We start from the raw sequence: 60948 nt of genomic DNA on the forward strand, positions 1-60948 counted from the left end.
TTACCTGTTTTCTTACTTACTCAACACTCAGTATAGAGCAGATGAAAAATAACAGGTTTAAAAACATAGGACTTTTGACATTTCTATAAAAATTTTAGTTATAAAATAAAAAATAAAAATAATAAATGGACATTGACATGGACATACAACTTCATTAAATCCACCAAATTTTATCACATAAAACATTAACCATATTTTTAGTAATTATCGGCTAATGACCATCAAAGTTGTTTTCAAAATAAAATAAAAACGCAGTAATATCACGTAGAAAAAAAATGTTTAAATTTAAAACTTGTTAATATTGTACATATTGAATATATTGAATAATACAATAATAATTTATATTCATACAGATTAATAATCCAAATCCAAAAGATTGGAGCAAAATTACTACAACTTTCAATAAAGGTATAATACTGCAACAATATTAATATAAAACAAAAATATTAATTACACGATGACGTAGTATATTTAGCAAATTTAAAAATAGGAAAGTTGTGATGTAAAGTAGAGTCAAATTAAATTAAATTTGAATATAATCTCATTACTTTTTAATATTTAATTTATGATTTAAATATAAAAAAATTATTATAGGTAAGTTTAATAAATTTTAACATGTATACGATTTTCCTTATTATTATTATTTATTAAATAAATATATTTATTTAAAAAAAAAAAAAATTAGTAGTGGGTTTAATCCTAAAAAAATTATTATCGAAATATAACATAAAAATAGTAACTTGATTTACTGAAATAAATTATAATTAATCTTCGATATTAAAGTCTTTTTACTAAAAATAATTTTTTTTAGACGGAATAGCAGTAATTAATTTAGATGGAGCTTTACATATTGCACGCAAATTTTCTACAAATATTTCTATTGAAGATATTAAAATGATTTTCAGTTGCTATAATTTGAAATTAGACGAATTTATTAATGCAGATCAATTACAACGTGGTTTGAGAAAACATTTAAAAAAATATATTAAAACTAGAAGTATAGTCCAATTTATGAAACAAGTTTGGATTAAAACAACATCTCAGGTTAGTTTGAAATTTAAAAATATAATTATACATTTCTGAATTTCTTAACAAATGGTATAAATGAGTTATAATATGTTTTAGGGAGAAGTAAGAGAATTTATTAGAAACAACCATATGCGACATGCCTTTAAAATAAAAAATGACAGATCCACAAAATTCGAGGTAAATAAAACATATATAATTGTTGACAAATAAATTTTAAAGTCATCAATTTTAATATTTATTGAACATGAACTGTATTTTAGTTTGATCCAGAAAGTCCAGAGTATGTAAATGGAATACGAGTTGAAATAACTAATGGTAAATAAAGGGATAGCAAAACATTTACACAAAACATATCTTATTGACAAATATTTTTCGAACAATATATATTCCCTTTTTTAAGTAATACCTAATGTTAACCAATTACTAACTTAAATTTAAAAAAAAGATAAAAAACTGTTTTTTTTTTCAATTATTACCAAGCAATAAATTAAATGTTCATTTTTTAAGAAAAAGATAGGCTTGAAAAACTAATTATGAACATTATAAAAGTTCAAAGCTTATAAATTTATAAGCTTTAACTACTTAAATAGTTCATATCGCTATTCACAAAGAATAATGTAATAATTCAAAAATATAACTTTGAGATTATGAGGTCGCTGGATTTACGTCCTACTTTTAGCTTCGATGCGAAGCTGAGAAGGTATTGGTTTTACTATAATGTGTTTTTTTTCTTTGTATCTGTTAGCACTTTTTCTCAGCTCTCACCGAACGGATTTCTTTCAATGATACGTCAAAAGATCACAAATCGTATCTAGTCGAAGACATTACCTTCAAAAATTGAAAAAATTTCACTCGTTCCCCGTTAATGGGGGAAACCTCCAAAAAAATTAAAAATTTAAAAATTGCTAATTTTCGAAATTTTTTCAATTTTTTTTACTAAAAACTGCCGTAACATTTTCAAAAATGAACATATCAATATAATTTTTTTTTTTATAGATGCTTGATGTCCTTACCTATCATTTGGTATATTTTTATTTATAAATTTAACCCTTTATTTTCCCACTGGGGGGGATTTAAAATGACAACTTTTTTACAAAAATTTTACTTTTACTCTTAACTTTTGAAAGTGTTCTGGAAAGTCTGACACTTTTATATATATCTTAAATTAAAGCTAATGTAATATACTTTATTATGAAAAAAAAAAAAATTTGGGACTTTATATTGTCTTCATGGTGAAAATGACTACCAAATGCTATTTTTGTGAGAAAATTCTCGATTTTAATTTTTACATTTTTAACTTTATAATTCTATAACTTATTGAAAAGTGTATGGATCAACACAATTTTTTTATGAGAAATAATATTATTTAATCATCCCTTTTTCATTTGACATACTTTATCTTAATCAGGATATAAATAAGGAAATAGCAGATCATGTAGCTTTTGGAATAATCTATAATATATCATTATGAGTCAGATATTTGTCAGATATCATTATACTTAATCCAACTATGCCACGTCATCACTGTGCCGTGACCCCCCTGTGCTGGGTTTTTTATAATAATTTTCAGCAAAATATCAAAACTTTGATTTACATAAAGGAGCCACAGCGTCCCTGAATACATTTTATTAGTTTTAATTTAATATAGATTTACAGAACTTAAGTTTTTGGGAAAATTATCAAAAATTGAAATGAAAAAAAAATTTAGATGTGATTTTTAAGCCCACAAAGTACCTTAGTTAATGATTATATTTTTTTAAAAAATATGTTCTAAAAAGTATACTTGTCATAAATATTACCAATGAAAATTTTATTTTTATCATAATTTAAATAGTTGGACCGATACATTATTTGCACCAAAATTTACATGATTATCGACATAAGAAGTCAGTTACTCAAAAAAGACCGCATAGTATCTTAGATAATAATCGTATTAAAACCAAAAATCATGTCGTCACCAAAGTAAATGTTTGAAATATTATAAATAAAAAATTCATATAAATCCGTTTAGTTTTTAAAAGTTTATTTCAATATGAATTAAAAATTATGACACACATAGCCTCAACTACATACACTTTGTGATCTTTTAATGTATCGTCGAGTAAAATCAGTCCCGTAAAAACGAAGTAATGAAGTATACGGACCCTCCTAAAAAATTGAGGCAAAGTAAAACTAACAGTTTCTTAGCTATGCATCGAAACTAATTAATCATAATTCACATAAGACAAATTAAATGGATTTGGTTAATCTCTAAAAATATCTTTGACACTTTAATTTTAATATTATTTTTAGGAATCAATCCATCTGCTAAATCAGTTTCACAAAATAAAAAAGCCAAAACTGCAAACATGCTAAATTTTCAGTTTCTTAAAGCATTTAAAACAATGAATTACGATTTTATACACCATTAAAAAAATTAATATATGATCTTAAATTGCACATGAAAATTTATGAAAAACAATTAGAAATATATTTAAACATTTAGATCTTACATAATTGGTTACATAAAATTATAACAAAACTATTGTTGGAAATATGTTTTAAAAATTCCTTAATGAGAAAATTTGATTGATGATCGATCATAACTTTGTGAAAAATGATTAATATTTTTGAACAAATATTGGCAGAAAACAAGGGATTTAAATTGTTTTTTTTTTTTAATTTTTAGATAATACACCTGTGGTCAATTTTCAAAGCGCTATATGGCTAGCCCGTAAATTTGATACCACTGTTAATGAAGAGTCAATGACTAAAATGTTCCAATATTTAGAAGTAGCGATAAATGAAAAATTAAATATGTTTCAATTTCATTTCGGATTGGCTTACTTAAACATTTGCTGTAAACATATTAAAGTAATATCAAAAATGATGAAAGAAGTTTGGGAAAAAACAACAAGTAATGTAAGTGTTATTCCGAATTGTGCATTAAAAAGAATTTTAAAAAGATAGTTACTAAAATAATATTTTCGTACGAGTACTATACAAATATGTTTTATATTTAAATTCATTAATAGCATCTCTATTAATTTTCAATTTTATATATTCATGTATTTACAGGAAATAAAAGAAAAGCTTACAGATGAAGATATAAAGAAAATATTTAAGTATAAAAACAAAATTTTAAATAACTAGAAAAACTCAAAAAAAATTCTAAAATTATTTTATTAATATATTTTTATTATAAGAAATTTAAAGTATTTTATAAATAAATTTTATTTTTAAATTCAAATAAGTATAATTAGAAAAAAATGAAAGTGGTAAAATGACGATCATTGTTTTAAATTTGAATAAAAGTAACAAAATAAATGCAAAAAAGCCTAGCTTTAACTTTGTTATTTAAGAAAAGCATATTGTATCTTTGAAAACTCATTATTGTTATAATTAAATGAAGAAAACACGCTTTACTAAAAAAATGACTTGGTGGACTGTGATTTAAAAAAAAAATTAATGAAATTACTGAGTCACATGATTCTGAACAAATTCTTGGCGAAGTTTAACAAATTTTTGCTATTCTCCGAGAGCGTTTTAATAATTTAACTTCTTTCAGGAAAAATATTTGCTAACAACGGCGTTTTCTGATTTATAGTTTGTAACATTATACCTTTATTTTTTACAGTTCTGCAAGATTTTTTTTAATTCATTAGTATGTTTTTAAGAAGGCGTCTATGTTTGCACATTATTATTTTGTTATTGTTTGAAAAAACATTCATAATTCATTACATTTTGTTTTAATGCATAATGACTTATGCTATAATTTCAATACAATTTACATTACTTTGTATTGATATTATAAGTAATTAATTAAATATTTATAACTGAAAAATAATTAACAAGTTTGATTAAATATTCTTTAAAAAATGATTTAGTTCTATTTATTAATTGTAACTGTCAATAGTTTAGCAAATTATATCATAAGTAAATAATCAACTTATTCATTTCTTAAAATACTCATAAAAATTCATAAAACGCGTATCTTACATTAAAAAAAATTTAAGGGTAAACGAATAATTTACACTCACTTTATTACATTTAAAAACTTCATGTTTAACACTAATGTAATTGGGGGATTTATGTATCATATACCCCCCAATAAAAAAAATTATATAGTGAAAATACAATTTCTGTTTCATTTGGAGAGAGAAATGAATAATTTTTTTTGTATATTCCTCTAAAACGAACTTCTCATTAACCCACTGATGAACAAAGAATTACACACTGCATAGGCATGTATATTAATAGTATTTTTAGCTTCGATGCGAAGCTGAGAAGGTATTAATTTTACCATGATGTGTTTATTTTTTTTTTTATTTTTTTTTGTGTCTGTCACTACTTTTTCTCAGCTCTCACTGGACCGATTTCTTTTAACAATACGTCAAAAGATCACAAATTGTATCTAGTTGAAGACATTACCCTTAAAAATTTAAAAATTTTCCCTCGTTCCCCGCAAATGGGGGAAATATCCAAAAAAATTACAAATTTAAAAATCGACAAATTTTGTCATTTTTTTCACTTTTTTTTCTTAAAACTTCCATAACTTTTTCAAAAATCAACAAATCAACATAATTTTTTTTTAAACTAAAACCTTAGATATTTTCCTTTCATTTGATATAATTTTTTTGAAAATTTAACACTTAACCTGCTCATGGGGGGGGATTTAAAATTGCAACTTTTTTACAAAAACTAACTTTTTCAACTTAATTTTTGAAAATGTTCCGGAAATACTGCGTCCTTTAAACATATATCAAATTAAAGCTTATTTTATGTACTATAAAATGAAAAAAAAAAATTTGTCCCGACACTTTATCTTCTGCATGTAAACGGTTGCCGTAGTTAAAAAAACACTATTTTTGTGTTAAAATTTTCGATTTTCAATTTTTAATTTTCAACTTAAAAATGCTATAACTTTTCGAAAAATGCATGTATCAGCACAATTTTTTTTTTTCTAAATACATTATAAGTACATCTTCCATTTGACATACTTTTTATTAAAATTAGACAATTTCCCCTTATATAGGGGGGGTTCAAACTTTGAAACATTGTATAAAAAATAGAACTTTTTCAACTGAACTTTTGAAAATGTTCCGGAAATACTGCGTCCTTTAAACATATATCAAATTAAAGCTTTTTTTATGTACTATAAAATGAAAAAAAAAAATTTGTCCCGACACCTTATCTTCTATGTGCAAATGGCTGTCGAAATTATAAAAAAAATGTAATATTTGCGATAAAAATCACCTTTTATAACGATGTTTTTTGTACTTAAAACTGCCATAACTTTTTCAAATATTAACTAATCAAAATAATATTTCTTTATATTGAAACCTTAGGTAATTTTCTTTCATTTGATATCATTTTTTTTTGAAAATCTAACACTTATTCTGCTCACAGGGGGGATTTAAAATAGCAACTTTTTTACAAAAACTAACTTTTTCAACTTAATTTTTGAAAATGTTCCGGAAATACTGCGTCCTTTAAACATATATCAAATTAAAGCTTATTTTATGTACTACTAAATGAAAAAAAAAAATTTGTCCCGACGACCTATCTTCTATGCGCAAAAGGCTACCGTATTTAAAAATATGCTATTTTTTATTAAAATTCTAGGTTTTGTATTTTATTTTATTTTAAAATATTTTATTAGGGGAATAAACTGACTTTCATGAATATTATATAATTTCATTGACATAGAATAAAGTTCATAAGACATATGATATTATACTTATTAACATTTTTTACTTTTTTAAAGTCGAAAAAGTAATTTTTAAATTTGAGTTAGCTTAAATAGCCAATTTTATCATGCAACAAAAATCAACGAATAGTTGCCGAATGGGTAACACCTTGATCTTTAACGCCTAGGGTACGAGGTTCAAATCCGTTTGTGGCTTCTAAAATTTTGCATTTTTTTTTTGAGTTAGAATAGAATTTTCAAATCATTTGATATTTATCTCATTTAGATTCAATAATTTCAATAAATATAAAGGATCTTATCACTATAGTCTCCCCTCGTGAGAAGAAATTGATATTCATGTTAATATTATTTTACTATGTGGTTCTTTTTCTGGCTACGATTTATTTTGCCAACCCTCACTAGACCTACTTTTTTCAACGATACGTCAAATGATTCATTTAAGTTTATGATATTTAAGTTAATGATTAGTTTAAGTTATTACTCTTAAAAATCAAAAAAATATTCCTTATTCAAATAAAAAGTAGCTTAACTAGATTTGTCCATACAAACAATTAAAATCATTAATTTTTAATATTCTTAAATTATTTATTGTCGAATTAAATTTGATATGATAAAAGTATTCAACTACAAAAGTAAATAATTTTACTTTATAATTTATTAATTTTTTAACTCTATTTCTGTGTGCTACTACCAGTCTATAATATGCCAAATTTTTTAGTAATATGTTGCTATATAAATCATAAATTTAAAAAAAAAATGATTTTTAGTTTCACCTGAAGTTAACGATGGAGTTTTACAATTATAATTATATTTTTGATAATATGCTCAATTGAGTAAATCTTTTTAACTACTTTGGTTTGATTGGTTCATTTAATTAAAGTAAATTATTAAAATTAATTAAGTTCTGAATATTTCAATTGCAGAATTTTTTTAAACACCAAAAGTTATTAGGATATGATTACTATTCTTTCTATTTCAGTTATCTATTACGATAAAAATGTAAAAAAATCGAATTTTTCTGACAAATGTACTGTAATTAGTAATTATAAAATTTCCAGATTGCATATTAATCTTAAAAATTTCATTTTTTTCAATTTAATAATGTCAATTTCAAACTTGCAAGTTGAACTATAAGTTATGGTAACAAATTCATTTTTTAGCTTCGATGCGAAGCTGAGAAGGTATTTTTCATTAAAACTTTCACTTTAAAAGACAATAAAAAATAGGTTCAAAATGATTACCTTTAACATATTAAAAATCAAAATCAGTATTAATTTAATACAATTTTTTTTGTTCTTAATTATTTTTTTTTATATGTAAATACTTATTTTTTAATAATAAGTAATAATATTAAAACTTAGAAGTAATAAAAAAAGTTTAATTGCACATTTGAAAACATCGCGAAAAGTTTATTTAGAAAAGTATATTTTTTTTTCTGATGAAAGTTCCTTTTGTTTAGTGTATTTATTCATAAATAACAAAATTTTTTTATTAAAAAGTATTGCATCAATTCCTTTAAATTTGTATACGCATTAAAAGTATATGAATATACAACTCCTTTTTATTTTTATAATATCTCCGTAAAAATTACAATATTATATTATTGAATACCACTTTCATACTCAATTTAATTACTGTAATTATTATGTATTCATATATTATAATTATAAATCGGGGTAAAATTAAGGGAATAAGTGTTATTGTTGTTTTTGAAATACTCTACCAATTTCATTTTTTTCTATTTAATGATATCTATTTCAAACTTGCAAGTTGAGTTAAAAGTTATGGTAATAAATTCATATTTTTTTTTTTTAAACTTTCACTTTAAAGGACAAAAAGAAGTTGGTTCAAAATGATTACTTTTAATATATTAAAAATCGATAATAATTTGAAAATAATTAATTATAAAAATTATATAATAGATAATTAAACGAATTACTAATCTGGATATAATTATGGAAATAGGAGTTGATGTTGGGTTGGGTTGGTTACATTTTTAACTTTATAATGCTACAACTCATTGAAAAATGTATGAATCAACACAATTTTTTTATGAGAAATAATATTTTTTAATAATCCCTTTTTCATTCGACATTCTTTATCTTAATCAGGGTATTAATAAGGAACTAGCAGATCATGCAGCTTTTGTAATTATCCACCAATTTCTTAGAATTAAACACTATCTACTGATTTGCATCGAAGCGTTTCTTATGATAGTGATTTTAATCACTGTCAGATTAAATCTATACTGGACCCAACTATGCAACGTCCCCACTATGCCGCGACTCCACTGTGCTGGGTTTTTTTTATTTAAATTTAATACTTCTAGTATTTCTTTATTTTTATTGTTTGAAATATAATGTAACACAATCCTATAGATATTTATGTCATATAATGATGATTTTAAATAAAAAAATTTGAAAGGGTTTTTTTTTTTTGCTTTTTTTGCCTATTAAAAACAAAACTGTTTTATTTCTATGATTTTATAACAAAATTCTTATTTTCTGTCTTAAAAACCAAATTGAACATTTGATTATTCAAGGCAGTAATAATGGTACTATATGTTAGGAAATAAATTTAGTTTTTAATTGACTTAATTAAGTTTTCCTTAAATATTTGTAATGTATTGTTTGCATTTTCATTTATAAGCATAGATATATTAAAATTTTTAAAAATAAACGATTTTTATTACAAAAGTACGTTTTTTTATTTAATGAGTTTTTATCAACGTTAATATTTTTGATGATACATTTGTGTATTATGTAAACTATATAGATTTATAGCATATTCACCTGTTTTCACTAAATAAAATAGAAAGTAGAAATTAAAAGAAAAACATTTTTAATTTAGTTTTTTTACTGAGTTTTTGATTAATAAATGTTTATAATGAAGGCAATCCGTGACAATCACTGCCTCTAGTTTAAAACGGGTGGCTTCATATGGCGAGCAAGAGTTAAGTTCGGTAATCGGAGTCGCCATTCTTCTATCTAGCGACGGATTAATTACTCGTCTCGCAGTATCAATGGCTTATAAACCTCCTTCTTTGGAATAGGCCGCTACGGCCCTTAGCGAGCTCAAAAAAGCAATTAACAATAAATAGATAAAACAGTAGCACAGTAGGGTCGCTGCACAGTGTGAACGGGCAAATTTGGGACAAATTAAGATGATATCTGACAGTGATTAAATCACTGTCATAAGTAATGTTTTAAGTATAGTACTTAATTTTATGAAGGAATTGTTTGATTATTCCAAAGGAACATCAACTCCTATTTTCATAACTATATCCTGATTCGTTCATTGATATATAAGTATAATACATAAATTAATACTAATTGTAGTAATTAAATTTGGTATGAAAATAGTTTTTCATAATTTAATATAGTAATTTTTACGAAAAAATTATAACAAATTAAAAAGTCGTATATTTTTTTTACTTTTTAACATGTTAACATGTATTAGTATTGAAGTGCTTGATGCAAAACTTTTCCGAAAATAAATTTTTGGTTAATTCTGAATAAATACACTAATGAACAAGAAATTATCACCCGAGTCAAAAGTATACTATTCAATAAACAATTTTTCGAGCTGATTTCAAATCTGCAATTAGATTTTTTCAGTCAACTCTAATTTTCAATATTATTAGTAATTAGTAAAAAACTAGTAATCATAGTAAAATCATAATAATAATTTCTATAAATCTCTTGGTTTTTAAAAAGATTCTACAACTGAAATCTTCAGCACTTAAGTAATTTTAATGATTTACTGTAACTAAAAAATACAATAAAAAAGTTGTTAAAAAAATCTACTCAATTGCGTATATAATAAAAATTTATTAAAATTGTAAAAAAAACTGTTGTTACATTTAGGTCAAACCAAAAATCATTTATTCAGAAATTATTTATACAGTAACGTGTATGTCATGTCAAAAAAATTGGAATATTATAGACTGGTTGGGTTGACCATAGTCATGAAATTAATAAATAAGAAAATGAAATAATTTGATTTTTTTAATTGAAACCTATTATTATATCAAATCCAATTCGACAATAAATACTTTAAAAATATAAGAAATTAATGTTTTGAATTATCTAAATGTAGGTTATGTGGTAAGTAAATTTTTAATTAATAAAGGTACTAAAGATAGATTAATACTAGATACGAAATGTAATCATTTGATGTATCGTTAAATAGAATTAACCAAGAAAAAGCTGAGAAAAATGAATGGAAAACACAAAAAAAAACCATATAGTAAAATAATTGTAATATGAATAAGAAATTCTTTCTCAGGAGGGAACTTTACATCGATGAGGTCCTTGATACTCATTGAAAATCAATATAAATGAGATAAAAATTACACAAATTTAAAATTTTTTTCCAACTTAAAAAGAACGAAGAAAAAAATTTATATGATGGATTCAAATTTTATAAAATTATTTTTGTAAAACTAATATAATACTATGTGTTTTAAAATGTAATTACAATTTTTTTTAATGCTATTTGGGTTGTGACTAACTCTTTATTTTATTAATTTTTATATTTTTTGAATCTTATTCTAACACTAGGCATCGCCTAAATGGACATTCGTCCCAGAACAGTGACATGAAGTACTCACGTACCCACGGCGCATTAAGACTCTCAGACTATCCTTACAGAAAAACTACTAATTCCGATAGGAGTACCCGACTACGTCGAACACGATATGTGTTAAGCAAAAAAAGTATTACTCTAAAAACAGTTTACCAAAAAATTAGTCCCACTTAATTAATTAATAATTAAAAAAGTAATAATATGATTACAAAATACTTAAGTGTATTCACAATTATACTTCATAATAACTTACTAATTATTATTCTAAACAACAAGTAGGAAAAATAAATTTTAGTAATCATTAAAAACAATCTTTAAATTCCATGTTATTAATGTAAACTAATAAACTACATAAGATTAAAAAAAAATTTACATGCTCAAAACAAAATCATATTTTACTAAAAACTAGGCGCGCGTGGACATAAAAAAAAACTGAAAAATATCGTTTTCATGGATAAAAGTGGCACAAGACTTCAAGCGACGGTGTCTGGAGTGCAAATAAAAAAAAGCTCATAACTCAGTGTCAAATCAACAATAACGTGATAGGAGAGGTGGAAAATTTTAAGTTTAGAATAAGGGTGGATAATACCAAGTATTTAGGATAAAGACGAGGAAAAAAATAATAAGACATTCAAACAAAGTTATCATCTATAAAAGACAGTGTATATCACAAAAGTCAAGACTGCATATTTTACATTCTTGCCACTGCATATTCATATTTTGAAACTGAAAACAAGATAAATGTTTTTTTCAAGAAATAATTGACATAATTTAATATTTTTATAATATAAACTTTATTATTTTACTATAAGCCTATAGATGAACATTTTGACATATAATTTTAAAAATTAATTACATTATTATAACAAAGTAATAGCTAAATTAAATATCAATTAGTAATTAATTAAACATGTTTTTTATATAGGAAATATTTTATACTAAATAAAGTTTATCAATACTAAATCTCATAAGGAAACTTAATACAGTTTAGTGTTGGTTTTTAAGTCTAAAGATTAATAATTCTACAACAGACAATATAACTAATCAAAAAAGTTTTGAAATATTAAAAAAACTATTGTTCATCAAAAGCTTAATTAATAATTATACAAATTATAAATCAATTAAGGTTCATGAAATTTAATTTGAAATAATGTTTCCTGGATGTATATTATTTATAAGAAAACATGCTTTGGTGATCAAGCTTGATGATTAGCTTGTTCTGATATTTTTTTAATTTGGAGTACAGAGTTTGATAAAATAAAAGAGTTCAATTATTTCAAAATGCGTTTCTATGAATTAAAGTAATACGTTCTTATCAAATCTTTCATTTAACAAATTATTTTCATATTAAATACTAATTACCTGTCCATGGACTAATGTTATTAATTATTGATGACATTCAGAGAGTACAATTTTTGTTAATGATACATTAGGAACTTCTAACCGGATGCGTTTATTATGGCTACCAAAACACTGTTTCATGCAGCAATAATGTAGTTTGACAAATACATTAAAAAGAGATAATTTAAAAACAACATTAATGTGTTAATACCTTCGAAATGCGGTAGTTAATTTTACATGATAGTACAAATTTTTTTTTTCTGTAATATGCAAAAATCTTATTTTCAATGATTTTTTTGTTTTAACAATTATTATTTGTTTTAAACATTTTTATATATATTATTCAATAAATTTATTTCACCCTGATCCTATTTCTTGTTACCGTAAACATTTTAAAAATCAACTATTTTATCGTTTAAATTACAATAAAAACGTAGTTAATGTTTTTAGACTTTTATAACATATTTATTTGAAAAATAGGTTTTAACTATATTATTTTAAACTTTAATTACTATTAAATTAATAGTATAAACTTGTGGATGATTGCTGAATAAATAGTAACTTTATGCAATAAAAAAAAATTTAATTCTATTCTAAAAAAAACCTGCGAATAAATTTGTAAGTTATGGCTAATCTTTCATAAAAATACGAAGAAGCCGATTTGTATGGTTAAATCAATTTATTAACTTAATAACGCCATTAAAATATTTTAATGAGGTTTAATTATAAAACAGTATTATTTTTAACTTTGAAGATTTTTTATTAATCAAACTTTAAATTGACAAAAAAAATTTTGTCTTAAATTTTATAATTTATTATTGTTAGCGTTGTTTTTTCAATTGACAAACAAATACAATTAGATAAATATTACTTAATTTTTTGTACGTTTTGATTTTTATTATTACGTAAACTTTAAATTTATTACACTAAACAAATTTTATTATTTAAGGACATGATTTTTTTTTCATTGTGAATAAATTTTATGAATACAAAAGTATGTTCAGTGATCTTAATTCGTTGACGTTGTGGTTCTATTGTTTTGTCGGTTGACGTCAAACTGAAAACTTATTACAAATTTACCTTTGCTAACGGGATGGTAAAATACGGATTGTTTGTCGGAGTCTCGAATAACAAGTAGATAATTCATGATTCGTATAAATTATGAACACAATTTCATGTCAAATGTCATCGTAATATTTTAAACCTATAACGGTAACAAATTATGCAGTACTGTTTTTGAATTTAAAATTATAGTTTTATGCAAATAGAGTTATAAATTGTTAATAAAGACTTCACTTTACAAAGCAGAAACAAACTTTTGGCACATTGGAAAAATTACCAAATATGTATATTAAGTTAATTTTAATAACTTAATATCATGAAGATAAAAATGTTGTTTCTGTAAAAATAATTAAAGTAAAATTAAAAATATACAAATATCGTTATGCATTAATTCGTATAACTAACATTCAACAATATTGAAATCAATTAATTTTAAGTAATCAAAATATTAACTTTTAGTTCAAAAATTATTTTACTTCAGTAACAACTGATCTTAACACATTTACTCGCAAAGCCCATAAATATTTAAACTATAATTTTAATTAAAACATAAAGTATGTTTATTCATTGAACAACATTTTTTGTTTTTCCTAGTTTTTTCAGAGATTAATTTATGTTAACAAATTGAAAACCTCTTGATTATTAGCAATAATTAAGAACATCTCATTAACTATTGAATATCTTAAATATATTAGAAGTCGATAAAAAATCTAATTATTGAAATATTTCATTAAATACATTTAAAAAATCTGATTACTTTTTATAAATGATAAAAATTCATGAATTTATACAATAACACAGTTTTTTATTTAAATAATTATACATTTTAAATGATAATATATAGCGTGGAGACTATTGAATCTTTAACAACACAAACAAACAAAATTTTCAAATTCAGTGGTAAAATATATTATTATGTAAATATTTTCATTTCCTATTATAGTCGTTTAATTACTAAAACTAGTTTGTGAAATTATAGAAATAGCAATTTTTTTAAATCATAAAATAAACAAAAGCGCGTAATAGGGACACAAAATTTTTTTTTCAACTTACAAGTTACCATGAAAACGTATAAAACTATAATTTACTCATTTACAGGTGATTATGAATAAAAAAAACATTTTTCAATAAGAAAACTTCGAAAATTTCAATGAAAAACCTTATAAATAAACAATTTATTAGAAATATTAATATAATTCTACATAACTTATCATATTTAAAGATGACAACTAATAAAAGTAAATTAACGAATATAATACAATTCATAAACAATTCTTATTAATCCATGTTTCTGCAAGTGCAACGTAATACGATTAAAATTATTTTAATCCGATCCCTATTAATTGATATTATATTGATATAATATATTATAGAGCGTTCAGTAAGTAGGGACACGGGCTCTATTGTTTTCATTATTTGTAACAAATTATATGTTTCCTTACTTACTGAACATTTTGTATATCATTATTGTATTATAGCCATTTTATAATTCAGATACGTTGACGGGGAGACAATAAACCATCAATTCTATGAAAAATTTGACTGAAAATCTTAAACTCAAAAGCCATTAACGCTGACTCATTGGTTTCAGTTCATCATAGATTCAAAGTTTTTTTAAATGAAAAAACACCTAATTATAATACTACATTCTATGACACAAAGCTAGCAGTAATTATTTTTTAACTATATTGATGTTCATTTGCTTTCAGCAGTAAAGTGGACAAGATATAAAGTCGTCAAAATATTATTTAAAAAAAATAATATTTTAAAGTAGGTATAATGCGAGAGCTACATGTGTATTACCTATGTAATAGTATTGATTCAGGAGGAAGGGCTAGCTCTAAATATTGTAGTAGTGTTATTTAGTTTTATTATAGAATATTTTAGTTTTAGAGAAAATCTTTTGTTTTTTTAATTGTTCAATTGAATATCAATATCATTCAAATGAATTTTTTATAATATTACAAATAAAATCTCTATCAGAGTGAACCTTATTCATTTAGATGGTCGGTCATTAATGTCTTTTATTTTATTTTTTTTTTGAAATAAATTTGTATTCATATATATAAATATATAGAATTTAATACATACAGTGGTTACATAGCGCAGTTGAGTACATTTAACACTAGTGTATATTTATAATGAATACTTTACATACTCCGCCCGCGCTATATACTTTGCTATATTCAATATAATTAAATTCTTGTAAATAATTTTACAAAACAAAACCATTACCTTTTCAGCTAATAATTAAAGCTAGAAAATATAATATTTATTATTTTTTTATTAAGAACAAATAATGAAAAATATGTTTTTAATGTAGTCCTCCAAAACTGTACAAATTAAAAAAAAAAATAAGTAATGCAACATATTCGCTTGATCAAAAGTTTTTAAAGATACATTGTGGAACACCCTATTCATACAAATAATTTTATAATGATGTTTACATTATAATTGACAATGTTAGTTAGGAAAGAGTAACCGCCAATACACAATAAATATATTAACAATTATTAGCGATATAAATAATATACAAAAAAAAAATTAATAATAATATATTCTTAATGACTTGAAAACGTAGCGTTAAACGAAAAGATCTAAGCATCACTTCATTCTGTTCAGTATTAAGGTATAGTCTGTCATCAAGTGAGGGCTTCAGTTGAAAATTATGTGTTTATTAACAAATATAGTGTTTTATAGTAACTTATTATACTTTTTTAAATATGGGCCTAAACGAAAGATACATTATTAAATATTAGAATGAGTATTTTTTTATCAAATAGGAATATTGTTAAATGTGAATCATTCTTCCGTGAAATAGTATAAAAACCACTTACAAGGCTTTACAAAAAGCCAACAATATATTGATGATTTAACCTCTTGGCTAATATGTGATCATTATATATACAAAATAATACATGTGAGTAAATGATAAACATAGTGTTAATAGTGAAACAATAAGTTAAAATTAAGAAATAGCACTCATGTTAAAGTTGATGTTACATAAACTCGTAATTTAAAATTAAACCAAAGATATTTTGATTATGAACTAATTGTATCTTTATTTTGTGATTTTTTTATATAATTTTAAATAAACAAGTATGATTGTTTAATTTTTATCCATTCAGAAGCAAAAATTGGATGGGAGACTATGACCCCTATACCAGTATTTTAATGAAAATTATACACCAGTCAGAACTAATTAAAATTTTGCATCAGGAAAAATCATGTGCATTAATGTTGTGATATGATGTGACCATAATGTATTGTCATTAGTTGAAGTGTTGGAATCAGAGAGATAGCCTCCCACAACTTATTTTAATTAACATTTTTTATCCCTCGTTTTTGAACAAGATTTTGTCCGAAATAGTAAATTCCCTTTAATATTATACAATGTACAATATGTTCGATTTTTTATTAAAATTTATATTTTTAAGAAGGAATCTATAAAAAATCCCAATTACTTTATTGCATAATGGCAAAAGTCTATTACAAACGAAATCACTTGACTAATTCAGTTGATAATTATCATTTGTTACTACGCAGAAAAAAATTTAAATAAGTAGCTAGACATATTTTAAGGAAAAACAAAAATATATTCAAATTTAATATTGACTATAATATGTAAAGTGAATTATAACAACCAATAATAATTTTAATTATAAATTAATAATTAGCAAGTTATTCCGATATAATATTAAATATTTTTTTAAATATATATAAGTAAAATTTTATCCATAACGTACTTTTATAATAATTATAAGAAAATCAAACACTCTTAAAATGTTAAGCTCCCACTCGATTGTTTGATTGTTATAAGTTTTAAATGTGTATTCACTTGAAGTAGGTGTAAATGACATTTGCAACCATAAAGGACATATGGATACTTAAAATTGTATAAATAAAACTGTATAACAAATTCCGACGTACTATCATAAAATTAAACACTTGGTCAAACATTATTCCGAATAATTTGTAATTAAACAAATCAACAAGTTTTAATAAGTAGTGCATGTTCAATGATGCAATATGTTAATTGTCTCATTTAAAACACGCTGTTCCGCATAGTTTAGTTTTACAAATTAATTCGACTTATAACTATTATACCTAATCCATATTCAGTAATAGTTATAAGAATACACCATAAAATATGAAAACATTTAATATTGTTTGCCAAGAACTTTATCAAACAACTATCAACAAATAATAATTATGGTTACTGGAAACTAAACAAAGTAAAGCGTACTGACAAAATATTTCTGCTAACACATTTAACATGATGCTTATATTATTATTGTCTGGTTCCGGTTAATCATTAAAAACAATACTCAAGGGCATATCCGAGAACGTTCTAACTTACACTGGCTACGTCTTGCCAAAGCAACACACAACTCCATTTTTACAAAAACAAACCAACAAATACAGTATATTCGGTTAAGCGTAATTAATTAACTGGATAATTAAATAAAAAAAACATTAAAATATTATTAACTGGTTTATTATCATTGAACTTTAATACATAACATTTTATGACTACACATTTAAAATAAAATACCTGGATTTTGGTAAATATATAAATCATACAGTAATAATAACTTAATTTTACGGTACTAATGAATATCTTAATAAAAATGCGACAATTTATATCTAATCTTTCAATACAAAACGAATACAAAAAAATCTGTTTCAATACGTACGGGTTACAGTGATTTGACGATATAATAATTAAACTAAAAATACATTTTTCATAAAAATCGCGATAGAATAAGGATCGAATGAAAAAGTTTACCGATTAAACAAATCATTTACTGCATAAATGATAAAGTAATAGATATAATTTTGTAATTATTTACTATAGTACAAATATTTCACGATCAAATTATACAACAGAGTACAGCAGTAAATGATGTAGGAAAACACGTACTGTATTTTGCGTAGTGTATAATGGAAGATGGTAAAAAAAAATGTCTATTACTATGTTAATTATATACTCTACGTGGTTAACATTTTAATTGTAACAGGCACGAAATAATACCGGGAAACAATTTTTGTTATTTATGATTATTTTTATTTAATTAATACACCACAACTAAGTACATTCGTAATTTACATCATTACATACACGAGGGTATGATATCTTAACAAGTAATTACACTGGTCCCGTAATTCTAAGGCACATGAGGCCAAACACTTTTAGTATAAAAAAAAAATCACATTCATAGTTTACAATAAAAATAATAAACCATACTAGGTATCACATTGACGTATAAAAAAAAACAACTGATTTATATTAAATTGATAATAGTAGTTGTAAACATAGTAATAATAATAATAATAATTACCTATATATTTTACTTAGAAACAAGTACATTTTACATAAGTTATATTTAAATAGAATACCAAGTCTAAAAATCATGTAAAGGCTTAAGTGAAAAGCGACTTAACTTTCCCCACACCTTGCACAACGATATATACTACGGTTTATACATTTACTTATAAATAAAAATATATTTAACATTTATAACGTAAGCCCCGTACACAATAGTCAATATTGTAGAAGTACCACTAATCCTTTTTTTTTAGATATTTTATACGTATTGATTGGTAATAACAATGACCAAATGTTTAAAAAAAAACGTTTACTTATACGCCGGAGAAGTGTTTTGACTTCTCATAAGTTTGCATAATAGAAAAAAATACGTTGAAAAAAGGCTTAGATATACCAATGAATACAATATTATTTAAATAATTCTACAGGTACACAGTACACAAATATTGGTCCGGGGCAAAAATAAAAGGAAAATAAAAGAGAGATTTACAAATTGTTCACTAAAACATCCATGTAGATGAATTTTGGGCGTTTGAGCAATTATAGGGCGTCCGATCACAGAGAGCGACAGTGGCAGAGTCAGTGGCGAAACGTCGTCGGTGTCGGTCAGTGAGCGCCGGCCGTAGCCCTGTGCACCAGGTCAGGCCTAGATAATCCGTTGCCGTTAATATAATAATCCGACTGTTTGCTATAGCCGTTTAATAACGTCTTTCCGTTGGCGGTTGGTTTCGAGTCGGCCGACACCTGTAAACAATAAAAATTATTTCCGAGGTCAGACGTCGTTTTGCACCAGTATATGTGTGATACTGTTGCGCAGCAAACAACTGACTTAAAATTAAGTAAGTTGAAATTATTTTATCTCAGAGGACAAGGCCGGGCTGCCGTTTAATATGCGAAGTACAGACGATCAACACTTTTAAATGTTTGCCAACAAGTTTCAATGCTGTAATCGTGCCGACTAATAATTATTAAGGGGCGTCACTTCAGAAATCGGTGGACTGAGACTAACTAGCCGAAATTTCCGACAGAAAATTTAGTGCTCTCCTAGCAACATAAGGGAAGAAGGTAGCGCCTAATTTTTGAAGAGCTCATCCATTTTCATTTTTAATTTTGCTTAATAATTATAAAATTAACTTATTTATGGGAAAAAATGTCTGGTCAACATTTTATAAGGTCAGAATATATTATAAATGATCAACAAACATGACGTCAGCCGATGTGGTTTCCAACAAAAATTTTGTTTTGGAAAATATACGAACAACAATATACTAATTCTCACTAATACTGAAATTTGTTAACAGCTGAAATAATGGAGAAAAATGACTATTACTACGGTATGTCCAGCGGAAAAGTTAAGAAAGAAGAAACAATAAAACGACATTTTCTATTCAGCCGTAATGTTAACCATTTGTTTCTTCATTAATTCCAATTGTAGCTCATAAGTTATTAAAAAAAAGTTTTTAAAATATAGTAACTAGGACAAAGTAAACACGTTGATTGTAGTGATAATAAAGTCTGAATAATTAATTTATTTTGTAATATATTACGAAAAAATCATAGCTGCGTCAAATTTTGTTCCAATAATTATTATGATATGTATACCTAGCATTTTTATTCTTATCTTTTAAGTAATAAACTATATTATAAGAATAAACTTTCACAAATGATAATATTCACATAAATAATAGTACAAGTTGTCATTAATAAATATATTAATATATATATATATATATAAGTATTGAAGTTCAATAATGAATCAATGTCCAAAATTGTGTATTAATTGTATGTGATAAAATATAATTAACAACACAAATCAACTTAATAAAAAGACAATAATATCGTCGCTAACACTTTTTGCATACACTTTAAGATAAACAAAATAAAAAAGACAACTCCCGCAGTGCATCCACGACACTCACTGATTTCACTTATCAACCACTCGATTCATATGCAAGAAGTTAACAGTCACACTCATATTTAATTCTAATAAACAAGATAACTTATATTCATTTCCAAACGCTCACTGGAAATATCAATGTAAATACTAGTATTAACTAAAATAATAAGAATTAAAATCAATCATTTCTTTTAAGTACATAATGTAAGGACAAGGAAAGATTAAGTGACTATTAAAAAATAAAATATTAATTAAAGTAAATCAATAATGTTTGTACAGAGCTAATTGGCAGAGTTAGATCATTGATATGTGTCTATGTTAAGAACCAAGTTGAATGTTCATATAGTCAAAATATTACTATGGGTAGATATATAAGGTGACTCCATCCCACCTCCTATCATTTATAATCGTCAATACTCGTAGCATTATTGATATTATAAAATGTGACAATTAATCACGGTGAATTTTATATTAATAAATGAAGATCACTCAATTTTTTAACACTTTCTTTATTACTCTTATCAACCCTCGTATTCATTCCCCGAGAGACTTTATTTTAATCAACAAGTAGTAACTCATATCATCTAACCTAAACCAACACAGACAAATTATCATTCATTTAATAACTTCTTTCTTAACGAGTTACGATATAATAATAAATTATGATATCAAAAAAAAACAAAAAATGAATTCTATGCGTCAAAGGCTCATCTAAGCGTTAGCAACAGATTTATACAGATGTAAACAAAACATTTATAATAAATAATTACCTTTTGCTTTGGTGATTTCCTATACTGTTGATTGTAAAATTCTTTAAAGAGGAAGAAGAACATGACCGCGTGCATACCGATCCACCAGACGAAAGCTTTGGGGTAGTTGCAATCGATGAAGAGCAATTGGAAAGCATGTACCATAATTGCCACGAACTGGACCATCTGGAGACTAGTCAAATATTTCTTCCACCACAAGTACTTTTGCACGTTGGGTCCTAACGCCGCCAACAGGTAGTAAGTATACATAATAATGTGAACAAACGTATTCAATAGTCCAAAGAACGTGCTGTGGCCACCTACGCAAGCACAAAAAACAAGTAGAACATTAGTTTGTTTTTTATGAGTTATATCAGTCAAAAATTGAATTATTCGGTACACGAAAGGTCAAAGCGTTGCGAAGAAGCAATAATTTTTATATGCAACAGGAAGCTTCTGGTGCGGTCTAAGGTCTCGGCAAAGGTCGACGATTTTCAAATCACTGCGCGTTTACGATACTGTATTTATCACACAATTACTTTTTATTATTATTATTATCAATTAATACAATACAATTGATGGGTATTATTTTGTCGTTAAATAATATTGGAGGTCGGTACACACTATTGAGTTGATTTATGCGTCGACTATTTGTCCGTCAACGGTTGTAAATATCAAGTTTGTTTTTATTTACCTGGTGTGAATTTTACTCCGAACCATACGCTCATTGGCATCACTCCATGATGAATCACGTGCAAAGTTGATATATGCCTATCCTTTTTGCGAAGAACGAAGAATATCTGCATATCAAAAGAAAAATCCCATTCAAATTGTTTACTAATCAATTTTTCTAATTATTTCGTAAAAAATGATAATAGTAAGTTACCGTATCCATAAATTCGGTGAATTTTGAGAAATAGTACCACCAGCAGACGTTGACCATCTATAGTCATCGAAGAAAAACGCAAAAAAAAATATATGGTTATTATTTGTCTCTTAATATATTTTTGCGAAAAATCAGTTGAAAGAAAAAAATTTCGCGCAACTTGACACAAAAAAAGTTAATTGATCATAAAAAAATCTAATAATAAAAATAATAATCGATTTTTCTTTTCAAAAAATATATTATACATTAAACTAAGGTAATAAAAATAATTAAACATTATGCTGAAAAACAACGTATTTTTATTTATAATTATTGCGTTAACTCACCCGCAGAGTTGTAGGATCATCAGTGTAGTCCACCGGTTCACACCGAAAGCTATAGCGACCAGTCAACCAGCCCGACATGCTTAACTGTAAAACCACCACCAAACATATTGTACAATTTTTACAACTAAATTAATATACATACATACATACATACATAACATGTTAACATTTACTTGACTTTGTACATAGATACAGGTTGGACTAGCAAAAAAAAAATTAAGTCTCAAACTTTTAAACATGCTTATAAGAACAAAATTTTTATATCACATAATTCACATGCAAGTAAAAAACAATTAAGTTAATATTATGCAACAATTGCTAAACATTTTTTTAAGTAAAGCAAAAAATTATCATGGATAGTCCAACCTGTAATATACTAACCCATAAGTCATATAGTTTTAATATTATAAAAAACCCAAAAAATTCATTATTCTGTTATCTCCAATTCTACTGTTTGACAAATAATAAACTCTAAAACCATGTTGGATTTCGATATTCATTACATGAACAGGCAGTTATTGTGTAATATTATATATACAACATACGTGTGTCACTAATTACATATTTAATTATTGTCAATAATTTCCTAAAAGACAGAAGATAATAGAAGTTGCCCGAAAACAAATATCATACTGTGTTACACACTTACTCAAATGAGTGAACGTTTCAAATGTGAAAAAGAAAGTATGATTTAATCAATAGTTATGATACATTTTAGTTCATATGTTTCTCAATTTTAAAAAATTAACTTGAATAATATAAATTTAATATTATAAAAATAAAATTCCATTTTCTAAGTCAGTATAGTGTAAGGAAAAATAAAATATAATTTAACATTTGAGCAGTAAACCCCTTTTGTAATTTAACGAAATCAAATAGATAACTTATTATATGAACTCAAAATTGTTCTATGAATATGTAGTATTATAAAAGGAAATACAATTTAAAAGTCTGAAATAATTGTATTTATATATGTTTTTTTTTTTTTAAGAGAGAGATTAAGAGAATTCTTGTTATTATGTTTCATTTTTAATTAACAATTTGAAAAAAAAACAAAGGATTCATGAAAAATAAATTAAACAATGTCACTGTACACTACTAAAGTAGACTTGATATCTTTTTTATTGTCATACATGATATAACATTAATGATTTTGTTATTAGTAGTTACTCGTTAGAAATTGGCCAATTTCAAACTGATATAATAATACATGGTCCCTTTAAAGCTAAATTCTTGTACACCATAATTCGCAAAATATTCTATTATTATAGATCTAGGTAAAACTTAAAATGTTTATACATTTAATATGAGGTTTATAAATTTATTATATTAAAAATGAGAAGAAGGAAGTAGTTTTATAGTATAAAAAATATAGTGTTATTAACAGTCATAGAGAAAAAAGCATTAGTTCCTTACTGGACATTTTTTAAATCAAAATTCCAGTTAATAACATATTACAATAAATAAAATAAATCATGCAGTAATCAATTATATTGTAACTAAGATTTACTCCAAAAAAAAAAAGAAAATTATATATTTCTCCATAGTAGTTAAGTTAATTTAAGTGTTAATTTATTGCTTTCTGCGTAATATGCATTATATTAACATAGTTTTTCACATAATTTATCTTATAAAAATATGTGTTTCGTTGATTTAACCGTCAGCGCATAGCAACATGTGTCAAGTTTATGCGGCTTTTTTAGCCTTTCAAACATTAAATGAATACTCTTCCGGTCACTTACTCTAATGGTTGACGGTTTGTTGGAATAATCGACCGGTTGGCATTTCAAGCTATATTCGCCCCACCAGCCGCCCATCATACACTGTAATACACCCATCAAGTAAAAACATATAGAAAAAAAGTGAGAAATCATTTGAAAGGTTTTTCGTATATTGAAGAATGAAATAAGAAAATTAAAACTGAGGAAACTTACACCATACGAATGATACAAATATTATTTTTTTCAAGTTATTTAATTATGAAGTTATGATAAAAAAAGTTATAAAGAAAGAAAAAGTTGAATGAAACATGATGATTGAAATAAATAAAATATTATGATATGAATTACACTGTAAAGTTAATTAAGATAATAATGAACGATTGTGTATAATTCTAGAAATACCTAGATCTCAATGAATTATTGTAATTTGACAATTCTTTAAGTTAAATCTATAATAAAATAAGAAGAAAAGTTCTTGAGTTTTAAGTAGATATAATTATTATTATATTTAAAAAAAACCCAAATACTTTTATGTTTCTCTGTATAATAAGATTTAACTTGGTCTTTATTTTAATTTTATTCAACGAATTTCTAATCATTGTCGAGTTTCAAGTCAAACGTAACAGTGTTGTTTTTAGTCCCTATACTTTTGTTTTATTAAGTAAAATGTTGTGGATAAAAGATTTTAGTAAATTTTTAATTCCTAAAAGTGTGAAAAGTACCTAAATAGTAATTTTTGTTTAATTTATTTAAACGAATTACAAACATGGTTATTAAAGTATTATTTGGTGAGCTACAATATAATAATTTAAAAATAACTTATGTGTAATATGACATAATAAAAGGCTTAAGAAAAAGCCCGTACCTCATAAAACAACCAAGTACTGAATATAACTTGAAAGAGATTGTACAAGATGAGCAAGGATCGCAGTTCCATTGGTTTTCGATTGGCCATTAGTCTTGGGCCTAAATGTTTAACAGTGTAAACATAAGAAAGACATATCAATGCCGTTGGCAAGGGATTGCTCATCAAAAACCAGTCTTTTGTACGGTCATCTAAATTTAACAAAAGAAAAATATATCTTAGTTAATCAGTCACAGCATAATTAAGAGTTAATAATTAAGAGAAGAATTTTGAATATTATAGTAATAATGAGGGAAATCTTTTGGTTGACCACATAATGGAATTAAACTAGGATATATAATCGATTTATTCTTGCACAACAAGAATGACTAATATTAAAAATACGTTAACGTACATTGTCAGACATTAAATCTTAGTTAAGTGATGCAAGAAAAAATTGTGCGGATCATTTAAGAAAAAAATTAAGTCTATGCGTTTATCTTAAAACGGCAATGTCTTATAATATTAATATTAAAAATAATCATGCAATTCGCATAGTGAATTTGGCTAATTTACTTTAAAGTACATTTGAAAATTAGCTTTTAAAACAATTTCGTCAATGTCGCAATTAAATTTATATAACGTGTAACACACCTCATTGTCGTTACGGAGTTCATAAAAAAGTGTTTTTTATACAGTCGACTAATTTTATTTAATTTTAAAGTGTTTATAAACAACTAAACATAAGAATGCCATTTAAGGTTTTTTTTCACATTTACAATGACATATAAAGAAAAACAAAATTTACATTTATAAAAGTACTGACGATTGATTGTTGATCCATAGAATTTCAAACTCTAGAATGTAATTTAACAAAAAACATTTATTTCAAAAACTCACCTCCGTATTTGTCGAAGAACCCTTGAACGGCACCCAATACTTGCGCCATGGTAACTTTATGATACGTTGTAGATTTTCAACAAAATTTTCTTTTACTAAAAATTACCTGCGAACACGTTAGTGAAAATTAAAAAAAAATCACAAGTTCATAAAAATATCGACAAATGTATTCGCGGTCAACGACAAGCTGCGAGTTCGTTCGGTTGTCAGTTCAGACGGCGAATCGCGACTAAAGCGTTTTGCTTCAGTACTAGTAACGCACACTGAACATTTCTTCAAACCGGACACGACTCACATACGACGCTCACTGCTGGCCGGTTCTAATAGGCAACAGCATAATATTTGTTGTTTGGCAGGGTCAAGATCGCGAGGGATGCAAGGTCGACATCACCAGAGCGACAAAACCCGTTTCAGAGTAAAATACAAATTGGCTGGTACAATTTTTGCGCGAGGTAATTAAACTAGAAAAGTTAGTTCATTTGTATTTCCACGTGACAGTATCATAGTTCGTACTTTAATATTACACCGAAATAAAATGTCATACGAATCTAACTGGATCGGCCGGCCGACTTGGCATTCTAAATTTATGCTCTTCTTCTGGAGGAGTATTCAAGAAAAACTGGTCGCTCACGCGGAAATAGATAACAATTGGAATTATGTTAAACTTAAATTTCATTAAATTTTTTACGCAGATATTTTAATAAATGAAAGAATATTGAAATGACGACACGCTTTCCAAGCAGTCAATGCGGTGAAAATGTTTTAGTAGTCTCAAAATTATATAAAAAAATTGTTTACAATGGCTATTAGTATTTCATTATAATAAATTTTCATATTATTAACAGTACAATATAATTACGAGTAATATTATTATTGTTGTTGTAACTGAAATGAGCGACGAACCTTTAAAAAGTGATATTGTATACAATACAACAAATAAAATGAAGAATATTGTCGCAATTCAAAAAATCTATACACGAGGTGATATTCAATGAACTATGCTAAATTATTTTATAATAATAGATTACATTTTTTTGTAGGGAATATAATTATTTCCTGAGAGGCTTATTCGCCTCGCCTTTCATTTGACTTCAATGAACAAGCAAATTTTGAGAAAACAGCCTATTCAATACTATACAAATAATTTATTTTAAATAATTTTTTAAGTTTTGGTTTACATTAAAAATATATTTCTTTTTATTTGTCTGTAATAAGAATATATAATTTAAATCAAATTAAGATATTTTATTTTTTCGAAATTTCATAATAACTATTTTATATTAATTTTTTTGCAGTACATTTTAATGGGTCGATAATAACTTTAGGATAAGTACTTATAGATAACAAACATAAAGTGAGTACATAGCGCGAGCCGAGTTCAGCTCGTATTAGTGTATTGTGCACTCCGCTTGCGTTCCATATATACTTTATGTATTAAAATGCTTATAAATTAATAAGTATTTGTTCTAAAGTTGTAATCGACCCAACATAATAACTTGTAAGATAAGGGCTCAAAAATAACTATTTTTTAAAATTTCAAAAAAATGTTTAAATAAAATGTATATTATTTTTTTCTATTAGTGATAAATAAAAAAAATGCTTACACGTAGTTCAAAAATTTTTAAATTAATTTGAAAAAGTAGCACAAAACACTTGCTAAATCAAAAGTTAATAATGATTTTAGAACCTGATGGGACATCCTTACTTATCATGTAATTTTAATGATTTAGATAAAAATGAGTAATACAATAGATAGACTTTAGCTAGTCATCAATACATTCATTAATCGAAAGAAAATCGTATGAGTGGCTAGTAGACTTTTAGATAAAAAAAAATCATATGAAATGTCTGGGATGCAAAAAAAATGTACCAAGATATTTTAGATGAGGTATACAGAATACATTCTGTAGGTATTCAAAAATTTGTAATCTGTGTGATTCTTAAAGAACTTATACGTTCTTAGCCGACTTATCAATAATTTATTACCAAAGCACTAAAAAATTATTTAATCACATAATATTTTCTATTAATACTTATTAAATCTCAAGACATATATTAGACGTAGATGTCTATGATCAAAACAGGTTATTAACAAAAAATGATTATAGAGCTGCAAAAGCTATTTACGATCATCAAATTCTGTTCTAAATGAATAATTTTTTTTATTTAGTGAAGTGCCTGAATAGTAGATATTAAAAAGATAATTAGCAATCATTTTTCTTGCTGGCCTCCAATTAGAAGGTCGACGAAAAAGACGAGTTCTTTGAGTTTACACTGAATATTTATTCAGTGTAAATATACGCGGTGATCAGGTACGAAACGGTTTTACTGTACACACCGGAACATGATTAAATAACATGATCAGCTACTAAAACCGATACAAATATTTAAAATTTAAATTAAATGTCTATTGAAAAGATTGTTTTGATTTCTACTATTTCCGTATAATAGGAAAAAGACCTTCGCTTATTTCGTCACTTCCATAATACAGTTAAATTTTATTAAGAAAATAATTTAAATAAGATTCATTGTGTTATTTTTTTCATGCCTGAGAAAATATACAGAGTGATTTCTTAACTACGCCACGTGAAATATTTTCGAAAATATTAAAACTAATCATTATTATTTTATTTTTTTAACAATAAAGATCCTTTATTGAGCTGCTTTACACGAAAAATGAATTTTCCATCCTTTATACTCGTATAAAACTTTATTTAAACTCGTAACTTTTGATTTTCAATATATTTCATGAAGCGTAGTTAAGTATTTGCTCTGTACAATGGGTACATCCAACACTATACTGTTAAAGCCATCCAATTTCATATAATAAAGATAATAAATCAGAATGACTAGCACCAGCTTAATATCAAATTGAATAAAAAAATAAAAACCAAATTGATTTCAAATTGAATTAATTCTTATGACAAATTGATTTTAATAACACCATATTTTAGACATAATAACGATAGTTAACAGATAATAGTATCTTATATCACAACCTTGTTTAATATTCAAATATAACATAAACATAAATAAAACACATTCTGTACTAGAAAAATTTATTTTTAAAAATAATGAGGAAACATAGATATTGTAAAATTTATAAAACAAACCGGAACTTCAAAGTTCCTGTATAAATTTGAGAATAATTTTATTAGTATATGCCTAATAAAAATAATATTGAAATATTTCAACAAATTTAGTTTATGAAGATCAAATAATAAAATAAACTCACCTGTGTTCTATTTGCGTCTCGCAAAAGACTATAATGATCATTGTGATCACGAAATAATGGATGTTGTATATTTTATAATTTTGTATATATGGTTAAACCTTGAGAGAATCGGGTCGGTCCGGTTTATAACTTTAATAATAAAACACCCTGTATATTTTCAATCTCTTCCTATATATTAGATATTACCCAAGAAGGGGGTAAAGAGGAAAATATGTTCCATGTTTGTAAAAACAAGTTGTGCCAGTGTTGAGTTTTTCATTATCAAGTTCATCATTAACTATTACATAAATCATGAAGTTGTCATATTCAAAATTAAATGTTTGATCTAAAATCTTAAGATAAACATTGTGTAAGTAGTAATGATCAGAACACAGAGGTGGACTTGCGTTAAATTGCTCCCTGAGCCGCCACCTATGCGATGTGGGCCGTTTAAATAGCAAAATTGTGTCAACTATACCTAACAATATATATATATAATATATATAATATATATATTATTATTTTTTAACCTTTCCAAAGTTTAATCATTTTCGTTGATAAGCGTTGATCTGTGTATATTCTGAATAATTTTATGTATTACTATTGACAAAAACAATTGAAAGTAAGTTGAATTTTTAATTATTATGATTTGCAAAGTATTAAAATTTTTTTTTAAATACCTATTTTATAATCGATAAAAAAATGTTTGAAGCGAACAAATTTTGTACCCCTTAAGTCGTTGGCCTTTCATCCACCCCTATCAAAACATTTTGAAAAAAATACTGAACAAAATTTTAAAGTATTTAGACCGACAGTATTTAGAACACGTCGAACAACATTACATGATATAAAATGCTTTAAGCAACACTGAGTGAATCATAAAATAACATAAGAAATATACACACAACAATAATGCACAACGTCTATTATGTACTTTTAATTCATCACAGGCATTCTCTATACTCAAAACAATTTAATTTTCATAAGTTTTATATTATTTACTTATATACGCTACTTTTAACAATTAACTAAAATTATTACTCAAGAAACAATTCAAATGTCTGTTGAAAATTATACCATTACTCATCTTTGTTCTTTCCCAAATGATTTCCTAATATACAAGTAGACAAAACATCATTAAATTATTACAAATAGTGATTAGTTGTTTTATTGCTGTTATATTAAATTTATATACAATATTTAAAATATAAACCCGATCTGAAAATCGAATTTGACTAAAAAAATTACCAAGTTATTATAATTTTTATTTTATAAACATTATATATAAAAAAAATTTATTTGTCTCTTATCTCGTCCAAGTAATTAAATATAACGGAAATAATGTATTCTTCATAAAAACTTGCTCATATTTAAATATTAATACACAAAAAATTAATATGATTCGTTTTAGTATTTTGTTTTCACGGTTATGCGACCAATCAATCATGAAATTCTTCAAAAAACACAAAAAAGTCAATTATTTTCACATAAATGTAACAACACCTGTCATATAAAACAGGTATTCATTCGTGGAATTAACGTTTTTTAATTTTTAATAAATTGATCAATTAAAGTCAGTTGGAAAAAATATTTTATTTATTAGCATCATTCTTAGAAAAATACCACAAATTAGGTATGACTTGGCAACACACAAATGTTTTCATGAATTAGTAATCAAGACAATATCATCAAAACGTGTAATCTAAAATGTTTTACTTTAATTTATGTTATACTTGAATATAAGTACACAGTTTTCTTCACTTACAGGTCTAAGGCATAGACTCTATGCCATTTTGAAGTTTTATTAATAATTATATGATTTTGATTATTAATACATGTGAATATTTATCAAAGTATCAGGTTTTTTTAAACCTCTTTTCCTCAGCGTTTAGTAATTTTGATTTATAATTGCATATCCTAACACAGAAGTGCTTAATTTTAGCCATCTAATATGAACATGTAAAACATAACTAACTACTCAGTAGAACGTTAATCGAATTCCGATATTCTTACACACAACCTGCTCTCAGTCAAACTGTAGACCCCCTCATTACTCTACATCACTAATTAAATGCTTAAATAATAGATGTTTAAATAGCGAACTGAAAAAATTTATATTCTCATACTAGTTACAATGTATTGTATATTAAATACTTGTATATTATTTAAATTTCATAAATACCGGTTTTTGATTTGTGAAAACTTAAAATAAATATTTTATTATTTTATATTTATATACTGCGAGTTAGTCAATTAAAACAAAACTAATTAAAATATAACCTTGAACATGGTTTAAGTAAATGAAATAGGGGATGCAGTAGCGAAACCAGAAAATAATTTTTTTTTTTTTGAGAGAGGAATATTTTTTTTTGCTCATCAAATTTTTTTACTTTGAATTATTACTTAAGAAAACTCAAATGAGCAAAAAAAAAGGATCATCGTCATCTTAAAGTTCAAAAATCGCAATTCATTATGAAGAAGTTACAATCTCTATTCTCCCTAGTCACTCTATTGAGGGATGCACATATAATATCAAAAATCTCTCAGAGAAATGATATAATTTTAACCAATGATTTTTTACAAGAAAATCTAATAACGAATATCTGTTTTTGATGAATATCTCATTTTGCTCATCTTTCTCATTAGACATAATTTTCGATAAAAAAAAAATAAAGAGTATTGTCTAATTTAGAAGGAAAAGCTCAAGCTTCTGAGCTCCACATAAAATACGCCATGATAACATCAAATCATCATTTTAAAAAATTATTTTTTCAAAATCTTCAAAAAAATTCAAAAAAATCTTTTTTTCTGCAATAATATAATTATAAAAACACAAAAAAAAATCACATTTAGGAATCATAATCAGGAATATAAACGATTAGTGTTATTAGTGTAATAAATACTATGGTAATGATGCTATAGAAGTAATATTACAATAAATATGTAATAATGTTTAGAAAATTCAATAAATGTTTACTGAATATTTTATACTATTTATACTGAAAAATTATCATTTGAAAATATAATTTGTTTCTGTTTTTTTTACTTAAATTAAATTATAAATGAATAAGAAGCATAGGGAATGTGAAAATTAATACTTATGGATTTCGTACTAGTATACAATTGTTTAAGCTTAATCATACTGATAATATTCGTGTAATGTTATGGTATTCTAAATAATTAATAAAAATTAAGTAGCTGATCTGAAATGATATGATGACTTATCCAGGGTCATTAAATTTATAAATCGGAACACAAGCTTATTGACGATACAATATTTCGAAACATTCTGCATATGGTAGACTCTTGTTTCATCTGAATAATAATAATACGCAAGAGTGTGGAAATCTATGATAATTAATAGTTACATAAATTACAGTTTAAATATGTCAAGAATTAGCGTAAAAAAATAATTGACGATAGTTGATATGTTAAAAAGTAATTGTAATTTTTCAAAAAGAAGGTTAAACGCAAGTCTTGTCCTACGTTACGGATCGAAGAAAAACGTTCGGCAAATAAAACAATGTAAAATTTTAACGATTTTGAAAAAAAAAACATGAATATTTTATATTCTTTTACGAGATTAAAATAAAACAAGTTTAAACAGTTAATTTATAAAGTAAAATTAGAATGGAACGTTAACATTAATTTGACCAAAATTGACATGACAAAATTATAGACTATTTTTAATGACGAACAAATATTATGTAAACTTTATTTGTATAAATTAAGAAATAAAACCCTCAGAATATTTTTTGTACGGTAATCAATTCATTGTTACTCGGATTAAATTAAATTATAATTGTAATACATATAAAAATTTAACACAGTTAATTAACATTTTATAAAAACTTATGAAAAAAACTAATTTATTAGCTATTTAACGGTCATGAATTAATAAATATTTTTAATGACCCAACAGAAATTACCGGAGGAAAATTCGTGATCACAAGATATTATCATAGATAAATGTTTTCGTGATCTATGATATCTATTAGTCTAATGAAACACTAAAAAGTTTTATAGAACTGACAACTATGACGTCAAAGACATAACTAATAATAAAATAATATTTAACCAACTTATAAAACGTTATACGGCAATACGGAAAATGTGATTAAGTTTAGTTTTGCTGTTATTACTTCAATTATTGTTGTTGCAAAATAATATTTCTATGTTATTAAATTTAATTAAAAGTATAGGATGACTGAATAGAATCACCTTCTTTTTATTTATATGATTGTAGTTAGTACTAATGCATTTTAATGGCCTCGTTTATACGGTAATGTAATATAATACTGATACTAAAATTCAGAAGAAAAATTGCTGAATATGTAAATAATTATCCTGAGTATTACACTTCGATAATAAATTTTGTTATCAAATCCAAATACAGAGTGATTGTTTTAGCATGAAATATTTATTTTCTTAAAGAAATTATGATCTCTTGTTTTATTTTTATCAATTTATCAATCATTAAGTATATTTTATATTCCTCCCTACTTATTTTATAAGAATATCAACTTTATTTTTTAAACGAGAACATATACAATTAACTAGCTTATTTTTTTAATAACTTATGCATTTGTAGATAACATTAAAATCATATTTTAATATTAATTTTTTTTTAAATAGCCAATTTTTAGTACATTTCTTGTTTAATGATTAATGTGTCAAGTCAATAGCAACTTTAGAACAAATACTTATTGAGTCACAAGCATTTTAATACACAGAGTAAGTATGTAACACAGGTGAAATGTCTTATAAATATATACCAGTACGAGCAGTACCCACTTGAACTATATACCACGGTAAAAATTAAAAATGCTTATAACTCAACATATTGAGTTATAGTAATTATTGAGTGATTATAATTACTCGACCTAAATTTGTTAGTAACTCAAGATGAGTTAACTCGTGTAATGTTTTAATTGCATTAGGAAACAAATATTTTGATAATTCACTATATAAATTTTCATTGCATATTTCATTATTCTTATGAAAGTCATTTGCTTAAATATATTTTGTTAACTATGCATATCATGCAAATATTAGGAATTTAATGTCGATCAATGATTACCTATGATAAAATACATGCTTACAGTACATACTACTGTTGCATATTTTAAAATTGTAATTAATTTCCGTTGATAAATAGACTGTTATTATTAGTACAGCGTCAACATTATCTATTTTATCTAATTTTTTTGCAATACAAGTTTAGTTTAATATTAGTTTAATAAAAATTACATTTAAAAAATAAGTACATTAACCTTTAATCGAACATAATTTAATTTGTATGTTTACAGAGTCAATCACCTGATGGCGAAAAACACATACGAATTATGTTCAATCGGTTGTCCTTCATATCGCATACATAAAGTATACTCTTTCTCTTTATTTTTTGAGACTATAATTTGAATTTTTTTATTCAGATGAAGAATTATTTATGCTCGTTGGTAGAAACAAATAAATATTTGGTTCAGTGCATTTATCATGAAAAATAATCTATTTACGTAAGAATACATACATATTTCAAAAAAATTATTTCATTAAAATTCCAAAATTTACAATATGAAATTAATCACATTGATATACAATACTGCGTTAAAAGCTTTGGTCCGACACGTGTATAAACGATTTGTTATTTAAGCTGCTAAGCCAATCAAATTATATATTTTTTTTTTTACGTAATAACAAGAAACGGTATAAGTAAAACATTTTCAAATTACATTGTCATAAAAAATAAGTCAAACAAATTTTTTAACTTCTAACTAAATGACAGCTCAAAAGCAAAAAAAACTATTTTTATTAATAACGATAAAAGAATTTATACTGAACGGTTTTTTTTCCAACGTATATTTTTATGACACTCATAGTTATATTATAGTTATGAATATAAAATCACCTGTTGTAATAAAACGTGTATAATTCAAATATATTTTTCGATTATCCCGAAAACCCATAAAAACTAAGCTACGGACTTGAGCTGTACAAACGACGAAAATTGTCGTTAGAAGAGTTTTCATTTTGTTGATAAGAGTCCATCATAAATATGGCAAGCTGTTAGTAAAACACTACTACACACACCGGAGATTACTTGGCTCTGGGCGGATCACTACTCATTAGGATTTAATTTTAATTGACGTTCAGTGATTACTTGTAACAATATTTAAACGCCATCGACGTAGGTAAGTAATTACTTGTAATACATATCTAACCATAATACTAGGTCTTGACAAAATGGGTTAATTCTATGGCATTAACGATTAAGTGTGACAGACAAAATTGCAGCATTGGTCGTCACAACGCCGGACTACATACCACCTACTTAGACCAATAGCGTCGTTGACAAATCGCGTCCTGTAATCGTCGCGCGTACATCGAATGTCATTCAGACGATGGCCGAAACGTGTCAACGGAACCAATACCGACTATGCAACTGACGGCCGTCGTAATCAGCTACAGAAAACAATTCCAATGTGTTTTACTAGAACGTCGACGGAGAGAGCACAACTATAATGTTACACTGCAACTATTATTATTATTATTATGTACACCAACAGTCGCGTTATGAATTTTCGCTCCAAGTCGTAACGATATGCCAAAAAAAAATAAAGTAAAATTAAATAACAATAATTCTATCGGACATAAATTGTTGTTTCGATCAAGTCTCTCCTACAACGCAAACGTACTAATTATTGAGAGCGTAGGAAGACATTCGAAAGCGCGAATGAACGTGTTTCAGCTACCGTTAGTGTTGATCGATTCGTATTCGAAATTATAAATTCGACGTCAACGCCGAAAACTGAGAACAAAATCATGTTGAAGTTTAGGTCTAGGTCATACTAGTTGAGTAAACGTGGTTTGAACGGTAGCCGTAAACTGCATACTGTAAATGCGTATCGCATTAACATGCGTAAGCTACGACCTATTGAAATTCGCGTATATAAATACGTGTTTATAATTATAACTTCACGAAGTAAAACGTCAACAATTGCCTAATGAAGTCCGCATTTTTAAAGCGACCAGACACGGCGGCGTGTCTGCATAAGGGACAGCTGCGTCAGGGCGCAAAGGCGTAATAATATTAATAATAATAACTGTTCGACCCGATACAACTCGGGTACGTAACGTTATTTACAATTATGTGATTGCGTTTATGCATATTCTAAGTTTTTTAAGTTTTTTTCGGGATATGTATATAACACATACGTATATATTTATATATAACACACACGTTAGGGAGGCATTAAATACAAACTGTCCCGGGGCTCTTAAACCATTAATACGCCACTGGGCAGACGACGTCAGTCGGGAAAACTATTGACAGACAAACCATTGCGCTCACTTTCGATACACTCGTCGGCCTCTTCGGTTCTACCGACTCGAGATAGCGTTTTTTTTTTGTTTTTGTTTTTTTTTCTTTTCGTCACACATTTTTGACCTATTTATATAACCAGCCGATGCCGAACGCGTGTAATCGCATTTTGCGAGTTTGCACATTTTCAAACGGAAATCGATCGACGAAACAAATACTCCTCTATACTGTAAATTACACCACGTCGGCTCGCACCAAAAGACAAAGTGCACTTGTCTCAGCAAAAAAACGCTATGTAAATAATTAAATAACAGAAAGAATTAATAATAAGACAAAAAAAAAAAGTCGTAGTCGACGACCTCGAATGATAGTTAATGATTTTACACGGGATTGTTTTGCACACTAGAAATTAATAATACTATTATCATACATTAACATTAAATATTAGCCCGGGGAAGACTTAATACAAATTAATGGCCTATGCTAAAACTTGTTTAACGAGTGTAAGTGGTAAGGATAAGAAAAAAACAAATGCTCAGAATAAAACGCCGTGAGGGTTTTCCAACAATTTCGTCATCTGATCCTGTCCATCTATACGACAATCGGTAGTCATGTTTACTGTAAAAAAAAAATGCGCGTAAATCGAATCGATTCGCTCAGAGCAAAAACAATCACATGATTGACGTATCGCTTACGATCGTGCGATTATTTAGCGCGGACGTTGCTAACGACGTTTAGATAGCCGTCGCTCGACTATAATTAAATCAACCCATTATAATTCAATATTTACTAATTATGATTTGATTGCGTCTGGTAATTGCCGCGGGTGTTTTAATAACACAGTACGCTATTAGTATGTAAAATACAATTGTTAAGTGTTAATTAGCATTGTACAAATAATCGTCACATGGTTACATAATAATACAAATGAATATCGATTTCATTTTACGAGTCACCATACCTTATGACTTGATTTTTTCGCTGAAAAAGCCGGTAGCGGTCTAAATCGGGTGGACTCGTAACTGGTATTATCACATCGGCGGCCTCTCTACGGCCGTCTAGGTCGGTGTTGGTGTACTAGGGCGCACGCTCTCGACCGGGGTGGTTGTCAGGATCCTATCATGGTTTGTGTGCACCGACGGCTATGCTATACTTGTTCGCGTTGCAAGTACTCGTTGCGCGAGCGTGAGATGACGCTGTCGCCGATTGTGATAACGCGTTGATAGCAGTAATGATTCGAATGAGAGAAAAAAAACTATCGGTACGGCACACCGTCGTGGTTTTAGATTAAAAATCAAAAGACGACTCCTAATCGGATCAAAATTTGGACATTTCCTTTACGACTGTGGTGACTGTTGTGCGATAACGGTGCGTGGCGCTGTTCGTACGACGACTGGCGGGCAGCTGATCCGACGGTTACCGGCCCCACTACGGCGGCGCCACCGAACGAGAAAGTACTAAATATCGGCAATAGCACATACAAGCGCACCCGCGCACGCTCTTACCAGCGGTCGAGGAGAGTGAAAAGATAGTACGGAGATTTTCAAAAATTAGGTTCACCACCAAAAAAGCAGCTAGATGTGTTTTGAAACCTACACATACATGGCTAACTTCTATTGGATCGAGCCAAATGGGTGTCGAGTGCGCGGTAAGAGTAAAATATCTGGACAAGGTTACTCAGCGACTAAGCTTATTATAAATACTTATGTTCGGCAAGAAAAAAAGTGTTTAAAAAACACCAAAGATTACCGACCCAATAGTTTAACATGAGGCTTAAGAATAATCACCTCGTTCTATTAACATCCAAATTTTAATTAAAACATTTTTTTACCTTTATCCTTTACTATTTACCAAGATTTTTCATCGTCATGCCGTTGTATGTTATATAGGTCGCCACGTAACAGCGTTAAATCATATTAACGTCTATTGTCTACCAACTAAAATAGTGTTCACGACTAATCCATTTAATAATCAATATATGGTTTTTTTCGATTGGCGAATCTAAAACATTTCCAGAGACAACTGTTTTGAATATATTCGCAATCTCGAAATGGTCTAGTTATAAATAAATATTAAATATCTGCGATATTAAAAAAATTAATACTTATTATTGACGGGAAAATCAATTAAGGCATAAAACTTTAAATTCAAGGTTTCTCAAAACTATAAATACACTGTCGAATATATGAATTATAACGATTCAATGGTAATAAACAACAAACAAAAAATAGGTATGTAATAAGTAGAAACAACATTTTTAATTCAGTAGATTTATACTTACATGAAATTCTTACAGAAAATTGAAAACTAATGCAAAAACATTAATATTAATATAATATATAAAAATACAGTCATTTTGAATTTTAATTACACTAAATATTTATTAAAACTAAAAAATAATTACACGGTCTTAAAGTTTAGTAAGTGTAGTTTCATAAAAATATTGTAAATATTAAGTAGTATTCTGGTAACAATGTGGTTATTGTTTGAAACGACATATTAACTTATATATCGAATGACACAATTTGAATTTTAGGCATACACGATGTAAATCGATGATAATATGATAATGTATTAGATCTTTGACTATTTTTTTTAAACGTAAAACTATATACAGCTCATATAGTACAAACAGTTGCCAAGATATTCACATACATTGACGATTAGTGCTAGTGACATAATAAAAATTTAACCACAATATAATTATATATACATTTAATATTATAAATATATCCAAAATTCAAGCTTATTTTAAAATCTTTATGTTTATAAGTAAAAGAAAAAACGGTAGCAACGTGTGGACATGGCATAGATGGGACAAGTATAGATGATATCTATCAGTGACTAAAATCACTATCATAAGAAACGTTTTAATTCCCCTTGTATAAATTCAAAAAAAAAGTATGTAGTATGAAAGATGTACATAAAAAGTATTTATAAAAAAAAAATTTATTGACCATACATTTTTGAAAAAATTATAGCAATATAAATAAAAAAATAAAAAATAGAAATGGAAAATTTTTTCACAAAAATCGTACGTTTTTCTTTAACTTTAATGTCCGTTTTCACCATAAGTCCATTGGTCAAATTATTTTTTCAAAATAAAGTATACTACATAAGTTTTAATTTAAGGGTTATATAAAAGTGTCAGTATTTCTGGAAAGTTTTCAAAAGTTAAGTTATGAAAGTTAATTTTTTGTGGAAAAGATGTCATTTTGAAAGGGTCAAAGGTTTACAAAAAATTTACTAAATCATAGGTAAATACCTAAGATATCTATAAAATAAATTATGTTGATTTGATCATTTTTAAAAAAGTTATGGCAGTTTAAAGGAAAACATTGAAAAAATGTCGAAAATTAACAATTTTTAAAATTGCAATTTTTTTGTGGGATTCCCCCATTTACGAGGAACGAGGGAAATTTTTTCAAATTTAAGGGTAATATCTTCGATTAGACACAATTTGTGATCTTTTGACGTATTGTTCATCAAAATCGGTTTAGTGAAAGCTGAGAAAAAACAGACACAAAGATATAACACGTCATACTAAAATTAATACCTTCTTAGCTTCGCATCGAAGCTAAAAAAAAAATTTTAATTTTCGAACTCGTTTATTTTTTACACAAATAAATATTAATATTCAAATGACAAAGTTTAAATTTTCATAGATTTTGATAAAAATGTAATTACAATGATTTCATTATACAACAACAAAAAAAATATCACCCAATAAGAAATTTTTCAGAAATCGATATTTAAAATAAAATAAAGTAATAAGATTTATATAAATACGAGTCTAAGCGAGCCAAAAGGAATCGTGTGCACAATGTAGTTATTATACAAATTAGCAAATCTAAGATATTACAAATATTTTTTATAGAAGCAATTAAAATTATATTCGATTTTATTCGTTCAAATAATATTTCAAAGTAAATTAAAAAAAAGTTTTTTACCAAATTAAAGTTTTAGATTAACGTTTGATTTACAAACAAATTTAACTCCTAAATCTTATTTGATACAATTGTTAAAATCTATGCCGTCTATAGTACGTAAATGTGACTAGGATTGAACATTTTAATCTAAACATTGCTTTGATATGAAACTATAAACACAACGAGGAGAAGAGTTAAGCCCTCCAGTTAATTAGTTTTTTCCCCAAGTTAAGAAAATTACATTGATTATCATATAAAGTATAAGGTTGGGAAAAGACATTTCAAAAGAATTATTTTAGCTGTGACAATACCTGTAGCAACATTCCTAGGGAGTGGGGTATTACAGTTACAAACATGTTTGGTGATCTTTTTCTCACTGAAAATGAAGGAAAAAATACCCAAATAAATGTTCACATAAAATTCAAAAATCTCTCTTTCTACAATTAAAACTAAAATTCACGTTATAAGACTTAATCGCACATTTCTGATTCACAAGACACGCTATATTTCGTCCTAAACCTTAATGTTTATTTAAATAGTCTCCTATTAAAAAAACGGTAGCACAGTGGGGTCACGGCATAGTAGAGACATTGCATAGTAGGGTCCAGTATAGATTTAATCTGACAGTGATTAAAATCACTATCATAAGAAACGCTTCGATGCAAATCTGTAGNTAAAAAGTGTTAATGTTTTATATTGAAGAGTAGAACTGTTTTCTTATCAATCAAATCTAGTTTTTGTCAAAAGTTAAAATTTTCCAAGGTCTTTCTTTTAAAAAGTTTATAAAATAATTACAAAAAGAATTTAAAATATCAAATGTTTACAAACAAAAGATACAAAATTATAATTGGTATATTAAGATAATCTAATGATAGGAGGTTCACTAATTACCTATAAGTCAATCACTTGTTTATCGGTTTTTTTACATAAGACAACTGTCTAGTTACATACTATTAGTAATCAAACAGCTGGATAATAATATCATATTAATGAGTTGTTCTGAAGATTTAAATCGATTAGCGGAATTTAATAGGCCGAGACGACCTCATGCACACAGTAATGGTAAAAGAACAATCTTACCGAATTGGTTTGGCAAGGTTTCTTTTTACTTAAAATTGTTTTATTTTACACCCTTTATGTCATTAGACTGTATTGAGATTTCAAGGCATTAAATCAACTAAATATAATAGCATGAACTTTAAAATATAAAACGTAACTTGATTAAATTTATTAATTAAATTTAAACTATTTAAATTAACTAGACAATTTTAAAATATTCTTATGACATATTTTTTTTAAATACTAACGTACAAGACTTTAAAGTTTGGTAAAAATATTTTCATCGTAATAATTGTTCTATAGTCTAATGATTTTTTTTTTACAGATTTAAGTGAATACATAAATGTAAACAATAGCGTACATCATTAGATAAGTAAAGTACAAAAAAACCACTTTAGTCTACAACGAAAAATTTACTGTAATTATTAATCAAATAATTAAAACAGATTGAAAAAAATTGAAATTTTTAAAATTTTTTCAGAAAATCTTAATTTAAAATAAATATTAATTTTGAATAAAAAAAAGTGAGCTCGTACGACAGATTTTTTATTAAATAATCATCACAGCCAGTCTCTTTCATTTTTATTACTTAATAGACATAAAAGTAACAACGGTTACAAACAAAACGATAGATATATAACCTAAGTCGAAAAAAAAACATGAATAACGAATAAAAATAATTATTTGTTACTATCATAATGGAAAAAATAACTTAAAGAAGCATATCATACTTTATATTTTAACAATTAATTTTTACAATTCTCTAATACTATAAAATACTGGAGATCTTAGGAATCATTTGATATAAACTCCTTATTTTATAAATTTAGAAAACATGAGGTTTTTTACATTAAAATACACTGTATTATATTATTTTATAATAAATTATAGTATAATTACTAGTGTTTAAAAAGGAGATCATACTAAAAATATTTTTAATAACTTTGACACATCTACTCAGTTATTAAATCCACACAGAAGATATTTTTAATCTGATAATAATTTCAAATTGTTAAACATAATTCGCCACAAATAATTTCTTTAATTTTCTCACAATTTTTAAATAATATTTATTTTGCCAAACAAGCAATTATAAATCATAGTACCATAAGAAAGAAAATTGATGATATAGCAATTTTTTATATTTTTTTATTACGTAGGTAATTTTTCTATTTTCAGACCATGACCCCGTTGTTGAACAAATGGTGTACTAATGTTAAAGTAACCTTGAAAAGGAAATTTCATACAAGAATAGTGCGTGTACTTCTTCAACTATGAGAACGTAATATTTAAACAAAAGAAAAATTCGCAGTTCAAATAAAGTGCATTATTTTATCATAGCTTCGCTTTTCTCATACATACTCATGTTATGTTTATGGATAAAATATTTAGATTTTGCAAAGCGCACAGATGACCGCGTAATGCACATAACAACATACAAGTAAGAGACGGCAAACAATTTATTATGTAATGAATCATAACAATAATAATAAGTAGGTAAACTAGCAACAGTCTTCGGTCATATCAAGTACGCCATTACCTCAAGTCTAGGAAATCACACGTTCGAACAGTCGGTCACAATATAGGACATGTTATAATTACAAGCAATCTATTAACGACTTAAAGTTACAATAAAACCGAATTTACATTGCATGACGACCAGTTTATACTCACCAATCTATAGTACTAATCAATTCATATGTTAAACATGCGAATAAAACTATCAAATAATTAATTAATCACTTCTAAGATCAAAATTAAACTGATTAATTTAAAAATAATGTGAATTTATAAAAACGAGATAGTTAGTATACTAGACTGACTAAAACAACAAAAAACATTTTTTTTTGTTTTACCAAGAATCAATAATACACACCAAAAGAAGGTAGCCATCCTCCACATTTGAGTTTTTTTAAGCTGTTCTTCCCATTTAAATAAAATGGAACTTATGTATAAAATCGATAAATTTTTAAAAACAACAAAAAAAATTAATTTTTTAAATTATATACGAATATTTCAAAAATCAATTTTAATTTTAAAATTTAAAAAATAACTCAAACATTTAAAAGCTCATAGCTTGTTAGTAACACAAAATTTAAGGAAGCTCAAAAATGTTGGGCGGTTAAATTCCTATCTATTTCTGTCAATGGCGATGTATTCGGTTTTTCAGTTAGTAAAAAATACGAAAGTATCAAAATATATCCGTTTTTATGTTTAATAAAATATCATCATTAATTCACACAAAATAAAAAGGAATTCATTTTTTAACAATATATCATACCTATATATTGTGGTTTTGTGTTTACTAAAGCAAATTTCAAGAAACAAAAAATGTAGTTACTATTATTTTTATTTCACGCAAAATAAAATAATTAATATGAATTAGTTAGATGAAAACTTTACTATTAGAGGTACTATAGTAACTTACTTGCACTAGTAAATCGTAGACATTTATTACAACCTTCAAACAAATATAGTTGCAAACATTAAAACATATTTATCACTTAAAATCTTTAGGAGCACTAATGTGTGTAACTTTGGTGATAATGTACTTCTACAATCGTAAACGCACATACAAATAAACAGTGTCATACAATATAATAATAAATTAAAAATTGACTGTATGTGCGAAAAAAACGATATCCAAACAATAGTCTTGTTAAAACTTTATGAACTATTATTGATATAAATTAGACGTATACAACGGTGTAACAAAAAATAATTACTTTTATAATAAATTAAACTTTATGAAATTCACAACCTTGAAAAAATTACCCCGAATTGGAATTAACATTAATTTGATATAATTTTAAATTTGCCATTAATTAAATAATTAATTTGAACGTCCAAGGATTTGTATGAATAAACTTAAGAATTTTTTGAACAACTTATCATTAATATTAATTATCTTAATATAAAATTATGTTATATTTATATAAAATATATTAAAATATTTTTAAAACAGCTTAATTCAAAGTTATAATTCCTAAAATCTTAAGTGATCATAACATTTTTACATATCATAAATTACTTTTTTTTAATGCAGAATAAGTTACTATTTATTTATTTTGAATCAATTAAGTCGCTCTTGGTATACAGAGTGATTAGTTAATCGTTCACCACTACATTTCTTTTAAAATAACAATAATTATAAGAACTATTTTTTTGGATTATTTAAATAATAACACCTCACCTCCAGTCATTCGAAATCGTTATAACTGTAGAAATATTGATACAAAAGTTGCAAACGATTAGTACATAAAATGTGGATAAAAAATTCCTGAAATGTTAAACATTCAATCAAACCGAATAAATAAATATAACAAACATCTCATTAAAAATTTTTTTTTTGTAAAACTATATACACTATTTATCTAGGGTTATCGATGATTAACACATTAATGTAGAGATCTAATGTTTCTAATTAAAAATTACTATTTGTAATTGGGAGTAACTTGTTTTGATTTAATTTTGTTCCAATAAAATAATCTAAGAAGACTTTATAACCGCATAATGTGTAAAAAATGTATGATTACTTATCATATATTTTTATGCAAATGTATATCGTTCAATAACCTAGCTAGAACAATTTTCATTAAATATGTCAGCATTTAGTAATTTATAGATACATATATTTTTTGTATATTTCTATATTATTGCATAAAAGTTATACTTTCTATAGTATTAAAGAAATTATTTTTAATGTTTTGCGCTAAGTTACAAACTTAAAATTAAAAAATAAAATATTCTTGAACCATTTTTTTCTTAAGCAATATTTTACATGCACTTCTTTTGGCAGTACAATAATATGACTGCGTTTTTCTATTTTTTACGTTATTATTTTAACTATTATTGAATTATAGGTAATTTTTAGTCAAATATATACGACATAGTGAACTGATATTTTAACAAATTTATTATTACGTTAGCAATTAGTTTAAGCTATTTAATTAATTTTTAGAGATCAATAGATTTTTTTCTTGTTGGATATTTTTGATATAATACACACATATTTTTCAGTATTTTATGAATAAAAATGAGGGCCTCAATTATACGACTATTATATACACCTCATCACTTTACGCACACAGAGGACCTTATACATAATTAACATTCTTATGCTAAGTGAAATTCNTTGTTGGATATTTTTGATATAATACACATATTTTTCAGTATTTTATGAATAAAAATGAGGGCCTCAATGATACGACTATTATATACACCTCATCACTTTACGCACACAGAGGACCTTATACATAATTAACATTCTTATGCTAAGTGAAATTCATTGAAAGCAAAAATCAAGAATAATAATTTTTGTTATGATGTTTTCGAGGTCAAGAAACTTAACAACGAACAAGTCATTCGAATGTGGTTTGGTATTGAACTTTATTGATATATTTATTGGAGTAAATCATGTTACATCTGTAATAAATTATATGAAAAATATTAACGTTATTAGGGTTTTATCTGGAATGGGATTATACATATAAAAAATTTTCTCCAAACGAAAATAAATTGTATCTTCGCCATATAATTATTTTTGTCATGAGGAATATGACACTTATGATAACGCTTGTTTTTTGCTTCTAAACTTGAATGATGGGCACATTAAAAATTCTATAACTTCGACAGATTTATCACATTACAAAAGGATTTATTTAGAGGAAAAATTATATATTTATACTTGAACAGTTTAAACGATAGTTTAATAAATAGTATACACAGTCGATTTTCCTACTTAATTCAAATAATGTTATTTAACCAAGAATATGATATAGAATTAATTTTGTAAATGAACAAATNTAACTTCGACAGATTTATCACATTACAAAAGGATTTATTTAGAGGAAAAATTATAAATTTATACTTGAACAGTTTAAACGATAGTTTAATAAATAGTATACACACAGTCGATTTTCCTACTTAATTCAAATAATGTTATTTAACCAAGAATATGATATAGAATTAATTTTGTAAATGAACAAATTTTAGGCACATTTGTTTCTATGTTATGTAAGTTATTTATGTCACGTTTAAAAATTTAAATCAAATATTGACTTGTGAACAATTCTCAAATTGTTATCAAAACTTCAAGTACTACTTTTTTAAGCGAAATATTTATTTATTTAAAAAGTAATAATTATATAGAAAATTAAAATGAATTCAATCGAACCTTAAATAATTAAAATGTGTTTAATTAATACAATAACAAAGCGATTAACACAAAGACGTAGCCACAAAACTTTGACTTAGTTCATATATATTATTTTAGTAGATTATTTGGCGAAATGACAGAACTAGTAACTCTATTATAAAACTACTAGTTATCAAAAGAACAGCGATTAACTAAACAAATTCATGCATTCGTTCAAAAAATAATTTTTATTGTATATTCACAATTACATGTATAAATCGTATAATATTCTATTAGTATATATTACACTAATAGAATTATATTAGTATGCACTACATTTAACTTAAAAATCAATATCTGTAAACCTCTTTAACAAATTCAAAAAATATATTATTTTTTAAAACACACATGATTTATGTCGTAACCATAAAAATAAAAAATTATTGGTCAACACCAGAAACTGTTTCATAAATAGTTTCTTGGATTCCTAAACGCTTAAAAATAATATTACACTATAATGCATAATGACAAGCGAAAGCATGACAAATATAGCGATACGATTACATCTGTGACGTTACATATTTCCCTTTGATCAATTACGGATAGACATACAATCATAATATACATTTCGTAAGTGATTATAACATTAAAAAAATTTGAACAATTTGACACAACAGGACGATAAGACTTAGAATCAAACGACCCATTTAATGACATATACATTAATTTTAATAGTCCTACGCACTGGAATATCCAGAAATAAATCTATTTTCATATACCAAAATAAATTCTATATATAAAATCAAAAACTAATGGTATTTAAGTTAAAAATTGTACTTTCTGACATTATAACTACTCAGTTGTATTATGCCCTCATATTCACACATACAGTCGAATTTGCTTCTATCATTCTGCGTGCAAAAGTAAACAAAAAATTATTAAGTAATAAAACACTGAATAGAAATAATTAGAAAGGATAAGAGAAAACGGTCATAGTAATCGCTATGCTTTTATAACGTATCCGATAATATCTAATTTTAATTAACACGAGTAGCTAGCTATCCTTATGGAATAATCAAAAGTATTATAATGCTGTTTTGTAATTATTTAAAACAATTGTTTGAATCAAGGAAGATATATTTTGTATTCAGAGATTACAAAGTAAACAAAATAATTCAATTAAATGAACATGCTTAATGGTAGTAAATATAATTATCAATTAGTAGTTCAAAAGAGGCAAAAACGTAGGTGAAACGATTAACGTCTATATGTTTAAAAAATATTTATGATTTCAAGTGACTACTCATATACATAAAACTATTAACTCGATAAATTTTTAATTAATATTCAATTTTAAATATATTTAAAATTTTTGGCTTGCATTTCATTTTCTATTTTATTTACATACAAATAAAAATTTACATACTTTAAGAAACTGATAAAAATAAGTTTTTATTTAATAATAGTTCAGTAGCTGTAATATTTATAAATAGCATAATGAAACATAGTGTACGTTTATTAATTTAAAATGTTTGCACGTTTTAATGTTTGCATTACAACAAACAGTAGAGAAAAAATAATGAAATTGAATACTATCATCTATAAAATGTGTTATTTATTTAATACTTCGTTGATTTTCTTACTAAAAATGTATACACACAATGACAAAAGGATAAATTGTTTTAATCTAAGGAAATACCCGTGAATAATTTATTTAAAAATAATAGGTAAAATCATAAAGATACACTTAAAGCTATTTTATAATATTTCTGCTTTTTAATCCAGTAAACTAGTAAATTTACGTCAACCTGAAGGCCAAATTGTTACTGTCATTAATAAGCATGGAAAAGCTACAAATTACAAAATCAATAATAGATAAAAAATTACTACTTTTCATAAAATAATAGTCTAACCGGATACGAAGTTTATTAGGGCCTAAACGTGTTGGCTCTGTACAACAGCAACGTGTTGCTAAAAACCACTTTTTACACAAAATAAAAATCCCCTCTCCTTAACCCGGGAATCCCGGTAAAAATTTTCATGGAAATTACGAAGAATAATAATCATGATGACGTTTGAAACTACGCTACTTAAAGTTATTATAATACGGTATATTTTTATGCGATTCGTCTTTTTAAATGTTTCAAACATTATCTATATGTGGAATTTATAAGTCTTCGAGCTCCCATTTGCCTATAACGTAAAATTACTCTCTTTGATCATATACATTTATCGTATTATTTTCGTTAGTATAACTTTTAAAGAACTTAGTGTTCATAAAAGGCCTGCAAATAATAACAGTAAAACACGTTCAGACAAATAAATTTTATTTTAGACAAAACATAATGATAACATTTAAAAAATCTATTCACAAAACTTGTTTTATTTTCTTAAAAAACTTTTAAAGCTCCAATTTTTCTAAACGAAAATAAATTTTCTTGTTTAAAGTCAACAAGAGAAATGAAATTCTGAAGAAAATTATGTTGAAGGTCAACTAAACAGTAAGGTGAATAAACTATACACGGAAGTTGTAATTCTCTTAAATAATTAAATAAGATTGAATTCTATTTTTTTCTTGTTAATCACTGTTTTCTCTAAGAGCTCAATTTCTTTCGAGAAACAAATAAACAAATGTATAAATGCTGTTTTTATTAAACAAGGTATTATTTAACGGAATACGGCTTACCAGCTTATAACAGATCATATATAATAAGAAAAACACAACATTTAATGTTATATTTTAACCTTAAATTTAAGGAAATAATGTGGTAAACATAAACTAAATTATCGACCCAACACACGAACTAAAACAATAATTATAATTTGATAGTTACTGGGACATTATCTATAAAAATAATAAAAACTATGAACAAATGACAAGGTCGAATTAGAATTCAATGGATTCTGATAGGACTGAGAATAAAACGTATTTTAAAGCGCAATTAATCATGGGACAGCAGTTCGAAATCCACGGCCGTTTGGGATGAATCAGAATATAATCATGGCAACAAAGGAAATTTTGAAACTCCAATTGCCTTAATGTAAAACTAATATAGAATATTAATATTGATATCATATTTATATCTGACGCTACTACGAACTTAATTCGACATTTGACGAAATTTTTTTAATAAGAATTCAATAACGTCAATTAAATTGGAATTAAATGTTACTCTCATACATTTAACAAGATAATATTGTGTAATTCTAAAGGTTTACCAATAGACGTGGGTAAATTTCGTGGTCAGCTAAGATACGTCATTTATTGTGAAACTATTGCAGACGATTACCGCGGATGTTAAATTGAGTGAATATTGTTTTTTTTTTCATAAAAAAACAATAGTAACCTTAAGCAAACGCCCAACATTAAGTCAAAAGAATTATCAAATAACAATCATTATTGTCTTTTTTCTTTAACATTACCTGCACTGCATTACAGTATTTTACACGCATTTAAAAACATCTTAATCGTATAATAAATATAAAGCTATTATTGTTTGTCATTGAACTCACAATAAAAAAATCTAATTGTCATTGTCTGCGAATTGTTATCAACTTTCGATTTCATCATTCAGAAATTTGTTTGGCTACACTACTTTTTATATAGTTTATCGCGTTGTCATGTATTTACACTAGATATCTAAATTCATTATTATTTTATTATGTCAATTTGCAATTTTCCAACACAAAATATTACTCAAATTATTCTAGAAACACACTTAATAGTTGTGACATGGCTGGTCCAAACAATCTTCGTACCCATAATTTTTTTTAAAGAAAGAAAACTATCTCGCATTCTCACATGGGGATATCAATGAATCTCTCTGTCTTATTTTTATAAATTGTAAAAAATTACTGAATATAAATCTCTTAGCTCTGTATTAACTTAGATACATATTTACTTTGTTTTTGAATAATTGTACCTAGAATTCACTTAAAATCTTCCTAAAATTTCAGTTTTTACATCGATAAAATAAGTTTCAATTTTACTAGTGTAAAAATATTTTTTTTAATTAGTTATTGAGTTTTCCGGTAAAATAACAGTTATATTTAAAATATAGCACACATAAAAAAGTACACTTCTACCATTAACAATTATGCATAAAAACAAAAATAGTTTTATTTTAATAATAAAAAGATGGGCAACATGTTTTGTGTTCTTCATTAATAATTAAAAACAGTAAATAGCTATCAAATAATTTGTTTTATAACCGCTTGAGGCTACCCTGATATAATTATTTTATATTTGTTATGTTCGGCCGGGAATCATTCATCAGGATCAGGAACCTTAACAACAAAATCATTTTAGCCGAATTTGGTACAATAAGAGCGAAATAAAGTTTTAAAACTAATCGCAATCTATAAACAACACTAGATTGTGGAACCTGCAGCCCATGACATCTTGTATATTATCATTTATTCCTTTTAATAATAAATCGTCATATTAAAGCTCCTATACAGGTTTAAAGATATTTTGCAATAAATGTTGTAATTTATCCAAGGTTAATTTTGGTAATTAATATATTTTAGGTATAATTAGGTATAATTATTGTCTATGTGAATACATCAATTAATACTTTCTAACAGACACACTTAAAATATTTTAAGTACTAATTTTAGACACTGCTATTAATTACGACTACAATTATTTTTTACTCGCAGTATGTACCATATGTCGTGTGCTTGTAAAAAATATGAGAATGCACACAGTATACACTTAACACTGTAAACGATAATCGTGTTTGGAGTTTGATTTGATTTCTTTTCCTACAAATTGATTTTGTTGTATTCTACGCGTCTTCTCTAGTTCTTTCTGACCATTTAGCATTACGTAGGCGAACGACAAATGTAGGATCTACGTGATTTGAATTAGTTATGATTTCCTGGTGTTTTAAATATGATAGCATTTTTTGGAATTATATAGAGACTTGTAAATACGACCAAATTCTAATGGTTGATATTTTACTTACATATCATACAATTCTCAACATTTTTACAACTTTGTATGTGATCTAATTTCTTTCGTGCATATTCGGCGATCGTTTCAATTGTCAATGCATCAGAGTTAACAATGATAATAATTGTCATACATCGGTACCTGAGCTCTATTCCGTTACTTTGGTCGAAGTAGGGTTTCCCTTCCTCTTTGGCACAAGAAATAGCTTTTAGAAGACATTAAACATTATAATTAAAAAATTATAATAATACATGTTTGCACTCAAAGGGGAAAACCTTATCTATGCATCACCGTCGGGGCACTGACCATATATCATTAAAAAAATATTGACATAAGGACATGATTAAACAAAATATGACAGTAAAAAAGAACGTTAAAGTCAAAATATTTCATCAAAACTACGACAGATACAGAGAACATAATTCGAAATATAATGGTACAGCGGAAAACGGTTCTGGAATAGCAAATAAACAATAACAATTAAATATGTATGATTAAGATGAAACGATAACACAATTACACAGTGATTTTATAGCTATTGCACAATTATGGTAATTCACAACAAAATAGTAGTAAACATAAAAAAGATACATAAGATCAAAACATAACATGACGTCAACTCTTTATCTTATATCCAGCCATATATTTATAAACAAAATCCCCACATTCAGGTGTATCTTAGTTCAGTGTCATGTTTACGTCACTGAAAATGAGTATGCGTAAGGAACCACTAATTACACCAAACTATTCAACAGACCAGTTACATTGGGAATTCTCCATCTAGGCGTAAAAGAAAAATTGGGATTCACCACAACAAAATTCATCACAGTGTTTTTACAGACATTCATATGATAATTTCTAGCTACCCCAATAAAAATAATTGTTTATTATAATTATTATTAAAGACAATCAATTATTATAATTTGCACTGTGAGTGCAAGAGAACCGTTCATCGAAAAATATGGTTTTGGGATAAACGGTTTCAAAATTTCAACCTTCCATAAGAGTTACATTGTGTGTTACTTTGTTTTTAGCATTTATATTAAGTTTATGTCAACTTTTATGCAAATTTCTTGTATAATAAGATAGGGAATAATAAACTATATTGAATTATATTAAAATGTCAAATATCACGAATTTCGATATATTGCACCAATGAACTCATAGTGCTAATTGATCATAATATTATCATTCAATAATACGACTACTTAATTATCAGCTATATTTATTGAATTGTACGTCAGAGTGATATCGTGACCGATTGTCGTCAGTCGGCTGTTCATTTAACGGTAGCTAATACTACTTATGATGGGCGTACACATGCTCATGAACACTGCACCCATACATCACAACGTGTTGAAAACACAACACTTAAAAAATGATAATTTAGTCACAATTATAATATCGTTATTCTTATGAATGTCTTGATTTAGAATACCTACAAGGACGAAATAAAATAGACATATTCGGGGAAAACGCTGATGTTAGTAAAAGATAATGTAAACTATTCATTCGATAACAGTTTACTGTAAAACAATAACTAGACAACCATATTTGTGGTTTTCAAAGTATTCGGTGGTCAACAATTGTCTTTTTAAATGTTAAAAATTGAAAAACATAAACAAAATTTCTCACTGCGGCGGACCAAGGGCTCTATCGACGATTACGTGTATTTAAGTTAAATAAATAACATTGCAAATGCTTCGTAACGAGAACGTCAGGTGTGTAAATAAACCATTGCGGTTCGTCGAGTGGCGAAGCACTCGGTTATCGGTCCTGTTTGTACTCTACGGTATGAACAATCAGCAAGTACACTTTCGTTTTTCAATATCAATTAAGAATTCATGACAGGATCATTACGACACGTAAACATTATGTCGGAAACTTGACCTAAAACCGCGGCTGGTTTTTATATGAGATATATACACCTGCTGGCAACGCATACGAGTGTCTACTGTCTCAGGTTTGATGACAACAATAACAATTATAATTACCGAACACCAGTGGAGCACTATCCAAAAAGCTCTCCCGTTTAAAACAATTATATGATAGAACATAGAAAGTATAAGACCATTGTTATTAGAAAAAATACCGCACTAGTCGAAGACAAAAAATACCAGGCTATGCTTAATGAACTATCTGGTAATCACCGACGTTCAATGTAAACTAGAACTACCAGAAGAACGCAATTTGTCAATAACATCTGTCACAGCTGCGCCTGTAGGCCTATCGACCCAAACATTAACAAAATGATTATTAATTACGCTGTTATCGAAAATATAATTTTCACACGTAAATAAGAGTACTGTTGATCACGCTGTTTATATAATTTTTTATCATACTCATATTCCAATAATTCAAGTGGTCAAGGCAAGTGAAATATTATTCTAGTGCAACACTTCGAGGACGATACTTTCCTTACTATTTTAGTCAATTGACAATTTTAATTTTTTACAAATTATAGTATGATTTATAATTATGAATTATAAATTTATTATTAAACGTCAGTTTTACTTGACGCCTCAACATAATATCTTTCGTAATTCATTTAAATATGTAAATGATATACTAATTAAAAAAAAGTCCATTACTAGCGTTTGTTGATGAAAAATGACTTTTAAAACCACAGGTTAGTTAGTAAAAACACAATTCATTGTGTAAAAAGTAATTAATAAAACAAAAAATATCCAATGACTCAACCTTTTTTCATTTTTTTAACTAATAACCTCCATAAAATATATCAATTTTGTTCATTGAAAAAACCACGAAACTTCTTTAGTAAAAGAAAATACATTTTTAAATTTATTATTTTTCTAAAATTTAAGTAGAAGTTGTTTAAATTACATAATAAAAAAAAATAAATTAAAACTATAAAATATTTTTATATACTAGTTTGATGGCTATGATAATTTACACTATTAAGTATTTATTTAGCATACGTAAAATCAAAATTTTAAAATATAATAAAGAATAAGAATTACATTTGAAAAGTCATTCTTTTAATGAGTAAGAGGTCATACATTAAACAGAAATTTTAATTTGCCATTAAAAGCAAGTTTTATTCTGTAATAAAATCACATAATTTAAGCTTACGATAAAACTTGACACGTCTTGATAATTTTATAAAAAATAACAATATTCAAGCATTAGCTTTAAACTAATAATTATAAAAGATTCATTTAATAATTATATGAATTATGTAGTTTTTACTCACTATATCAACAAAAAATTACCGTCTTCTATGTACAGTATGGTATTTTGATAATTTTTTAAGATTCATTAAAATAAACAGACGCCATAACCGTAGTCATACTAACGAAAACCGCCATTAGGCGAAAAAATTGCATCAACTTTTAGAATTTGACATCACAAAACTGCTCTTATCGTTCAACACGCGAAATGTTAGTGAATTTTTTTTTAATAAAGAGGTACCGACCTGCTCAATATCATTGATCTAATTCCTAAGTGCCGCTAATAACAATAGCCGCATACTGATTAAAACTGTGGGAGTGATAAGAATAGAAAGAAAATATGCGCACGCACCCCGTGTTACGTTTGTCTCATTTTAGATGTTATTTATCAACCGCGGTAGAGCATGGGAATATACAAAACTTTAACCAAAATTTATATCTCACTCGTTATCTTTATTTGGTCCGACCAATCGTGACTATTGAAAAGATCTTTGAACTCATTTCAAAAATTATTATTTTTCATACTAAGGAAATATTTTTGTAAATCAAAATTTACACTTTTATTTCGAAGCTACAATATGTAATATATCATAATTACAACAATTATTTAATAATCTAACTAAAAATTAGAAAAAATCAAATAACAATTTTTTTTATAATAATTAAAATATAAATAAAATATTAATTTAAACTAAAAAATATCTAAATTGATGTTTTAAATATATTTTCAACCATAAATAATTATTGAATATTATAATTACGTATATTTTATGTTGTAGTTACATGAATGAATAGTTACAATAATTACTGTGTTGTGTTTCTAACATATTTTTATAAAAACTTGTTTTTAAATTAAGTTACTTCAAAATTTGACTAATTATTAATTTATTATTCAAAATAATTTTGAAGCCAAAATTTTGGTCAAACCAAATATTTTTAAGAACTATGAATACCTGTGTTATTTTCAGATAGTAATTTTGTTTAATATGAGAAAATAAAAAATTGATCAATAGTATAGTTTTGCTGCTATGTAACTATATTTAACTAGTATAAACAAAAAAGAACCATATATTTTTTTAAATATTATTTGAAGGGCTTTTAATAAAACAACATGGTTAAATCTTAATTACCCGAGATCACAGTGGGAGAGGTTCAAGAGGTAAGGAGTATTTTTGAATGTATATTTAGATCAAGCTATATCTTAATTATGTACGTTACTAACCGGTTGATCAAGAACAATTACGCACATTTATACTTTGCATAACACGCGGGTGAATGATCTTGACGACATTTAAACATTTTTCACTTTAAATAAAAAAAATGATTAAAAAACTATAATTGAAAAATATATAAATCGGTTTCTATTTAATAAATGATTTCACCCAAAGCTGTAAAATATATTGAGCCGACCCTGCGTATCGCAAAAGACGCCATACAATTATTTTTGTCATGGGTAGATCTCTGTCCACATCAAGACATAACCTTGATATTTTATTCTTATTATTAAAACAAAATTAATAGTTAAAAATTAATATTCTCCAAAATTTAACAGTTGAGGTGATATATTATTTACCTGTTTTAGTATAAAGTAAGAACCACGAGAAAAATTTCAAATAAATTTCGATTAAAATACTTTTTAAATTTTATTAAAAATCATAGTTCAATTTAGTTGGTGACCTGTTTAAATTAATTATAAAATTGTGATGTTGCACCAACGACTGGTATAAGAATTCATCTCCTTTCTCTGATATGAATGTCTAGGACACGTAAATGATTCTGTTTACATGATTTACATAATTTAAAATTTTATATAAACATTTAAAAGGGTCAAAACCCCTTGAACCCTCATTATCGTAAATTTATTATTGGGTAAATAATTACACTAAGTTTTAAGAAACACTAAGAAACAAACTTTTTGTTCTAATTGTGGCTTTAATTGAATTGTTCATTTTATTTTGCCTTTCTTGTTGATAAGAAAATATTTTATAAATACTTTGTAGTATACAAAGAATATTAAAATTTTTAATGTTTCAAAAAAAACTATTTTCACTTTCATGGTTTTTAAGATATAAAATAAATAAAAGAATTATAAATGTTAAAATAAATTTTATTATATATCAAATTTTATATACATTTAATAGAAAAATTAATCCACATAGTTACATTCAAATTTCAGTTATTTATTACACATTATTTGGTGCATTATGTTGGCAATAAAATTTCAAAATAAGTCCCTTACAATTTATTATCCACTAATGTAATAAATTTACAAATTTACAAGTTTTGTAATTTAAATATTTTGGTAGTTCACAATTTAAAAATACTGTTGAGTTTATATAATTAAGTTATGTTAGTTCACCATAATCCGTCCATCCATGACTTGGTGCACCCAAACGTAAAACTCCAACAGTTCGGTCTTTTGATGCTGTAATAAGATCTAATTTAAATTTTGTTAAAAAAAATTCATTGAATAATCACATTATATACACTACAAATTCATATTACTTAATTTAATATGAGATTTATACATTTAATTCTCATAATTTAAAAATATATATTTTAACAAGGCATATCAAAAATAATTATTATTCATTTAAAATAAAATTATGAGATATATTAAAAATATTTATAGTAAAAAGTGATATTGAAGAGGAAGGATATTTTAAATCATCTTCTATAAAAATATACCCAATTTATTAAGTATACTTACAAAAAGAATTTTATGGTTTATCATTTTAACGCTGTAATCATTTTAAATGTATAATTGATAAAATATAATTATGTTTTTAGAATATTTAAATATTTTGACAATTTATATATAATTATGTTATGCTTAATCTTATTATACATGAATTCAGTATATACAACATTTATGAAATTTAAATTTTTGATATATCAATATCCAATAATTATGATGTTAAATAACAATAACAGTTAAATAGAAAATATTAAATCTTATAACAATACTTGTAATCAATACATAAAAAAAAAAGTTAAATTAGAATATTTGACTTGTCTGGTTTAATTTATTTTAAATACGGATCTCCTTAAAAAAACAATATACAGGTGTCACAATAGGTTTTAACATCTTTTATAATTTTTATTCCAGCAAATATTTTACATCACTTTTTTAAAATTATTTTTTTTTAGTTTTGGACTACATTGAAAACATATTTTTTTATTATTTGTCTCTAATAAGAAAAAAATTTAAAATTTTCATTTGAAATTTTAAAATTTAATTTTTTCATACAAATATTTAGATGGGTCCATAATAACTTTACACTATTAAAGTTCTATCTGTGCATATACTCACTTTATATACTAAAATGTCAAACTTAAGTAGTACTTATTTTAAGGTAATTATCAACCTATTAAATTTTTTACCAATAAGTTAAAGACAAACAATTAAAAATATGATTTAACGTAGTCTAAAACTGTAAAAATTATTTTTATAAAAATTAACGTAAATTATTTTCTGGAAGTTATTAATGATTGTAAAACATAGTGAGAACTGTATTAATTTTTATTTCAACAATAAAAAATAAAATAAAATTTTGATGATAAAGGATACATTCATCATAAGCTGAAATATCCAAATCCTGAATGTCTCCTTTATGACTATACACTTCACCTAGATATTCATGACGATCCGGATACCTTCTATATTTACGAACAATACCACCTTCACATACTGTGTATAAAAAACTTCCATTTGATGTATATCGTACTTTCCAAATTGGTTTATCCCGATTTTCAGAAAAACTTTCTTGGATTCCCAAGTTTGGAACATAAGAAGTTATTTTATCACCACCACTCATAATCACACCTATTTAATAATATATATATATTTATTTATTTATTCTAAATTAATAAGATAAAAAAAACTTTTTTTACTGTAAAATCCATTTGACAAAAACCCTTGGAATGGTTCAGGTGTAGGACAAACAGTGTTCAAATGACGACCAGAGTAAAAGGTGTGCAGTATTCTTCCATCCATGGTGCACACTTTACAACACCCATCTGAACCAGCTGTAACTATTGTACTAAGTAGTCCATTACTAGTTGCCCATGGCCAGGATGATTCTAAAAATACTATATCTCGAATTGTACTTGAATGTAGCTATAAAACAATAAATTAACATTAATTATAATAACTCGAAGCATGTATAAAATTAACATACATCATATACATAATCTAAAGGTAGTGGCATTCGAAGATCTAATAAAGTTAAACCTTTGCCATTAACAGCTACAGAAACTGCAATGTTTGGTGAAGTAGGATCAGTAGCTAAGCCTGTTCTATCTCTTCCACTGGCTGCACAATTGTCATAAGCTAATAATTGTTCTCCTCGCTCAACATCTACTACTGATAACCTTCGTGATGTTGTACATGCTAAGATCTATAAAAATCATATTTATTAAAGAACATAATAATCAGTTAATAAAATATAATTAAGTTAAGTTAACAAACAGAATTAAAGTTGTTTATTTAAAAAAAATATATTTATTAAATTTTTAAAAATATACCCTAGATCCATCAGATGTAAATCTTACTGCATTAACATTTTTCGCTATAGCCATAGTTGTGATGGAATAAGACATTAGCAATTCCATTCGTAATGAAGAGTACAAATTGACTTTTCCATCATATCCACCAGAGCAAAACAAATATCGATCCTATAAAATATATGAAAAAGTAGTTGTATTCAATTATGATGTTTCTTATTATTACCCGAGGACTGAAAGCAACTCCTCTAACGCTATTGCTATGATGTTTGAGAAATCTAGGTTTTCCTTCTTTCTGCATTGCAACTTCAGTTGCAAACTGTAGAAATAAATTTCGTTTGAGCAACTTAATAAAATAGTATCATTGCAATATTTAATTGAGTCATTAATTTATGTAAATAACTTACATCATCAACTTCTAAAATTTAATACACATGAAATACTATCAAATAGAAACATTGTTCCGTACATAAAAACTAGTGAACAAAATTTAAATAATTCATAATTATCTGCAATGAAATGTTAACACTTATGAAGTTTTTAAGAAACCAGTACATTAAATGATCCAATATGTGGAATTATTTAAAATATAGTCACTTACTATAGTTAATTAAATAAGAATTGATAGTGTTTACTCAGGATAAAAAAAATATATCACAGATTGCATTTAGTCAATTATTATTAGCAGCAATTTTTGTGAGTTTTCTAAAGTGAAACTATTTTTTACCATTAATCTGTGATTACAAATATAGTGAAACCTGTAATCTCAATTCCTAGGTTATTGCACTCGTATTATCTATACAAAAACAGTTTTACCAGGTATATGGTATCGTACATTCAGTTATACTCATAGAGTAATATTTATCTATGGTTATACTAGTAAAACATTTTTCGAAATAATTGATAAGATAATTTAGTGATGACAATTATATGACAGTTTTTGTAGCATCGTTTTTTAAGTTCAGGGTGGACAGAGATACTTGCTCTTGGTCGCTGTTTATATAACGATTAGGGTTGCCATGAATAGCGAATCCGGTTTGTAAAATTGGTTTATGACCTTTTATTCTTTTGTATATCGCTTTTTTTGATGAAGCCACATATTTTTTGTGTTCTCTAGGACATTGGTGTCCCATCCACTCTTACTTACATAATTATTAATGAATTTACTAATATATTAGTAAACTAATTCAACAAATATTTATCAATATATTTCATGTTGATTCAAGTACATTTGTTAAAATTGATTTGTTCTTTCAACTCTGTAGTCCAATAAC

The 60948-nt window shown here is 25.9% G+C and overlaps 3 protein-coding genes and 1 long non-coding RNA gene across 13 annotated transcripts in view; 2 read left to right on the plus strand and 2 right to left on the minus strand.

Moving 5' to 3' along the window:
• Positions 1 to 4716, plus strand: part of LOC126901947 (uncharacterized) — a 5255-nt gene extending 539 nt beyond the window's left edge. The window contains exons 2-7 of one of the 2 annotated variants that reach the window (XM_050678907.1): positions 354 to 408; positions 812 to 1044; positions 1126 to 1206; positions 1290 to 1344; positions 3698 to 3930; positions 4087 to 4716. In XM_050678907.1, the coding sequence (XP_050534864.1) occupies positions 354 to 408; positions 812 to 1044; positions 1126 to 1206; positions 1290 to 1344; positions 3698 to 3930; positions 4087 to 4161 (732 nt within the window). In that variant the 3' untranslated portion in view covers positions 4162 to 4716. The remainder of the gene's footprint in view (positions 1 to 353; positions 409 to 811; positions 1045 to 1125; positions 1207 to 1289; positions 1345 to 3697; positions 3931 to 4086) is intronic. The other variant, XM_050678905.1, reaches the window with a different exon arrangement.
• A 13468-nt stretch (positions 4717 to 18184) lies between these two features.
• On the minus strand, positions 18185 to 55437 carry LOC126903001 (elongation of very long chain fatty acids protein AAEL008004-like). 6 transcript variants are annotated; one of them, XM_050680868.1, is made up of 9 exons: positions 55192 to 55437; positions 26361 to 26466; positions 25482 to 25672; positions 24638 to 24718; positions 22896 to 22979; positions 22570 to 22626; positions 22378 to 22483; positions 21705 to 22003; positions 18185 to 19781 (listed from the first exon to the last, which is right to left on the minus strand). In XM_050680868.1, the coding sequence occupies exons 2-9, from the start codon at positions 26407 to 26409 to the stop codon at positions 19644 to 19646; spliced, it is 1005 nt and encodes a 334-aa protein (XP_050536825.1). In that variant the 5' UTR covers positions 26410 to 26466; positions 55192 to 55437; the 3' UTR covers positions 18185 to 19643. The 6 variants fall into 6 exon arrangements, with proteins under 6 accessions (XP_050536825.1, XP_050536826.1, XP_050536827.1 ...); XM_050680869.1 differs by lacking the exon at positions 55192 to 55437 and adding an exon at positions 37857 to 37989; XM_050680870.1 differs by lacking the exon at positions 55192 to 55437 and adding an exon at positions 29596 to 29614.
• Positions 38404 to 44199, plus strand: LOC126903002 (uncharacterized). Of its 2 annotated transcripts, none has more exons than XR_007703399.1 (3): positions 38404 to 38543; positions 42209 to 42301; positions 43063 to 44199. It is a non-coding gene; the product is annotated as an uncharacterized LOC126903002 (long non-coding RNA). The 2 variants fall into 2 exon arrangements; XR_007703400.1 differs by lacking the exon at positions 38404 to 38543 and adding an exon at positions 38910 to 39126.
• A 1824-nt stretch (positions 55438 to 57261) lies between the features above and the next one.
• On the minus strand, positions 57262 to 60417 carry LOC126901257 (uncharacterized). Of its 3 annotated transcripts, none has more exons than XM_050677617.1 (8): positions 60276 to 60417; positions 60082 to 60183; positions 59901 to 59993; positions 59696 to 59845; positions 59350 to 59568; positions 59063 to 59288; positions 58740 to 58994; positions 57262 to 57605 (listed from the first exon to the last, which is right to left on the minus strand). In XM_050677617.1, the coding sequence occupies exons 3-8, from the start codon at positions 59973 to 59975 to the stop codon at positions 57514 to 57516; spliced, it is 1017 nt and encodes a 338-aa protein (XP_050533574.1). In that variant the 5' UTR covers positions 59976 to 59993; positions 60082 to 60183; positions 60276 to 60417; the 3' UTR covers positions 57262 to 57513. The 3 variants fall into 3 exon arrangements, with proteins under 3 accessions (XP_050533574.1, XP_050533575.1, XP_050533573.1); XM_050677618.1 differs by having other exon boundaries at positions 60082 to 60150; positions 60276 to 60416; XM_050677616.1 differs by lacking the exon at positions 60276 to 60417 and having other exon boundaries at positions 60082 to 60252.
• Between the last annotated feature and the right edge of the window lie 531 nt (positions 60418 to 60948).

This window comes from Daktulosphaira vitifoliae, unplaced genomic scaffold (genome assembly GCF_025091365.1).
Source record: "Daktulosphaira vitifoliae isolate Bord-2020 unplaced genomic scaffold, ASM2509136v1 Scaffold_3, whole genome shotgun sequence".
Classification (NCBI taxonomy): domain Eukaryota; kingdom Metazoa; phylum Arthropoda; class Insecta; order Hemiptera; family Phylloxeridae; genus Daktulosphaira; species Daktulosphaira vitifoliae.

What these genes read in the sequence shown, in the direction of transcription:
- LOC126903001 (XM_050680868.1), bottom strand. Translation starts at nt 26,409, where the DNA reads ATGGCGCAAGTATTGGGTGCCGTTCAAGGGTTCTTCGACAAATACGGA. An exon ending in ATGATCCTACAACTCTGCGG is followed by an intron (nt 22,627 to 22,895) that starts GTGAGTTAACGC and finishes CGATGACTATAG; the next exon opens with ATGGTCAACGTCTGCTGGTG. An exon ending in GGAAATCACCAAAGCAAAAG is followed by an intron (nt 19,782 to 21,704) that starts GTAATTATTTAT and finishes TATTGTTTACAG; the next exon opens with GTGTCGGCCGACTCGAAACC.
- LOC126901257 (XM_050677617.1), bottom strand. Translation starts at nt 59,975, where the DNA reads ATGCAGAAAGAAGGAAAACCTAGATTTCTCAAACATCATAGCAATAGC. An exon ending in CTTTAGATTATGTATATGAT is followed by an intron (nt 59,289 to 59,349) that starts GTATGTTAATTT and finishes ATTGTTTTATAG; the next exon opens with CTACATTCAAGTACAATTCG. An exon ending in TTTGTCAAATGGATTTTACA is followed by an intron (nt 58,995 to 59,062) that starts GTAAAAAAAGTT and finishes ATTATTAAATAG; the next exon opens with GTGTGATTATGAGTGGTGGT.